The sequence below is a fragment of the Neoarius graeffei genome, chromosome 11 (assembly GCF_027579695.1).
Source record: "Neoarius graeffei isolate fNeoGra1 chromosome 11, fNeoGra1.pri, whole genome shotgun sequence".
NCBI lineage: Eukaryota > Metazoa > Chordata > Actinopteri > Siluriformes > Ariidae > Neoarius > Neoarius graeffei.
The window spans coordinates 16770655-16842743 of record NC_083579.1 but is presented as its reverse complement, the minus strand read 5'-3'; the positions used below and the strand labels follow the sequence as shown (position 1 = coordinate 16842743).

The following is a 72089-nucleotide window of genomic DNA, read 5'->3' as shown; positions in this document are numbered from 1 at the left end:
ACATCTCAATATTTTTCATCAAAACAACTACAGTTATATTCTAAAATAGTTATTTATTTCCATGAATCAGTTTTTTTCTAAATATATTTATTGGTCTTTTTGCATTACAGAACACTTTAACAATTGAACTACTGTCACAGGTAGAACCTAACATTCACATACACACACACTCCGTGAATCAGTTTGATAAAAAAAAAATAAGTAGGTAAAGCTATGAAAACTCACTTCAAAATCTTCTGTGAAGCATAACATCAAAACTAGATGACAGAAAATTTTGCTGAATAAGTCATCAGAAACAGTGAGAATGAGAGAACATCCCTATAAAAGTTGTCTGATTGATATTTATGAGTAACCCAGTCAGAAACCGATCAGAAGAGAGCCTGACCACTTTCCCTGACTCAAAAATCACCAGCAGTTTCCTGACGTCATGCAAGCAGAGTGTACTCTGTACCAACTTCAACCTATCGTTAATCCCAAAGTACTGAACATATCTTAACAAGACAAATTTCTTTGGAAAGCAGAAATGATAAGCTTTTTAATGATAGTATTCATGATAGAAAATATTCAAGAGTTAAGCAATGACAGATTTGTACACTTAGATAAGTGTCTGCATGCACAATTTTCACCCCATGGCCAGTGAGCATCTGATATGCTGCATACTGGGCAGCATGGTGGTCATCACTGTTGCCTCACAACACACAGGTTCTGGGTTCGAACCTTGTCACCAATTGAGGCCTTTCTGTGTGGAGTTTGCATGCTCTCCTCGTGCCTGCATGGGTTTCCTCTGGGTGCTCTGGTTTCCTCTGACAGTCAAGACTATAATCAACTAGCTACTCTAAATTGCCCATAGGTGAAAATTAAATTTCTGTTCAAATTACACAAATAGAAATCTGAGCCTACAGTGGAGGCAGGTTCACTTAAACTGGACAGTTGAAGATTGGGATGAAAAAGTATTGTCTGTTCCTTTCCCAGTTTTTGTGAGCCTGTGTCCAGTGTAGCCTCAGAGTCCTGTTCTTGTTTGAGAGCAGTGGACCCCAAAGAGGTTATATGAGTCTCCGTCAGGTTTCCATTGCAGTTTTGTGCAAAATAGAAGTGATATATATTTTTTAAAATCTCATCTCATCTCATTATCTCTAGCCGCTTTATCCTGTTCTACAGGGTCACAGGCAAGCTGGAGCCTATCCCAGCTGACTACAGGCGAAAGGCGGGGGACACCCTGGACAAGTCGCCAGGTCATCACAGGGCTGACACATAGACACAGACAACCATTCACACTCACATTCACACCTATGGTCAATTTAGAGTCACCAGTTAACCTCACCTGCATGTCTTTGGACTGTGGGGGAAACCGGAGCACCTGGAGGAAACCCACGCGGACACGGGGAGATTTTTTTAAATAAATAGACAAAATACAATTGTGAATATTCTGTGTTTCTATTGAGTGTTACATGATTAAAGCTTGGTTTTCTCCTCTCGCTATATCTCTTACAGAGTACTCTCATTTTCATAAAGGTAGAGTTTCCATTTGCTCTTCATTTCATGTCATGTGACTTAAATGTGAAAAAGCATTCCAATTCGATTTTGTAAAAAAATGTTTTATCGATTCGTCTGAAAAACCACCTCATGCAAGCGTGAAAGCTTCTTTTCCAATTTTTGAGGGTTTTTTTTAAATTCACTTGTTTCCATTACCAGTTTTTTAGTTCATAATTTCAAATTGCACATTAAGCAGGTTAAAGGAAACGTGACTACTATAAGCCTCCTGTCAGCTTGAATCAGGGTTGTTGGTTTTTTTTTTTGCACTATTCTATATAAACAGTGTGGATGGTGCATGAAAATCCTAGGAGAGTGACAGTTTCTGAAATGCTGAAACCAGCAAGTCTGGCACCAACAAAAGTCGCTGAGGTCGCATTTATTTTTTCCCCATTTTGATGTTTCATGTGATCATTAACTGAAGTTCTTGACCTGCAGCTGTATGATTTTATGTCATGTGCTGCTGGTTGGGTAATTGCAAGAATGAGCAGGGTACAAATGTTTAGGTGAGCACTGGTTGTATATCTGTGTCTGTAATCACAAAAAGAGAGAGAGAGGCAGGCAGGCACAGGCCTAGAATGTTACCAAACCTCATTTAAAAAAAAAAAAAAAAAAGGCGGCTGGGGGGGTTTCCAGTGAAGGAACAACAGTTGGCTTTTCAATATTGAGGAACGGCATGCAAGTAAGAATGTCATTGTACTTTGGTGCACATGACAATAAAGTAATTTGATGCTAAGAGCTGTGTACTGAGTAGCAGAAATGCAGAAAAAAAAACCACAACATGGTCAAAACCTCATTGTAACACTCTTGTGAAGTAACACTCTTGTGAAGAAACAGGAAACAGGCTTGTGACAACTTGAGGAGAGTTTATTATTATAATATGGACATTTCAGCGATCTTTAATACTTCACACACGTGCACCCCCCACCACACACACACACAGCACTGTGTTGGTTTTCTCTCTCTCTCTCTCTCTCTCTCTCTCTCTCTGCTCAACAGCTTCTCTGCAAGCACACAGAAAAAACACACATTAGTGGATCAGTTGCACACAGATAAGACTCATCTCCCCGCCACTCACAACCGACGCTTGATCATGTCCCTGCTGCCACATACTCAGGCCACGGAAAAGTCTGGCCTGTAGCTGACTCACACAAAACCTCCTTTGTCTGGCAGAAAGCCCATTTGCATGGTTCCGTCCACTGGACCGGATCTAGTGGCTCATTTTTAGTTAGGTCAATCAGCGGGCTGGTGATGGCCTTAAAAATTAGGTACAAATATTTTATAATTGTCAGTCAGCCCCAGGCACTGCCTCACCCCCTTTTTGGTCTTGGGTTATGGGCAGGCCACAATCGCTGCAGTCTTATCAATTTGGGGATGCACCCGGCCATGACCCAGATACCGTACTTCTTCCACCCTCCCAATTGCACACTTCTTTTTCTGAGTTTGCTGCGAGTCCCACACATCTCAAGGATCTTAGGACAGACCTCAGATGCCGTAAATATGCACAGTGTGGGCAGAGGATTTTGTCCCTGAGACGTTGAAATATAGCTGGGGCTCCAAACAACCAAAATGAAAGGGTCACAACCTGGAGTAAACCAAACAGAGTGCAAAAAGCCATTTTTCTCAGGACATTGGAGTCCAGGGAATCTGCCAATATACCTTAGTCATATCCAGTGTTGAATTAAAGGCAAGCCGCACCTGACTAGTCAAGTAGTTCATCAATGAGAAGCATCAGGCATGCATCAAATTTAGACACCAGGTTGACATTTATAAAGTCCACTCAGAAACAGACTGACCTGTCTGTCTTGGGCATTAAGACCACCAGGCTGCACCAATCACTATGGGATTCCTCGATTACCCCCATGTCAAACATAGCTTTGAGTTCATCTCAAACCACATTTCTTTGTGTTCAGGTAACCGATACAGCCAGATGTGTACCACCACCCTTGGAGGAGTCTCAATGTGGTGTTCCATCAGTTTAGTGTGACCAGCAGGGTTTTACATTAACTTTTTTGCTCATCGGCCACTGTGGCTAGTGGTTTTTCCGAGTCACTAGCCATTCAGCCTTTTCACTAGCCACAATTTTGTTGCCAGGAAATTGCAGTTTTTTCTTCACCATGATACGTTAAAATTCAGATCTAGATTTAATTATGAATGGCAGCATATAATGTATCTCTACAGTAGCACTTAAGTATTCAGTGCTGTAAGGTAGCTCCCTATATGAAAACATGCAACCAATTCAGAGAAAAATATAAACAGAGTATTCTGTTTATTGAACTCAAATTCAAGCCCCTTACAATATGAAATATCGTATAATATGAAAAATAACATTCAGTACAACTGAACTCATCTCATCTCATCTCATTATCTCTAGCCGCTTTATCCTTCTACAGGGTCGCAGGCAAGCTGGAGCCTATCCCAGCTGACTACGGGCGAAAGGCGGGGTACACCCTGGACAAGTCACCAGGTCATCACAGGGCTGACACATAGACAAACAACCATTCACACTCACACCTACAGTCAATTTAGAGTCGCCAGTTAACCTAATCTGCATGTCTTTGGACTGTGGGGGAAACCGGAGCACCCGGAGGAAACCTACGCGTACACGGGGAGAACATGCAAACTCCGCACAGAAAGGCCCTCGCCGGCCACGGGGCTCGAACCCGGACCTTCTTGCTGTGAGGCGACAGCGCTAACCACTACACCACCGTGCCGCCTGCATATTATGTATTATCTATTAATAGTGTGTGTGAACGTGTAGAGAGAGACATTAAATGTCCTCATTACACTCAGGGAAATCAGCTCAAGTGGTAGAGCGCTTGCTTAGCATGTAAGAGGTAGTGGGATCGATGTCCACATTCTCCAAAGCAGTAACTGCCCCCTTGCTTGCATTTTCTTAATTTCCTGAGGGAACCTGCCCAAAGGGATCAATAAAGTTTTATCTAATCTAATCTAATCATCAGATGAGTCTGAATGGTCCATTAAAAATGGTTTTTGTGACCTAAGGCTTCCAGCATGCCATAAGTTAATAGCTGGGGCGAGATCAACTTCTTTACAATCGCGTGAACGTTTCTAAACAGCAGCTCCATCCTTTCCAGCTCAGCCAACTTCATGACAGCCAGGGACTTGAAAGCAATGCTGTCCTGTAGTGAACCAGCCGTCTTCGCCAGTTTTGATGTTATAGTACCGATGTATGCATTTGACTTTTCATGGTCCTTTTATAGTTTCGAGTTTAAAATTACTGGTGCCTGTCTTTGCCAGACTTTCTACAGTCTCCGCAGTACATGGTATTTTCGGTTTTGCTATGAACTAGCCAATCTCACCCGAACTTCCATTTGTCATTGAACTGCCTTATCTTCCTATTAGTGTCTTGTTCATCTCCATGGCCGCAGCCAGCTCTGAGGCCCCTGCGGTCCAGACCTCGGTCATTTTTAAGAGCTGAAAATACATTTGTATGCTAAATATTCAACTGGATAAAAAAAATAAAGAACATTAAATCGTCTCCGTAAAAAGTGCATTGTTAATTATGTTAAAGGTCCCATGGCATGAAATTTTCACTTTCTGAGGTTTTTTAACATTAAAATGAGTTCCTCTGACCTTCTTAAGTCACCCCAGTGGCTAGAAATGTCATAATGTATAAACCAAACTATGCCCACCCTTTGTCAACATTTGAGAATGGCGTGTCAAAATGGCGCATTGATAGGCTCTTCCCTTTACTACGTCAGCAAGGGAGATGATCCCCACACCCCCCCTCTGGATTCCCACCCGCTGTATGGATTGCCCGCCCAGCTCAAAAGTTGCCACCATAGATACGTCACTTCAATTTTGTAGTGAGGAGACCATAGAGGACACAACAACATGGCACCACCTAAGCGAGCGAAACATGGAAATTGCGCTGTACATGGATGTGACAACACAGAAAGTAGTCTGTTTTTACTGCCGACGGGAGAGCCCCTGAAGACGCAGTGGCTTAATTTTATTTACTCCAATAATACGCCGTCGAGTCTACCTAAGACGGTGTATGTTTGTCGGAAGCATTTTCCTGATGAATGTTTCCACAACTTGGGACAGTACAGGGCAGGTTTTGCACATCAACTGTCACTGAAGCCTGGGTCCGTACCAAGCATCCCTGCCGCATCAGCCACAAACACCGAACAAGTAAGTGTATAACTGTTAAGTCGTTTTGTCGTGTTTTAAAATCAGTGCGTTAGCCTTGCAATGGCTACATTAGCTGTGCAGCTAACTGCTTCCTGCAGTTAGCCAGGTACTCTGCGCTGAAGGTACTCCTGTTGAAGTCGGTGATTTACAATTTGTTCAACTGCTTGCACTTCTGCTTCGGGGTCGGACTCCGGGTCAAAAGTGAAAGCTTGGACTGTTGCTTGACCTGCCATTGCTACTGTTCACACACAGGTAGCATGCCCGCAGCTTGGTCAAGCCCCTCCCCCCATGGCCTGCCCCCACCCTCTACCCTTCCCCGCCTCTATGCTTCTCATTAGCAAAACGACGCACTGGGAAAAGGGCTGAAATGGGGCTTTCTCCCAGGAGGCTATATCTACATGCCGAGGGTTCATTTCGAGAAAGGCTGCGGATATAACATCCAGAAACCTCCACGAGCCCGTTTAAAGCATCAACAACCCACCATGCCATGGGTCCTTTAAACATTGATTCTGTCTTCTGTGTCTGTTTGGTGCATGCGGCTCTGAGACCAAGAACACAAAAACGAATGAGTGGGCGACTCGGGGGAGGAACGCAGTGCAGCAGACACTGGGTTTCCATGGTAACCATCAGTGCACTTTCATGAAGCTGTTAAATTTACATTTTCGAAGCAGCGCAGTTGTAGCCTACCTTGTTTGAGATTTTAAAAATAAATCATTCGATAAGCCAAAGCAATAGAGTGGAAAGTTTAAACTTATGTTTGCCTTGGATAACTTTGCCTAAAACATGGTGGTGTATACTGATTTTTTTCCCAGAATGTTTTTTTTTGTGTGTGTGTAGGTGTAACGGTTGCCAGATTGTTAGTGTATCTTAGTTGCATAGGCTACATGGTTAGGGTATCTTTTGTCCTCATTGCTTGGGCCAGATCAAACCATTAAACAAGCTTAAATTATTCTTACTCTTGCCACATACATGATTTTTTTTCAAAACTGATGATATTCAGTTCAAACACCATTCAAAGTAATTTCAGGAATAGATCTCTTGTGTGGCGTGTAATTCACCCCTCTCATTTAAATATGTTGAAAATTTTTCAGCGCGCTTTGCGCATCACGGACCTCGGTGATTTTAAAATGCTGCTCCGACCCTGCTCATCTCTGCCCCTTTTTTCCTGAGCATCAGGGTTTGAAACTCCAGCTATATGCCACCACATAGTGCACTTGTCAGTCATCAGCAACTTTGTTGCTTCGTTCATTAACCGCAAGTTACCATATCAGTGATTTTATCTGAGACATTAACAACGAATGTTCTAAATAATTCTAACATGTTGTCAGAATGTTTATGCAGGTGCTCATGGGAGTTGTAGGCACATAATATTACATTGCAATGCATTTATTATATCAGATGCCTTCAGAGAAAACTACAATTAAAATATATTGTCATACCACGGAATAAACCACCTGTCAAAGTGGCTAGTGGGACTAAAGTCATTACCCGCCAAAGCTGAATTTTACCCGCATTTGGCAGGTGGGTGGGTGCTAATATAAAGCCCTGGTGATCAGGTAGAGGTGAAAACACATCGGAAAATTCCTGCTGCAACCTGGAAACCTGTGCTCCCTGGGAGTGCAGGAGGTTGTCTCCACAATGGACCAGGATGAAATGAGTCGCACTTACCTCTGGTCCCACCTTCTCCCTCTCAAGAACCACCATTGCCAGAGCCATAGGAACATCCTCACTCCATGGTTTCAGTTGATTGTGGTGTTAGTGTGTGTGATATAAATGTTGAAGTGCATTGCCTCTGTCTGTTCACCTGACCTTATCATCGACTTCTCTGACTTGCTGTGTGACCTCAAAAGGTCTTTGCCACTTTGGGAGTAATTTAGAGTGCCACATGGGTAGTAAAATGAGTACTTTATCTACCTGTGCAAATTCTAGTAGCCGAGGCTCTCTATTATACAGCCAGGATTGCCATTCTTGCACCTGTAGCAAATTCTCCTGGGTTAGGTGACTCAGTGTGTGGAGTTTTGCTCTCAGGTCAAGGATATACCGAATTTCATTTCTACTTGCAGAAGGTCTCTCCTCCTAATTTTTTTAATGACGTCCAAGACACCACAAGGCTTTCAACCATACAATTCAAATGGGGAGAACCCCATGGAGGCTTGCAGAATCTCTCGAACTGCAAATAGGAAAGATTCCAATCATTTAATTTCTCCTGCCATCATGGACAAACTTATGAATCATGTTTTTAAAGGATATGGGACATGGATTTTTACCTGGGCATAATTATGTATAAAGGACATAAGAAATGTCATCTAAATCACTGCAGGGCGTCAAAAATGTGAAAATCATCACATTATTCAAGTTTTTCTATACATCAGCGTAAAACAAGGATTCGTTAATGAGCTAGGTGGTCACGTGACCCGTGACGTCACAAAAACTTTCCAAGGAGCCAGCGCTTGGGAATCTAATGTAAACAGGTTACCAAAATGGACACCATCGACAGTGACATTCCCGATGTTTCACAGAGATGTGAAGTTAGACCCTATCAATTCGAACCGATAGCTGGAAATTCACATGAACATGGATCTTGTCTTAACTCTGACGGGTTAGATGATTCTGAGAGTGAGAGTTCATTCAGCCCTCATGAAACTGAAAGCGGTCGGCTGGATAACACTTCCTGGTAAGTTAAAAACAATTCTGCTCAAAGGCTAATGATCTGTTGAAAGAAGTATTATTTTTGTATCATACATTGAAAGTTCATCATAGATCTAGCTAAAGTCCGTTGCAAGCTAGTTTTTTTTTTTTGCTGATATTTTTCAAGATTGATTGAGATACAATGCTTCCAGAGTCCGAGATGAAAACATTCAAAATGGCGAAACGAGTCAGAATTATAATAATCAATAATTGATACACCCAAAATTATAATACTAATCCTTACCTCAGCTTTCAGTCTCTTAGCGCAGAGGTCTTCAACAGGGGGGTCGCGAAATCGCACCGGATCACTCATATCAACAAAAATATTCCTGCCCTGTCCCCTGGCCTCCGTGCAGGGATGCAAACAGCGCGCCTTTCGGCGGATGCCGCCTTTTTCACGGCTGAATCGCGCAGATCCGATTTAAAAAATATATATATAGCAATGTTGGTTCATGGAGCATGAGGCATGAAGTGTAAGGATGAGAGAGAGGCGGTTTGGGTCGGGAAGCTGCGCGCATTTGTGCAGCCTGGCGCAGGTGTGCGCGGCTTCCCGATTTGAACTGCTTTTTTTTTCTCATCCTTATGCTTCCTGTTTCATGTTTCATGAATTAATATCGCTTAGTACCTGAGTATTAATGTTGAAAGAATCCTCAGTGAAATGGTCCGAATACAGTTTGTGGGAAACAGTAGGTGCAAAGTTTTTTTCAACAGGTGTTCTGTAAAGTTGTCCTACCAAGCCTACTGCACATGCGCAGATGAGCCCACACTTTCCTCAGTTTCGGATCCTTGGGGAATGCAAAAAAACTTACTCCAGGGCATTTCCCATTGGAATTATTGCAACCATAAGCAGACAATACACCATGATGTCCAATGTATGATGTCCAATGTACTTTAAAGACTATAAAAACAATTTTCTTGTCATCCACTTCTCCATTCATCTACCCGCTTGTGCTGTGCCCGAAAGTTTTTGTGACGTATGATCACGTGACAGCGGCTCTTCCGGTTGCAAAAAATGCATATCGGAAGTCGAGCAGAAATGCCATATAATCATCACGAATATAACGATTTTGCTGAATTTAATAGATGATTTTGTATTTGTTGATGCAATTAATTCATATTTTTAATGGAAAGAAACTGATATAGCGTGCTTTTATGTTTCATGTCCCATATCCTTTAAGCATCTGATTAAATTGTTTGACTATACTGTTCATTTATGGATGGTACACGCTAGTACAAATTGATTTAATCCCCAACAATTCATACATTTTTTTGAAGTGTGCGTGACATAAACATTGTGTTTTGATCAGTCAGGATCTCTTTCAGGATTCCAACTCAGGAAATAACTTGAGAGTGCTTCCGCAACACTGCATGCAAAAATATTGCATAGAAGCACTGCTTCAGGGCATTGCGTTGCATAATCCAGTAAGACCAATACAAAGTGATACCCTTGTGCAGTCTGATCTAATGGCCCAACGAGATCCATACCAGTTCTTTCAAAGGTGATCTTGATCAAGGGTAAAGGGTGCAATGGTGCTTTTGGGATGGCTGGCAGATTCACCAGCCATTCATTTGTAACATGTTATGCACCACCGGCAAGCGCCCAGCCAACAGAAATGGGCCATGAGACAATTCAGTGTTTTATCCTGTCCTAAATGCCCCGCCCTGGGATTATGATGAGTCACATGGAACAAAAGTTCTCCTCAGAACCAACAATTGGGTTGTTTCCTCTTAAGTTTCAGTGTCCTCTGTCTTGATAATAATGAAAAACCATGGCTACAAAAGTGCAACATTAGGCTGGAGGTTTTGATCATCAATTACGCTCACCTGATCAAAAGCGTGTCTCAGGCTCTCATGGTGCAACTTGCTCTAAAGGGAAATCCCAGTGGAGAGTGGAGGGGGAGAGCCCTCCTCACCCTCCGTGTCCCTCTGATGTGGAGCTGATGCAGATGATCCTGGGACCACGTCCTCAACTAATGTTGCACTAAAATTCCTCCAAGTTTCACTGTGGCAGGAACCATCTATAAATCAATGCTTTACCAACACCTGAAACCCCAGCCAGTGTGTTGCCAGAAGTAGTGAATTGGTGAAGTGAGGACTATCCACTCTACACTATGCTTTTCTCCCCTGAATAGAATAGTGATGTGCACCAGCAGATATTCATGAACATCCCCATGTACACACCTCACCTTCACCAGTTGTGCATTTCCCAATGCTCTGCATTGAATCAGACTTTGATGAACTGTGGTCTGATTACACCCTGAGTCCACCAAGGCCTGATGTGTACTCCCTTGAATACTCAATGACGCACGATATGTTCCTGCTCAATCGAGGAGGTCTGAGGTGTGTCACAAATCTGGATCAGGATTCCTGTTGCCAGAAGGGAATGCTGATCCTGGAATGGCCAGGCTTTCCCACTGCACCTGCACACCTGCTTGAGCTTTGCCTTGATCCTGATGAGCACAGATGATTCCACCTGTGCAGAGAAAGAGGGACTTCGTGGAGACCTTGGAAAGGAAGGGGAAGGGGGTGAACAACAGCCAGGAGGAAAACAGATTTGAGGAGCCGGTTTTGGGGGAATTGGCCCCTGCTTCTGTGTCCCCAGAATGGGGACAGGGAAGGGAGAAGAGAGGGGAAGGAGAAAGAGAAAGGTGGGGTATAACAATAACTTTATGGAATTAATTTATCACACCATGTTATGGTTTAACTGCTAAACCCAATGCTAACATTGCTAGATGATTACTGTAATGTGAAGGTCTGTCTTTTTATTCACTGTTTATTCTTATCCAGAGTGTGAGGTCTGCAGTTATCATTTCACAAAGAGAAGACTTATGCATTTTAAAATGCTATCCAGGTATGTCTTAAATTATTTATTTAAAACCATTAAGCTGTTTTATATCAGATATTCTGTTTTGCTATAAACCTTTTTTCATATTACAATTATACAGTTTATCTGTAATTGTGGAACATTTGTAGCTTGTGTAAAACTTTTTGATCACATACTTTGTAATGATAGCCCTGCGATGATCTGGCAACTTGTCCAGGGTGTACCCTGCCTCTCGCCCATAGTCAGCTGGGATAAGCTCCAGCTTGCCTTGCGACCTTGTAGAAGAGGATAAGCGGCTACAGATAATGGATGGATGGATACTTTGTAATGATGTACCTCTGTTAGAAGAGCATGAGATCTAAGACCCTCTTTCCACTTGGGTTTAAAATGCATCTTACGTGATCGGATCATAATTGGACATCACTAAATACAGGTGTAAACAACCACCAAGACACATTCACTCAAACCTGTTGCCAAGGTGGTTTGGGACACATTTGACCACATCTTTTTTAGTTGCTCTTTTGCAAGTTGCAACTGACTTTGTCTTGCCAATCATCTAATATAAATGTAGTTGCTGGAATAGCCCATACATTTTGAAACATTTTTTTGTTTTCTTAGCTAGCCCATGCAAAACAAATCTGGTGCTTGTCTGGTGACAGAGACTGAGATAATAACTGCATGTGGAACCTTTGATTGTCTAGGGGAAGTGACATATGCAGTAATGAAATCTGAACACAAATGATCAGCTGGACACTTTGGAGATGTATGATAGATACAGGCATAAATGTCAGTGTGTCTTGGCTGTCCACTTGTGATCTGATCACCCCCCAGATAGCACACCTACATTGGTCCACCATTGGCTGCACTGACGATCCATCAGAGGTATGACCAGCGGGCCTTCATCAGGCCGACGTCAGCAAGCCGATAAAGGAAAAAAAAAAGGATGCAGATATTCACTATAACTGTTCTCATATTTTTTTATTCTAAAGATTATACAATTATAACAAGAGCAGGATAGTATTGTAACTTTTTGTTTTCAGAATCTGTCGGCCCGCTAGCGACAGCGAGCGGCAAACACATCTGGTGGTCCGTTATCAGACCACCAGCGGCTCGTGGGTGGCAGGACACACGAGAGTAACAAGATCTCGGTTTTTTTTCCTTTTTATCGGCTTGCAGACATCGGCCCAATGAAGGCCTGCTGGTCATACCTCTGATGGACCGTCTGCGCAGCCAACGGTGGGCCAACGGTGGGCCGACATAGATGTGCTATCTGGGCCAGAACGCATTTTAAAACCAAGTGTAAACAAGGCCTAAGATAGACGAGCTCTGCAGTCATCATTTCACAAAGAAAATATATGCATTTTCAAATGTCTTCCAGAATAAACGGCTGAGAAATTGAGTGTAGCCATGGCTGAATCTGTGGGTGAACAGCCATGGCTACACTTGTGTCATCAACTCCAAGGATTCCTAGCGAAAATGTTTGTTAAACACTTCTTCGGGGTTGCTGTGAGTCCTGCATGTCTCAGCGACCTCAGGACCACTCTGAGATGTTGTAGATTCTGTTCCCAATCTAAGTAGGCCACCACATATGCATTGTGGGGATGGAGAATTCAGTCCATGAGATGCTGAAACATTGCTGGGGCCCCAAACAACCCAAAAGGATGGGTAACAAATTGGTGTAAACCAAATGGAGTGGAAAAGGCATTTTTTTCGCAGGATGATGGAGTCAAGGGAATCTGCCAATATCCCTTAGTTAAATCCAGTGTCAAGTAAAAGTGAGCTGCGCCTAACTGATCGAGTAGTTCATCAATGCTAGGCATCAGATATGCATCAAATTTAGGCACAGCATCGACTTTTCTATAGTCCACATAGAACTGGACCGACCCATCGGTCTTGGGGACCAACACCACTGGGCTGCTCCAGTCACTGTGTGACTCCTCAATCACCCCCATCCAAAGCATAGCCTGGAGTTCGTCCCGAACCACATTTTTCTTGTGTTCAGGGAGTCAATATGGCCAGCTGCACACCACCACCCCTGGAGGAGTCTCAATGTGGTATTTTATGAGGTCAGTGTGACCAGGGAGGGGCGAGAACAAATCACAGAACTCCTCCTGCAACCTAATAACCTGTGCCCTCTGGGACAGTGAGAGGTGGTCTCCACAGGGGACTGGGGTGAATTGGGCTGCACTTTTTAGACTTACCTCCGGTCCCAGCTCTGCCCTCTTTGGAACTACCATTGCCAGAGCCATGGTTTCAGGAGATTTAAGTGGTATATTTGATGTGTCACCTCATCTGGACATTTGACCTCATAGTCAACCTCTGCAATTTGCTGTGTGACCTCAAAGGGGCCCTTGCCACTTGGTGAGCAATTTTGAGCTTGAAATGGGCAGTAAAATGAAGACTTTACCTCCCGGTGTAAATTTCCTTTGCCATGCCTTTCTGTTGTACAGGCGAGATTGATGTTCTTGAGCCTTTTAGCAAATTATCCTGGGTTATGTGGCTCAGTGCATGGAAATTTGTTCTGAGGTCAAAAACATATTGAATTTCATTTTTGCTTTGAGAAGGCCCCTCCTTCCAGTTTTCTCTTATGATGTCTAAGACACCACTGGGCTTGTGCCCATACAACAATTCAAACAGGGAAAACCTGGTGGAGGCTTATGGGACCTCATGCACTGCAAACAACAGAGGGTCTAGCCACCTGTCCCAGTTTTTAGCATCCCTGGGAACAAACTGACAAATCATATTTTTAAGTGTTTGGTTAAATCGTTCGACCAGCCCATCCGTTTGTGGACTAGTAAAAATCGATTTAATCCCCAATAATTTGTACAATTCACGCAGTGTGTGTGACATAAAAGTAGTGCCTTGATCAGTCAGGATTTCTTTTGGAATCCCAACTCAGGAGATAATGTGGAAGAGTGCCTCCGCAATACTGCATGCTGAGATATTGTGAACAGGCACTGCTTCTGGATATGGAGTTGCATAATCTACTATGACTAATACAAAGCGATACCCGCGTGCAGATCGATCTAATGGCCTGATGAGATCCATATCAATTCTTTAGAAGGGGATCTCAATCAATGGTAATGGGTGCAATGGCATGTTTGGTGTGGCCACTGGATTTACCAGCTGGCATTCGCAACATGCTGCACACCACTTGCAGACACTAGCATGGATCCCTGGCTAGTAGAAATGGGTGGGCCATGAGATGATTTAGTGTTTTATCCTGCCCCAAATACTCAGCCGTAGGATTATGGTGAGCCACATGGAATGAAAGTTCTCTACGGCTCTTTGGGACAAACAACTGTGTCATCATTTCTTTTGTTTGAGTGTCCTGCATCACTCAATATAGCCTATCATTAAAAATACAAAAGTACAGGAAGGAAAATGCAATGTCAGGTGGGAGGATTTGGCCATGAATTATTTTCACTTGGTCAAAACCATGTCTCAGAGACTCGTCACGTGCCTGCTCCAATGAGAAATCCCCTAAGGGGAGTTGGCTGCAGGTGAATCGACCCCCACTTCCATGATAGAGGGAAGGGATGGGAGGGAGAGGAGGAACAAGGGGGGGGATCAGAATGGGAGAGAGAGAAGAGGAAGCATGATGTCTGCCTGCCACTGGAACCACTGCCAGATGGTCCTCCAGCTCAATGGCTCGATCCAGCGATGCTAGGTGGTCGCACTGGACCCATTTTGCTGTCCCGCTCAGCAGCCGAGCAATGAACTGCTCCAGTACCACTGCACCAATGACTCCCTCGATGTTGTGGTCCTCTCCCCTCAACCACCATTGGCAGGCATCCCACAGCTGCTGGCTGTAGGCGAAAGGCCGGCTGCCCTCCTCCAGTGTCAGCGCATGGAAGCACTGCCAGTGTTGCTCTGGAGAGCGGCCAAGTCACTGAAGGATTGCACACTTCAGGTCTGCATAAACCAGCCGGTTCTCTGCTGGCTGTTGCTGAGCTGTGAGCTGTGCTTCGCCAGTCAGGAGCAGTAACAAGCAGGCTGCTCACTGCTTGTTCAGCCACTCCCACACCTCCACAGTTCACTCAAAGAGCTCCAGAAAAGCCTCTGGGTCATTGTGTGGCCCCATTTTTATGAGGGTGATGTGGGGGAATCCCACAGACTCTGGGGCTGGTGCACCTACTGGAGTGAGGAGGTGCAGGAGTGCCTGGCGGTCCTCTTGTTGGGCCTGCAGCAAGGCCTCGAAGCACCACTCCTTCCCCATTCGTGTCACAACCAGCACCTGGTGCTGGTTCTGTTGGGCAATGGTGAGGGCAGGGACCAGCTCTTTAAATGGGGAGGACTCCATGGTGATGTTCCCTTTCAGTGTCCCAGGTTTTGGCACCAGTATAACATTTCCCTGATTATGGTGGACACTGACTGAACTGGCAGGTGGGTTCAGGATCACTTTTGGGGGTTTTATTTTTTCAACCACAACTCAAATACATATGCTTTTCAGCAGTTAACTAAAACTTGCTGGTAAGAAGCATGGCGTGGTTTCAGCCCGGGGCAGACGAATGACTCTCTGCTCCTCTCCCCCTTTTATCTGCTTCTTGTCACTGCACACAAACACACAGACGCAGCACATTAAACAACAGGTTCTTCCACTTTACCACTCAACTTCCCTGGCTTCGCTTTCCATTCACAAAAGGGCCCTTCACCACAGCCCCGCTGCCACATACCCCCACCACCTGACTCAGGCCAGGGAGCCATCCGGCCTGCAAACAACCACCCACATCAGGAGAAGTAGTCCGCTACCACCATCTGTGACCCCGACCTGTGGACCACCTTGAACTTAAAAGGCTGTAAAGCCAGATACCAACGGGTGATCCATGCACTGGCATCCTTCATGCCAACATCCTTCACATATATATATATATATATATATATATATATATATATATATATATATATATATATATATATATATGTGTGTGTGTGTGTGTGTGTGTGTGTGTGTATATATATATATATATATATATATATATATATATATATATATATATATATATATATATATGTCCTCTAAAGTCCATCCCTATGTCTATGTCGTGGGGGGCGGTAACGGGTAATGCTGGCTAACAGGGCTCTGGTAATGTGCATAGGGCTAGCAACCCCACCACAGAACATTAGTGCAATGGAAACTGACAGGAAAGACAACCATATATGTGTGTGACATACTTCCTGTTTTCCGAGTTGTTTGCGATGAGTCTTTTTTTCACAAGTGTTGGCAAAAAAAATACTAATCTTTTTTATTTTCTCTACAAATAATTTTCCAGTATCCTTTTCATTTTTTATTTATAATGGGTTATTTATAATGATTATCTAGGTACAACACATAAATCTGGTTATAAAGGGGTGGGAAATTAAAAAAAAAGTATTGTACTTCTTCCCACTCCTTTTTCGAACAATGTGCGGTGTATTGTAATGTATTAGCTCTTTATGTTATTTTATTTATTCTTTTTTTTTTGTCACTTTTTTCATTTTCTTTCTTTTGTATGTACAAATAGTTACATACATTTTTATACATGTTCGAAATAAATAAAATAAATTCATTCATAAATTTAATACATTTGAAGTTCTTCATACTAATATGAAGTATGTAGCCTCGAAAAATAAGTCTACCCAGTTAATTCCTTTACTTATTATTTACAGGCCCCCAGGGCCATATTCTGAGTTTCTTTCTGAATTTGCAGATTTTATCTCAGACCTGGTTATTTCCTTAGACAAAGGTTTAGTTGTCAGAGATTTTAATATTCACTTCGATAACCCAGAAGACCCTTTGAAAACAGCATTTGTGTCCATTTTAGATTTAGTAGGGGTTAATCAGAGTGTCATATGACTGACCCATAATGGTGGTCACACTCTCGATTTATTGCTAACATTTGGGTTAAATGTAGAAAATATAGTCACACTTCCACAGTCTGAACTTATCTCAGATCATTATCTCATCTCATTCAAAATATGTCTGAGTAATAATATATGCACCTCACCATGCTACTGTATTAAACGTACATTCACATCAACTACTGCACAGAGTTTTATAAATGATCTCCCAGAGTTATCAACTTTGAGTGGGTCACTGTCAGCCCTGCAGAACTTGATCAGGCAACTGAATGCTTAGAGTCAGCGTTCCGCTATACTTTAGATAATGTAGCTCCTCTTAAAAGGAAAATGATCAGAGAGAAAAAATTAGCACCCTGGTTTAACAATGACATTCGCACTTTGAAACAGATCACTCAAAAATTGGAACATAAATAGCATGAAACAAAATTGGTAGTGTTCAAATTAGCTTGGATGGAGAGCTTCCTGAAGCATAGAAACGCTCTTAGTGCTGCTAGATCAACATATCTCTCCTCCCTAATAGAAGATAACAAAATAATCCTAGATTTCTATTTAATAGGGTTACATAACCAGCTTATAGCAGGTTATGTTTTCTCACACATATTGATTGGTGATTGGGTTGCGCATGCGGATTCTGTGCAACGCACTTCCTGGTTCCCGAGTTGTTTGCGATGAGTCTTTTTTCAACGAGTGTTGGCGTTAATTACTAATTAGGGCCCGAGCACCATTCAGTGAGAGACCCTATTGTTTTTTGAAGGATTATTAGGGCCTGAGCACCGTTCGGTGTGAGACCCTATTGTTTTTCGAAGGATTATTATTATTATTATTGTTATTATTATTCTGCCGTGTTTGGCCTTATTTGAGGCATTTCCCATGCATGAAAACTCATGAAATTTGATACACACATCAGTCATTGTCCTCGCTACTCAGCCACAGACTTTTGGCCCCGGGTATGGCCCAGGGACATCATAGCGCCCCTTTTTCCATTTCCCATTGAAATGAATGGGTAGAACTTTGGAATGATGATGTCATAAGGCCATTTGGAGTGAAATTACACATGGTCATTTTTAACGTACTCCTCCTAGACGGTTCATCAAATTCATGTCAAACTTGGCAAACATGATGCCAAGATATTGCTGAAGTTGAATTGCTAAGGGATTTTTGATATGTTGTAATATGTTGAAATAATATAACATATAATATGCCAAGATATTGCTGAATGTTGAACTTGTACAACCCCGATTCCAAAAAAGTTGGGACAAAGTACAAATTGTAAATAAAAACGGAATGCAATGATGTGGAAGTTTCAAAATTCCATATTTTATTCAGAATAGAACATAGATGACATATCAAATGTTTAAACTGAGAAAATGCATCATTTAAAGAGAAAAATTAGGTGATTTTAAATTTCATGACGACAACACATCTCAAAAAAGTTGGGACAAGGCCATGTTTACCACTGTGAGACATCCCCTTTTCTCTTTACAACAGTCTGTAAACGTCTGGGGACTGAGGAGACAAGTTGCTCAAGTTTAGGGATAGGAATGTTAACCCATTCTTGTCTAATGTAGGATTCTAGTTGCTCAACTGTCTTAGGTCTTTTTTGTCGTATCTTCCGTTTTATGATGCGCCAAATGTTTTCTATGGGTGAAAGATCTGGACTGCAGGCTGACCAGTTCAGTACCCGGACCCTTCTTCTACGCAGCCATGATGCTGTAATTGATGCAGTATGTGGTTTGGCATTGTCATGTTGGAAAATGCAAGGTCTTCCCTGAAAGAGACGTCGTCTGGATGGGAACATATGTTGCTCTAGAACCTGGATATACCTTTCAGCATTGATGGTGTCTTTCCAGATGTGTAAGCTGCCCATGCCACACGCACTAATGCAACCCCATACCATCAGAGATGCAGGCTTCTGAACTGAGCGCTGATAACAACTTGGGTCGTCGTTCTCCTCTTTAGTCCGAATGACACGGCGTCCCTGATTTCCATAAAGAACTTCAAATTTTGATTCGTCTGACCACAGAACAGTTTTCCACTTTGCCACAGTCCATTTTAAATGAGCCTTGGCCCAAAGAAGACGTCTGCGCTTCTGGATCATGTTTAGATACGGCTTCTTCTTTGAACTAGAGTTTTAGCTGGCAACGGCGGATGGCACGGTGAATTGCGTTCACAGATAATGTTCTCTGGAAATATTCCTGAGCCCATTTTGTGATTTCCAGTACAGAAGCATGCCTGTATGTGATGCAGTGCCGTCTAAGGGCCCGAAGATCACGGGCACCCAGTATGGTTTTCCGGCCTTGACCCTTACGCACAGAGATTCTTCCAGATTCTCTGAATCTTTTGATGATATTATGCACTGTAGATGATGATATGTTCAAACTCTTTGCAATTTTACACTGTCAAACTCCTTTCTGATATTGCTCCACTATTTGTCAGTGCAGAATTAGGGGGATTGGTGATCCTCTTCCCATCTTTACTTCTGAGAGCCGCTGCCACTCCAAGATGCTCTTTTTATACCTAGTCATGTTAATGACCTATTGCCAATTGACCTAATGAGTTGCAATTTGTTCCTTTTGCAAGCTGTTCCTTTTTTGTACCTTTAACTTTTCTAGCCTCTTATTGCCCCTGTCCTAACTTTTTTGAGATGTGTTGCTGTCATGAAATTTCAAATGAGCCAATATTTGGCATGAAATTTCAAAATGTCTCACTTTTGACATTTGATATGTTGTCTATGTTCTATTGTGAATACAATATCAGTTTTTGAGATTTGTAAATTATTGCATTCCGTTTTTATTTACAATTTGTACTTTGTCCCAACTTTTTTGGAATCGGGGTTGTAATATGATTCTGATGCATTGGTTCATTTGCATGTGTGAATGCAGACCACACGCAGTCTGTATGCTACAATGTAACAATTTTACTGCCTGGTGCGGACCAAATAATCGAACACACACACACAATAATAGTGACCTTCTCTCATTGTGCATTTTGTTGCAGACAAAATGCACAATGATTTTTGATAATAGCATATAATATGCCAAGATATTGCTGAATGTTGAACTTGATATCTTGTAATATGATTCTGATTCTGATGCATTGGTTTGTTTGCATGTGTGAACGCGGACCACATGCAGTCTGTATGCTACAATGTAACAATTTTACTGCCTAGTGCGGACCAAATAATCGAACACACACACACACACACACACACACACACACACACACACACACACACACACACACACAATAATAGTGACCTTCTATCATTGTGCATTTTGTTGCAGACAAAATGCACAATGATTTTTGATATATTGTAATATGTTGAAATATTATACTCTTTAGCCATTATGGGCGTGTCTGATGAACATTTGATGAATATATGACATATGACTGTTTTGTTGGGTGGCGGGATGTCCTGGGTTGCAGAACCACACGTGCGAGGGCCCGTCAAGGCAGCTAGCGGCTTTAATTATTATTATTATTATTATTATTCTGCCGCGTTTGGCCTTATTTGAGGCATTTCCCATTCACGAAAACTCATGAAATTCGATACACACATCAGTCATTGTCATCGCTACTCACCCACAGACTTTTGGCCCCGGGCATGGCCCAGGGACGTCATAGCGCCCCTTTTTCCATTTCCCATTGAAATGAATGGGTAGAACTTTGGAATGATGATGTCATAAGGCCATTTGGAGTGAAATTACACATGGTCATTTCTAACGTACTCCTCCTAGAGAGTTCATCAAATTCATGTCAAACTTGGCAAACATGATGCCAAGATATTGCTGAAGTTGAATTGCTAAGGGATTTTTGATATGTTGTAATATTATAACATATAATATGCCAAGATATTGCTGAATGTTGAACTTGATGGCTTGTAATATGATTCTGATACTCTTTAGCCGTTATGGGCCTGTCTGGTATGGCGCCACCAACTGGCCAAGGAAAGAATAGGGTTTTGAATATGTGTGTTTTGACACATGATGAATTTTAACATGCTCCTCCTAGACGGTTCATGAGATTTATGTGAAATTTGTTATACGTGATGCCAAGATGTCGCTGATATTAAATTGCAAAGGGATTTTTGATATCTTGTAATATGTTGAAATGGCCTTATGATTTTAATATCTTGCCACATAAACAGGAAACGTGTCAGAAAGCCACAGTGCATTGACTGTATGGTTGGACACTTCTTACTTCAATAGATATTAAGATTATTATGATAACCTGATGCCCAATGGGCCTGCCTGTTATAGCGCCACCACCTGGCCAAGCAGGAAATGTGCCAGACATTGGCAATGCCTTAACTGATTTATCTGACACTTTACAAAATATTGTGTATTATGATTGTGATGATATTCACATGTGTAATTCAGATGCCTAGCACAGCGCCACCATCTGGCCAAGCAGGAAATGGGGAAAAATGTTCAGTTCATTGATGGATTGATCTGAAACTTTACAAAATATTGGATATCATGAGTCTGATGATATAACATATACAATTCTGTGCACACTCATACACTCACAGTCATATGCATATTTATGCATACAAACATACACTCTCTCACAAGTATGCACTCACATGCATACGCAACATCTATGAGCACAGTCTCTTTCACACACACACACACACACACACACACTTTCTCTCTTTCTCTCTCCCCCTCTGACAAACAGACACATACACACACACACACACACACACACACACACACACACACATGCACACACAATAATAGCGGAGCTCCAGCAGAGCACCATACCTAAGAAAAAATGGTAAACCCATCGAGTCGATTTTTTGTGGTTTGTCCGTGTACGTGTACCACCAGTCATACACACTGCCTAGTGGCCAGTGTTAGTAATTACCAGTCATACACACCGCCTAGTGGCCAGTGTTAGTAATTACCAGTCATACACACCGCCTAGTGGCCAGTGCTAGCCAGTAAAGAAATAAAACAAAAGAGACTGGCAAGGATATAAGAAAATAATACAACCCAGAAACAGATGGGAGCTCCGCTTTTAGGCAGTGCCTAAATCTATATAGTGATCTGCCATCATTGTGCATTTTGTTGCAGACATATGAAAACTCTGCATGTACACACACACACACACACACACACACACACTGCAGACACAGGAAAGCTAAGATGACTGTAAGAATATAGCGGGTGGGTGGAGCACAGAAGTACGGCAGGCCAGAACTGAGTTCCAAAGAAAACTCTTTATTTGCACTTTTCAGTCGCAAATAGACACTCTCCCAGCCACACACGCATACACACACACACACACAAGTCATCTGGTTGGGGAGAGAGCTCCCTTCCTCTGCTCTCTCTCTCCTTTTATCAGGCGTGGTCACTGGGGAAGACACACAAACACAGGTTAATTGACATCAGGTGTAGTGATTCTGCCACTTACCTTCCCTGACTCTGCCCTCTGGTCACAGACCGATGCTTGACCATGCCCCTGCTGCCACATACCCCCACCGCCCGACTCAGGCCTGGCAGCCGTCCGGCCTGCAGCCGACTCCCCCCCCCCCCGACAGGAGAGGAAGTCCGCCACGACCATCTGCGCCCCCGGCCTGTGGATCACCTTGAAGTTAAAGGGCTGGAGTGCCAGATACCAACGGGTGATCCGCGCGTTGGCAGCCTTCATGCGGTGGAGCCACTGGAGGGGCACGTGGTCCGAACAGAGGGTGAAAGGGCATCCCAGCAGGTAGTAGTGGAGGGCGAGGACCACCCACTTGATGGCTAGGCACTCCTTCTCTATTGTGCTGTAGTGCCCCTCACACACTGACAGCTTCCTGCTGATGTACAGCATGGGGCGATCCTCCCCCTCCATCTCCTGGGACAGAACAGCCCCCAGCCCCCTGTCCGACGCGTCTGTCTGCAACATAATGGGGAGAGAAAAGTCAGGGGAGTGTAACAGTGGCCCCCCACACAGTTCAGCCTTCACCTCAGAGAAAGCCCGCTGGCATTGCTCCGTCCACTGGACCGGATCTGGTGCCCCCTTTTTAGTGAGATCAGTCAGCGGGCTGGTGACGTCCGAATAATTAGGTATAAACCTATAATATTAGCCAGCCAGCCCCAGGAACTGTCTCACCCCCTTTTTGGTCTTGGGCCTCGGGCAGGCCGCAATCGCTGCTGTCTTATTAATTTGGGGACGCACCTGCCCATTGCCCAAGTGGAAGCCCAGATACCGTACTTTCACCCACCCAATCGCACACTTCTTTGGGTTGGCCGTGAGACCCGCTCGCCTCAGCAACCCAAGGACGGCCCTCAGGTGTTGCAGATGCTGCAGCCAGTCATTACTACAGATTATGATGTCGTCTAAATATGCGGCCGTGTAGGATGGAGGACCCTGTCCATAAGCCACTGGAATGTAGCGGGCACCCCAAACAGCCCAAAAGGAAGTGTGGCAAATTGGTGTAAGCCAAACGGTGTGGAAAAGGCCGTTTTTTTCTCGGGATAGTGGAGTCAAGGGGATCTGCCAATAACCCTTTGTCAAATCCAGTGTCGAATAAAAGCGAGCCATGCCTAGTCGATCCAGCAACTCATCAATTCGATGCATTGGGTACACATCAAATTTAGACACCGCATTGACTTTTCTATAGTCCACACAGAACCGGACCGACCCGTCGGCCTTGGGAACCAAGACCACCGGGCTGCTCCAGTCACTGTGGGACTCCTTGACGATGCCCATTTCGAGCATGGCCTCGAGTTCTTCCCGAACCACCTTTTTCTTGTGTTCGGGTAGCCTGTAAGAGCGGCTGCACACTACCACCCCCGGGGGCGTCTCAATGTGGTGTTCTATGAGGCGGGTGCGGCCAGACAGGGGCAAGAACACGTCCAAAAATTCGGTCTGCAACTGGGCAACCTTAGTAAGTTGGGTCAGGGAGAGGTGGTCTCCACAGGGGACAGGAGAGGTAAGCGATGTCAATGTTCCTTTTTGAACCTCCGGCCCCAGCTCCGCCTTCTCCGGAACCAACGACACCAACGCCATGGGGACCTCCTCATTCCAGAGTTTGAGCAGATTGAGGTGGTAAATCTGTAGCGCCCCACCCCTGTCCATTTGCCTCACCTCATAGTCAACATCCCCAACTCGCCGTGTGACCTCAAAGGGTCCTTGCCACTTGGCGATCAATTTGGAGCTCGACGTGAGCAACAGTACGAGTACTTTATCTCCCGGTGCGAACTCCCTAAGGCGCGTACCCCTGTCGTACAGGCGGGTTTGCCGTTCTTGGGCCTGCCACAAATTCTCCTGGGTTAGGTGTGTGAGTGTGTGGAGTTTTGCATACAGGTCAATAACATATTGGATTTCATTTTTGCTCGGTGAAGGTCCCTCCTCCCAATTTTCCCACAGTACATCTAGTATGCTGCACGGCTTACGCCCATATAATAATTTGAATGGGGAGAACCCCGTGGAGGCTTGTGGGACCTCTCACACTGCAAATAACAGGGGTTCGAGCCACTTATCCCAATTGCGTGCATCCTTGCGTACAAACTTTTTAATTATGTTCTTGAGGGTGGGATTGAACCGTTCAACTAAACCGTCTGTTTGTGGGTGATAAATGCTAGTGCGGATCGGCTTAATTCTCAGTAACCCATACAGTTCACGCAGTGTGCGTGACATAAATGAAGTGCCTTGATCAGTCAGAATCTCTTTGGGGATTCCGACTCAGGAGATGACGTGGAAGAGCGCTTCCGCAATACTGCATGCTGAGATATTGTGAAGAGGCACTGCTTCTGGGTATCGCGTTGCATAGTCCACCAGAACTAAAATAAAGCGATACCCTCGTATTGACCGATCTAATGGCCCGAAGAGATACATCCCAATTCTTTCGAATGGGGTCTCGATTAATGGTAGAGGGCGCAAAGGCACTTTTGGAATGGCCGCTGGATTTACTAACTGGCATTCGTGGCATGCTGTACACCACCTACGGACATTGCCGCAAATCCCTGGCCAATAGAACCGGGCCATTATTTGGGCTAGTGTCTTATCCTGCCCCAAGTGTCCAGCCATGGGATTAAACTGAGCTGCCTGGAATACCAATTCCTGGCGGCTCTTTGGGATCAAAAGTTGTGAGATCATCTCCTTAGTCTGAGTGACCTGCGTCACTTGGTATAATCTATCCCTCATAATGGAAAAATAGGGGAAGGACAGGGTGGCATTTGGCTGGAGCGTTTGACCATCGATTACTCGCACTTGGTCAAATGCATGCCGCAGAGTCTCATCTCGTGATTGCTCTAACGGGAAATTCATAAGGGATTCCCCGAGAGAGGGAGGAGGAGCCTGCTGATCCTCACTCTGACGCGGTGATGACGTAGACGGCTCTGTGACAGCTGCTCCCGCCAATGCCACACCGGGACCTCCCCCTGCTGAACTATGGCAGGACCCACTCTTCACTAAATGAGTCATTAACTCCCGAAATCCCGGCCAATCAGTCCCCAAAATTATCGAGTGGGTAAGGCAAGGATTAACCGCCGCCTTTACACTAAATTTCTCCCCTCGAAATAGAATGTGGACTGACACTAAAGGGTAGTTGTGAACATCCCCATGCACACACAACACCTTCACCAATTGTGCGCCCCCCAATGCCTCGTCTTGCACCAGGCTTTGGTGGATTGAGGTCTGATTACAGCCAGAGTCCACCACAGCCTGATATGTATCCCCTTGGACACTCACCGGTATGCGATACGCTCCGGCCCGATCGAGGGCGGTTCCTGGCGCGTCGGGGATCCGAACCACCGCGCCCACCTCCATTGCCGAGCACTGATGCTGGAGGTGCCCTGGCTCCCCGCAGCGCCAGCAAACCGGCCCGGGCTTTCTCTCTGCACCGGTGCTCTGGGGCTCACTCACCTCAGGGGGGAGAGAGACAGACACAGAAGCAGGAAATGGGAGGGCACCGCGGGTGTGGCGGGCCGGCTGAGGTGGAGCCAGCCCCCGCCTTCGCGGTGGGGGAACGGGGCGAGGATGAGACACAGAAAGGGAGGGGGAGAGAGAGAGAGAGAGAGAGAGAGAGGAGAAGAGGAGATCTGCGATCCTGCTGTGGGAACAGCCGCCAAATGATCCCCCTCCAACTCGATGGCCTGATCCAGCGATGCCAGGCAATGGCACTGGACCCACTCCACTGTTCCTTCGGGAAGTCATACGATGAATTGCTCCAGTGCCACCAGATCAACGATTCCCTCGGCGTCGCAGTTGTCAGCCCTCAGCCACTGCCGGCAGGCGTCCTGGAGTTGCTGGCCAAACGCGAACGGCCAGCTGACCTCCTCTAGGCGTAGAGCGCAGAAGCGCTGGCGTTGTTGTTCTGGGGTGCGCCCCACACGCTGGAGGACGGCCCGGCGCAGGTCTGCGTAGACCAGCCGGCTGTCGGCGGGGAGCTGTAGTGCGGCCTGCTGCGCCTCACCCGTTAGCAGGGGGAGGAGGCACGCCGCGCGCTGCTCTACCGGCCAGCCCCAGGCCTCTGCTGCTTGCTCGAAGAGCGCTAGGAAGGCCTCGGGGTCATCGTGCAGGCCCATCTTCGTTCAGGTGAGGTGGGGAGGGCCCACGGCGGTGGAGGTGGTGGACCCCGCCAATGCGAGGAGGTGCCGGAACACCTGACGATCTTCCTGTTGCGCCAGCATCAGGGCCATGAACCTTTGCGATTGCTCCTTTTGGAGGGCAACCAGCGCCTGGTGCTGGCTCTGTTGGGCCATGGCGAGGGCATGGATCAGGTCCGTGAAGGGGGAGGACTCCATGCAGCTGTTCTCTTCTGTGCTCCGGTCCTGGGTTTTGGCACCACTGTAAGAATATAGTGGGTGGGTGGAGCACAGAAGTACGGCAGGCCAGAACTGAGTTCCAAAGAAAACTCTTTATTTGCACTTTTCAGTCACAAATAGACACTCTCCCAGCCACACACGCATACACACACACAAGTCATCTGGTTGGGGAGAGAGCTCCCTTCCTCTGCTCTCTCTCTCTCCTTTTATCGGGCGTGGTCACTGGGGAAGACACACAAACACAGGTTAATTGACATCAGGTGCAGTGATTCTGCCACTTACCTTCCCTGACTCCACCCTCCGGTCACAGACCAACGCTTGACCACGCTCCCGCTGCCACAATGACTTAAGATTACAGCATGAGATAGAGATAAGGAGGAGACACATGTATAGTTTTGTACATATATAAATGTACATTTTCACACCACACACACACACACACACACACACACACACACAGTCTTTGTCTGTCTATCTCTCATCCTTCAAGCAGTCATGGCATTTGCAACATGCACATCACCTTTGAACATTTGATGAATATATGACATGTGACTGTTTTGTTGGGTGGCGGGATGTCCTGGATTGCGGAACCACACGCGCGAGAGCCCAACAAGGCCGCTAGCGGCCTTAATCTTATTATTTTTTCTACAAATAATTTTCCAGTATCCTCTTCATTTTTTATTGTACTTTCGCTTTCCTTTTTCCATTTTTCTCTCTCTCTTTTTTTGGAAGAATGCCGAGACCGGAAGCTTTCTTTTTTTCTCCTCCTGCCTAAAGACCATAAGTGGAAGCCATCCACATCGGATCTGCTTTAATATCAACAGATCTTCAATTAAGGTACGTGAATCCTTTCATCATGGCACACCTTCAGCTTGTTCAGTGTGCTGAGTGCAGGATGTTTAGTCATTCTTCCTCCATCACTAGCGATAGCTTTATTGGTGATAAATGCAGATTAGTTAGCTCTCTGATGGAGATGATTATAGTGTTAGAAGTGCGTATCCAGGCTTTAGAGAAGGCCAGTGAGAATGAGAACAGTGTAGTTTCTGTAGGGGAAAGTCTGGATGCCCTAGGTGGAGTTAGTAATACCCCAACTCTGGCATTAAGCCCTTACTGCAGGGCGAATGGGTGATGACTTGGCAGCATAAGCGTAGAGCCAAAGCTACTGCTGAGGTTCACCCACGGGAACACCACTCCTTTCCGCATCACATGTCGAACAGGTTTGCTCTCCTTCATGATGCACCCACTGAGAAACCTGAAAGAGCTCTGGTTATAGGGGACTCTATCATATGGCACGTGAAATTAGCTCAGCCTTGAGGGGCACCAGCAGCTTTAGTCAGGTGTATACTGGGAGCCAGGGTGCCGGACATAGCAGGTAATCTTAGGGTCCTAGGCAAGCATAGGTTCTCAAAGATAGTTATTCATGCAGGAGCTAATGATACAGTATACACCTTCATCAGTCTGAGGTTACCAAGAGTAACTTTGTAGAGGTGTTTAAATTAGCGAAGGCGATGTCCGATGCTGTAATATGCTCTGGCCCCATCCCAATGCGGTGTGGCGATGTAGCTTACAGCAGGTTATGGTTGCTGAACTGCTGTTTGTCCAGGTGGTGCTCTGAAAACAGTGTGGGCTTTATAGGTAATTGGGCTAATTTTGAGGGCACTGCTGGCCTGTTAGGGGGAAGGTGCTGCTCTCATTTCCTGCAGCATAGCTCATAGTCTCAGAACAGGCCTAGTTAATTTCTGACCACACCACAGGTGTTGTCAGCCCTGCGATGACCTGGCGACTTGTCCAGGGTGTACCCCGCCTTTTGCCCGTAGTCAGCTGGGATAGGCTCCAGCTTGCCTGCGACCCTGTAGAACAGGATAAAGCGGCTAGAGATAATGAGATGAGATGAGACCACAGGTGTTAATCAATATAAAATTAGATCATACTGACTGTACAGCCGCTGCCAGCACCTTTGATCTAAAGGTGGGGCTATTAAATATTAGATCTCTTACATCTAAAGCGCTAATGGTTAATGAACTCATTACTGATCAGGAGTTTAATGTACTTTGTTTAACTGAAACATGGATTAAGCCAAAATGAATATATAGCATTAAATGAAGCTAGTCCTCCTGGATACAGTTATACACACCAGCCTCATCTGACTGGTAGAGGAGGAGGCGTCGCGGTTATTTATAATGATTATCTAGGTGTAACACAAAAACCTGGTTATAAATTTAATACATTTGAAGTTCTTCATACTAATATAATGTATGTAGCCTCAAAAATAAGTCTACCCAGTTAATTCCATTACTTATTATTTACAGGCCCCCGGGGCCATATTTTGAGTTTCTTTCTGAATTTGCAGATTTTATCTCAGATCTAATTATTTCCTTAGACAAAGCTTTAGTTGTTGGAGATTTTAATATTCACTTCGATAACCCTTTGAAAACAGCATTTGTGCCCATTTTAGATTCAGCAGGGATTAATCAGAATGTCATATGACCGACCCATAATGGTGGTCATACCCTCGATCTAATACTAACATTCGGGTTAAACGTAGAAAATATAGTCATACTTCCACAGTTTGGAGTTAGATCATTATTTCATCTCATTCAAAATATATCTGAGTAATAATATATGCACCTCACCACGCTGTATTAAATGTACATTCATGTCAACTACTGCACAGAGCTTTATAAATGATCTCCCAGAGTTATCAACTTTGATTGGGTCACTGTCAGCCCCGCAGAACTTGATCAGGCAACTGAATGCTTAGAGTCAATGTTCCTCCATACTTTATATAATGTAGCTCCTCTTAAAAGGAAAATGGTCAGAGACAAAAAAGCACTCTGTTATAATGATGACACTCACACTTTAAAACAGACCATAGTGTTGTAGTCCTTGAGATCGGTCTTGGTCTCGAGACCGGTCTTGAGACCACTTTTTGAAGGTCTCGGTCTCATCTCAGAATCGACTGCATTTTTACTTGGTCTTGTCTCGGTCTCGGACAAAGCGGACTTGGGATTTTATTTCAAGACTGGTCAAGACCACAACTGTGGGGATATCAATAAATTGCCTGTGCATTTTTGGATTTACTTGTTAATATCATTGCTGTGATTTTGCGTAAATCGTATTGCTTCGAGTACAACCAATAACTTCACTTATTTATCATTTGAAATTGTTGTCACCATTAACGGCTGTCACCCCTCCCGCCCCCTTTCACACGCCCCCCACAAATGTGCATGTGAGTGACAGGAGAAGAGGCCGTATGAAGATGTCAGCCAACTCGTCTGTAATAAAATTTGGTTACCTGAACCACAAAGAGTTTTTGTGCACAACTACAACCAAAAGAAAACACAGCGCAACATGTAAATTTTGTAAAGCAACGCTAATGGAGACGGCTGGGACCACGGCCAACTTTTACCGGCACTTGGAGAGGAAGCATAAAGAAAGGTAAGCTAAGTGTAAGTGAGATTTAGTGAATACTACAGTAGCTAAACACGTTTGCTAACCATGTGTATACAGTATGTTTCAGGACACCGGTTTCATTGGCTGGCCGGTCATTTACCCCCTAGCTAGGCGCGCAAGCATATTAGCACATTACCTCACTGCATCAGATAACTTAATGTTACAATGGATGTAACATTAAGTTAGCTAATGTAGTGTTAACTTTGTGTGAGAGTGAGGGGTCAGGACATGTGTCTTATTCCTACGTTACGTTTTTTCATGTGATAAAAATGACGAGACAGGTGACGTAAAGCTATGTAGCTAATGTGTATATAGTTATGTTACATCAACGTCAACTCTGACGTAAACGATACATGCCGCGCTCCCTCTCCTGGGTGAGAGAACTAGAGTCAGCAGTCTCCAGAGTGGAGACAGAGTAACATTAATGCTCCACTTCTATGAAGTTACACATTAAATATGCTTTGCCTGGCTATAAGCATACATCACATACTTGAGTGCTAATTTGGGGGTTAAATACACAAACAAATATATAACTTTATGTAGTCAAACACTAGAGCTTGTGTGTGTAAGTGATTAAGTCTGGCTCGCTCAATCACTCAGATTTTCTCACACTGTGTGTTAGATGGGTGTTTAGAAAAATACACATCTGTCCCTTTTATCCCTTTTCCATGGAAGTTTATTCACATTAAAAGTGATTGTTATTTCAGTGTTATGGTAAGAAAATTGACTGGGTTGGCCATATTGTACCATGTCAATCATATCATTGTGTAACTATTTGAAAGCTATTTGAAAAAGATTTTGGTTGCCTTAATGCCTTGCTGTATATGATCCACACAATTTGTTCTAATACAGTACACAGACTTTACATCAGTGGCGGCTGGTAGTCTTTCAAACAGGGGAGGCTGGTCGGTTACGATATTTCCAGATTTTAAAAGAAAAAACACATCAATTTTGCCCATACTCTTGCCTCTGATCTGGCTGATTGTTGGCAGGGTCACAAACTGTGAAATAACAGGTTCTTTTGGCCCATTAGCCTACTGTCCAATATACATGATGGTGGTGTTGGGGGGGTATATTTTAACATTTTATATTTTAAAATTGTGGCATGTTGCTTAAAAATTGATCATTATTCAAAGCAGCTCTTTGTCAGGAACCTCAGCAGTAACAGCAGAGTGTTCTGGAATAGGCACAAGCACTGACCTTGGGAAACCAAACATAGAGCTGGGTGCCACACATTTCATTCAATGACACTTTCCCTATATTTTACTTATTTTGACTGAGATGTTTTATTGACAATTTTGATAACCCTTCACTTTTAATCCAGGTCTGTAGTGTGAAATGTTCTCGGCTGTGTTTTTGTTTAAAAATGTTTTCCAAATTGTAGCTGTGTTTAATTCATATCCAGAAAAATATATTTTCCAATATAATATACTCAGCATTCCACATACACATTAGGCGAACTGGGGAAAGTTATAACGGGATGATTTCGCACTGTAGTTGGGTTGAGCACATATATTTCTATGATTCTGGATCTGAAATAGTAATGTTATAAGGTCAGCTATAACATAAGCCTAGCGCAATTCATCCTACACGATGTTCGTCATTTTTAGAGGAGGCTGAGCCTCCCTCGTTGTCTTAGAGCAATCGCCCATGCTTTACATACAGTTATGAAGTTTTGATACTTTTACTTTCTGTACATCTTACACCATTATTTTTAAGGTTGCTATTTGATGTAATTGTTCATATCACCAGATATCTTATGGATTCTTTTGTCCTGAATTTTAGGTTCCTGGAGTACAAGGCAGGACAACAGACAGATGTCATGCAGCCATCTATTGCATCTTTTGCCCAGAAAGTGCAGGTCTACATTCTGCATTCACCAAGGCAACAAGCCATCAGTGAAGCCATCATCCCAGATTTGGTAAATGGGTGTTGCCTGCCTCTGTCACTTGTAGAAAATGAACATTTTAAACACTTTCTTGAGATAATGGACAGTAAGTACACACCAATCTCTAGAACAATTTCTGAGAAATGGATACCAGAGTTGGTAAGGAAGATCAAGGAAACTGTTTTGAAAAAGCTGGAGACTCGGTCGTCTGTGTCATTAACAACAGATCTCTGGTCAGATCGCAGGCTTTGCTCTTTTCTTGGAGTGACTGCCCATGTGTGCTCTCAGGCCCTGTCCACATGGCAACGGATTCAGGTGAATCCGATAAAATTGTTTATCGTTTCGGCCTGGCGTCCACACAGCACCGGCGTTTTGGGTGCCCCAAAACGAAATCTTTTGAGAACGGGTTCCAGAGTGGAAAGATCTGGCAACGGCGCCGTTGCGAAGTCGTCTGGATGAGTAGAACGGATTTGTTTACGATAACGTCACAACCACATGTGCTTCACGCTGGGTAGAAGTGTAACGAACTCGATGCGAGTTGTCAACAAATCCTATAACTTGGTTCATGAAACGCGCTTACAAAATATTTTCACTGTGAATATTTATTGTGTAATGGTGCAAAGTGAGAGAGAGAGAGAGAGAGAGAGAGAGAGAGAGAATAGCTCTTAGGGCAGAGTCAATCCCGCCAGCAAAAATAGGGAAAAAAAGGAGCGATCTCACCTCTTCAGATGTTGGTTTAAGTCCTACAATACATTCCTCAAAAAGGGCGTAGAAGAACAAATTAATCCATCAACGTGTAGCATTCAATTTATTCCAGACCATTAAAGACGCCGCCTTCCACGTAGAATCATACGTCATCCTCGCCACCATATTGGATGGGTCAAAGCGGAGAATAAAGATGCCTTATTCATGTGCTGCGTTTAACTGTACCAACAGGTTTGCCGTCCAAACGAGATCACATGGGATTACCTTTCACAGGTGAGACTGGAAAAATACTTTTCATTGTATTTGGTCATTATAATGTAATTTTACGAACAGATTTTTCTGACTTTGTGGCTAATATGAAGTCTCACGCATAATAGTTTATGCGCATGCGTCCTTACTACTTCTATTGTTCTGGTGTCTCCGAAGGGACCGTCTTACAGCGCCCCTAGAGGTGTGGCATGTGTATTGCATCGTTTTCAGCAAGTGTTGCGTTGCCATATGTACCTGATATTTTACTGATCCGTTGCCCATGTGGACGCGATATTTTTTTTTTAATAACATCTCATTGCCGTTGTCGTGTGGATGTAGCCTCAATCAAAGGATTCCTATGCAATTGAATCTTACCTGCTGGACTGTAGGCGTTTTACAGGTAGACATAGTGCAGAACGAATTGCTTCTGCTTTTGAGGAAATAACAGAGGAATATGCTATCTGCCAGAAGATAAGCTATATCATCACAGACAATGCTGCCAATATGAAATGCGCTTTCAAAGTTCACATGCCACAACACCAGTCTGATGAGAGTGAGAGTGAGGAGGAGAATCTAGATGATGAGCACTTGTGGGAGGATATGGATTCAGTGGAAGACACAGAATTACCCTGGTCATCAGGTGAACGGCTTTCCTGTTTTGCCCACTCTCTGCAGTTAGTTGTCAATGATGACATGAAGGAGGTGAGGTCAATCTCCCACACCAAAGCCAAAACATCACGGTTCACAACTCTGTTACATAGTAGCTCACAATTCAAAGACAAGTTTGAGGCTATGTTTGATGCAAATAAGACTATTCCAGCAGCAAACACCACTCATTGGAACGGCACTTTCAAACAAGTACAGGCCCTCACAGCTCTGGACCACAAAGCCCTGAACGAAATGTGCAGCAAGGACTATGAGGATGTAGTCTTTAGTGCTCGTGAGTGGAACCAGCTGAAGGAACTTAGTGCAGTTCTTGCACCATTCTCCGAGGCAACAGACCTGACAGAAGGAGAGAAATCAGTTACAATTAGCATGGTGGTTCCAACTGCCCTGGACTTGAATACACACCTCCTCAAGATGGAAGGGACCCGAATGCAGTGCCGGCCATTAATCAGAGCCCTTCGGCAGTCTCTGCTGAAAAGATTCTCTGGAATCTTTACAAAAGCAAACATGGCCAAAGAGAGGGGAACAGATTAACCTTTTAACCGCAATGTGTACTTCTTGGCTACCATGCTGGATCCACAGTTTGGCCTAAGCTGGGTGGATCTGGACGTCACAAATGGAGGAAATGCAACATCAGTGAAGAAGATCAGAGATGAGCTGAAGAGGACACTGACAGGTTAGTATTATCCAGGGAAAGAAATAGTAAAAAAAAAAAAGTCCTTACATAGTCAAAGTTGAATTATGGTTTTAATCCTGTCATTGTGTATTTGTTTGTGTTTTTCAGACACTTTGTTGTCAGAGGTGGAGAACATGATCGACAGTGAAGGAGATGCAACTGACTCTGGGGCCATGAATGTGGATTCATCCAGTGATTAGCCACCAGTCAAATGCCCACGCCTTCTGTCCCACTACAAGGCTCACAAGAAGCGCAACTCACCCCAGGATTCAAGTGTTATAACACAGATAAGCAAATACTTCGATGCCATCAATGACTCTGACACTGACAATGCACTCATCTTCTGGGCCAAAAACCATGACTGATTCCCACAACTCCACAAGTTGGCACTGAAGGTGCTGTCAGTCCCTGCTTCCTCAGGCCAAAAAAAAAAAAAGTGTGTTTCCGGTTACGTAGATTTCAAAACTAGGGTCGGTAGGCAGGCATTTTTTTTTCAAGATGGCTGCCATAACCTATATTTAGACAGGAATAATTTCATAAAATATAATGAATTTCTTTGCAGGTCACCTGAGTTACCACCTTCTGATGAATCTGATGCAGCATAAGACACCTTTTAACATGAATTTTTCTGTAAATATAACAGCTCAATACACCATGAGAGAGAGAGAGCAGCCCCGCCCCTCTCTGCTCCCTGAGTGGAGCTCGTCACCTTGGTAACAGTGCAGGGAAAAGACAATATAACAAGCAAAGAGTGCTTTTTCTCTGAGTTCCCTCTCCTCGAACAACGCTGATTTACACGGAAACGAAAGGAGCTATTCACAAAATTCTTTCACATTGAGTGCTACAAGGCTCCCATGAACACATAAATATAATTTTTTTTTGTCCCTAGTGTAAAAAATGTGGACACTAGAGCGAGCTAAAAACAAGTGACTTTTCTGATTTTGCAGTAAAAGCGCTGCCACGTTTATAATGTGAGTCTATGGGAGAGCGCGGCTGTCCTCTCCTTACTTTCAGGCTTCTCATTCAAAAACTGTAAATCCTATCACTCAGGTAGACACTTGTCTTGATTCACACAATGTGTGACTACAACTTTTGAGAAAGTTGTGTGTGTAGAGTGAAAATTGTGGCTGAGAAAACAGTTTAAATGAGAAAGTTAGAGCTTTTTTTTCAAGCTGCCTACACTCTAAACTCCTGAGCTCCGCTGGTGTGTAACGCAATAGACACCCATTATAAAGTCTGAATTTCTCCAGATTTGCTCATGGTGTTTGATCTGTGACTGATCAAAAAAGTATAGAACCTAGCAAAAAAGTTGAATGCCAGATCCACACAGGAGAATTTTGTCTCCGTTTTAAAGTTTGAATCATGTCTCTAGGTGAAAGACAAAATAAGTGTTATCTCTGCTTCTGTTCCCTCCGACGGCCCCGCCACACTACTGCCTCCGCCGAGTGCGCGCACACACCGCATGTCGGGGCCGCGGATGAGTTCCTCTCCCTTGATCAACGAAGTCGGCGGGGAATTTGTGGTTGTTATCGGTACAAATAGCGCAAATCACAACTTAAATGAGTGCGGTTCAGTTTGACATTATTGTCAGTCCGTTAGATAAACATTTAATTTTATTAAAATCGAAAATTAATATTTAGAGCCTGTGGGCTACAAAAATAAGTCATTAAAGTAGCCGGCTGGACTTAATTGTGTAGTCGGCTGTATGGCCAGCAGCCGGCGCTTGTGGAAAGCCCTGATTTTCCCAGTGAGTGACAAAAACTTCCGGTTCACGCGGTTGGGTTATATGTAAAAGTCGCGACTGGGAAAAAAACGAAAAAAAAAGTTTAGAGTCGGGCGGTACGGATTAGGGTCGGTCGGGTAACAGGAAACACACATATATATATATATATATATATATATATATATATATATATTTTTTTTTTTTTTTGCATCAGCACCAGTGGAGAGGGTTTTTAGTAGAGGGGGCATCATAATGAGACCCTATCATGCATGTTTAGGTCACAGAATGTTGCAGTCTCTGATATTTCTAAAATGCAACCAAACTCTACTTTAAAGTCCATGTTTTTGTGGTCTTTCACAATGTCCATGTCATGTGTTTATCATTTGTGGTGTGCATGGACTTAAATGTTTCAGCACTGCAGTTTGTTCTGGTTTGGCATATGATGTCATCATTTTTGAAACTGCTTGCACAAAAAAATTGTACTGTATTAGATGGATGGTAAATCATTCAGTACAGTGTTAAATAAAGATGGTTAAGTTGATTTCAGCTCCTTGGTGTTTGTATTTGTTTGCTTATAGAAAACAAAGGAAAATTCCCACACATGAAATTCATCTCTGCAGTGCCTTTTGATTATTTTATCAAGACAGTTCATTATACAGACATATAATATAGGTCAACAAAAGAGGTGAATGAACAGGAATCTTCATTTGTTTTCTGTGGGTGTTTTTATGGGAATGTGGATTACTTACAGGTCTATTTGAGGGGTGCCTATGGTTTGCATGTTCCACATTTTATCATAAGTGTGTCATGCAGTGTGGGACACTGGTCTGGTCTTGGTCTTGACTCGGTCTCGCCCTGCCTCGGTCTTGGTCTTATCTCGGTCTTGACCCCTCAAAGTCTTGGTCTTGATACACTGTGGTCTTGGTCTTGTCTTGGTCTCGGTTTAGGTGGTCTTGACTACAACAATGACAGACCACTCGAAAATTGGAACGCAAATATCGTCAAACAAAATTGGTAGTGTTCAAATTAGCATGGAAGGAGAGCTTCCTGAAGAACAGAAAAGCTCTTAGTGCTGCTAGATCAACATATCTCTCCTCCCTAATAGAAGATAACAAAAATACTCCTAGATTCCTATTTAATACTGTAGCAAAATTAACCAGGAATAAGTCCACTATAGACACATGCACACCTGTAGTATGTAGTAGCAACGACTTCATGAATTTTTTTAATGACAAAATTGAGAATATCTGACAAAAAATTCAAACTACTAATTTAAGGTCAGACAATGTAAGTGACCCTGTAGTTAACTATATAACTGTATCAGATCAGCAATTAGAATGTTTTACTCCCCTCAGAGAAACTGAATTACTTTCATTAATCTCGGCATCAAAAGCCTCAACTTGTGTACTAGATCCCTTACCTACATGTCTATTCAAACAGATAATAGTTGAAGTAATTGAACCGCTTCTAAAAATAATAAATTCTTCCCTTATGATTGCCTATGTAACCAAATCCTTTAAACTTGCAGTTATCAAACCCCTGATTAAAAAACCTGATCTTGATCCCTGTCAGCTGTCCAATTATCGGCCAATATCAAACCTCCCCTTTATCTCCAAGATCTTTGAAAAAGCTGTGGCACAACAGTTATGCTTATATTTACATAGGAATAACATCCATGAAATGTATCAGTCAGGATTTAGACCTCATCATAGCACAGAGACAGCACTGGTTAAAGTAATAAATGACCTACTGTTGGCGTATGATCAGGGCTGTGTCTTGCTGCTTGTGTTGCTTGACCTTAGTGCAGCATTTGATACCATTGATCATTCCATTCTTTTGGATAGACTAGAAAATGTTGTGGGAGTTAAGGGAACAGCCCTCTCCTGGCTCAGATCTTATTTAACTGATCGTTATCAGTATGTTGATGTAAATGGTGATTTTTCTAGACATACTGAGGTAAAGTTTGGTGTTCCACAAGGTTCAGTCTTGGGTCCACTACTTCTTTCTTTATATATGTTACCTCTCATCTCATTATCTCTAGCCACTTTATCCTGTTCTACAGGGTCGCAGGCAAGCTGGAGCCTATCCCAGCTGACTACGGGCGAGGTACACCCTGGACAAGTCGCCAGGTCATCACAGGGCTGACACATAGACACAGACAACCATTCACACCTACGGTCAATTTAGAGTCACCAGCATGGGCATCGCCACCATTGAATGTGAAGGGGACGTGTCCATAATTCTTCATTTGGACCCCCCCACACACTCATTTAACATAAAATATTAGTTCACCCAGCGCCGTTTCTATTGCTTCGTGAAAGAATCCATTCCACTTGATCGATAAGAGAATACACATCCCACTGAAAATCCACTCCGGGTTTTCCGGGCATTCCCTACAACAGCTCACCACGCGCGAGTGAATCTCAGCGCGAGCGGAGACATTTTTGGTGCAGCTGCTCGAAAGTGGAGGAGGTGACGTCAGCCCCATTGCCACCTCACAATGTCTTGCTTTTGCTAAAACCTTATTCTTTTGTGATATGCCCTCAAAATTAACCCTAGGCCACATTAAATTAATGTTCAACTAAACAATGAATAATTGAATAATTCTTGATTGATGATGAATTGTTTGCAGTATTTGCTCCCTCCCCAGACACAATGGACATAAGGAAATTCTTTACAAAGAAGTGGAAAGTAAGTCAAAATTTCCCCACAGGACAAAATTTCCCCACAATGGAAATGTTAGTTCAGTTAGCTGGTTAGTCAATGTTAGGAGATGTTTATTGTTAGCTATCATTTAATTCAACCCCAGTATGCCTACCTTATTGTAATGCCAAGAATGAGGTCAAATCTGCTCTGATTATATTTATTGATTCCCTGTTGTGATTTGAAGAACTTGTTTTGTCTGGTCTTTGCCAGTTTTCTGGAAAGTAACATGGGAAATCAGTGTATGGGGAAGGAATAGTAGAAAGGAAAGCAATGGAGAGAGATGGATGTTATTCCAGGTGGATGGTGAAGGAAAGGGGGATAAAAGTTATGAAGTGGTAGAAATTGTGGTGGCACCAATGTAAGGAGTTATATCTATAAATCTATTTGTTATACTAATCTGTAAATGTTACTGTAGTACCACCATTGCATGTAGGTTGACAAAACTGCACTTGTTCATTGTGTGAAGTTCTCTTTTATGTGTCATTGCTTGACAGTGTGATTTTGTGTGAAAAAAGTAAAATGCACCCACTAAAGTCACTGCTGGTGGTTAACAAAATTGCACCTGTTCATTGTGTGAAGTTGTTTTTTATGTGTCACCGTTGCTTGACACAGTGTGATTTTGTGTTATGAAGTTTGCATGATGCTATGTCATGCCTGTTCATTGTGTGAAATTATGAATATTCTTATTTTTAAACATACAGTTGAGTGTCACTATTGCTTGGTACAGTGGCATGTTGTGTTACATCTAAAACTAAATAAAAAAGGAAACACAAAATAAAAAGTAAAATGCACCCATAAAGTCATTCTCTAGCCACTTTATCCTATTCTACAGGGTCGCAGGCAAGTCACTGTTGATGATAAATTGTGTCACATTCATCTCATTATCTTAGGCAGAGTAGTGGGTTTAAAAACAGGCTGATGAATATATGGACTAGTTAAATGAGGACTTATTGTTGAGTCTCGAAAATAGTCATTGAATTAAGTGACTTTTGAAGGTAAAATTACGTGTTTAACAACCTGTTAAAAATACACCAGAATGCAGGAAATGGCATCTAATTAATTAAACATTTTCTGGGGGAGGACCCCTGCCAGTGTGTCCCCCCCACATTAAAAATGCTTCTGACGCCCCTGGTCACCAGTTAACCTAACCTGCACATCTTTGGACTGTGGGGGAAACCGGAGCACCCGGACATGGGGAGAACATGCAAACTCCACACAAAAAGGCCCTCGCCAGCCACGGGGCTTGAACCCGGACCTTCTTGCTGTGAGGCGACAGTGCTAACCACTACACCACCGGGCGGCACGGTGGTGTAGTGGTTAGCACTGTCGCCTCACAGCAAGAAGGTCCTGGGCTTGAGCCCAGCGGCCAGCGAGGGCCTTTCTGTATGGAGTTTGCATGCTGTCCGCATGGGTGTGCTCCAGTTTCCCCCAAAGGCATGCGGGTTAGGCTAATATGTTACCTCTGGGTGATATTATTCGTAAACATTGTATTAGTTTCCACTGTTATGCTGATGACACACAGTTGTATGTTTCTGCAAAACCTGATGAGAGACACCAGCTTAATAGAATTGAGGAATGTGTGAAGGACATTAGACACTGGATGCTTATTAACTTCCTTCTGCTTAACTCTGACAAGACTGAAGTACTTGTACTAGGACCACATGCAGCTAGAAGTAAGTTTTCTGATTACACAGTAACTCTGGATGGCCTTTCTGTTTCTTCACATGCAGCAGTAAAAGACCTTGGAGTGATTATTGACCCCAGTCTTTCATTCAATACTCACATTGATAAAATCACCCAGATAGCTTTCTTTCATCTCAGAAATATTGCTAAGATAAGAAATTTAATGTCACTACATGACGCGGAAAAACTAGTTCATGCTTTCGTTACCTCCAGGTTGGATTATTGTAATGCCTTACTGTCTGGATGTCTGTCTGGATAAGTGCATAAACAAGCTCCAGTTAGTTCAAAATGCAGCAGCAAGAGTCCTTACTAGAACTAGAAAATATGACCACATCACCCCTGTCTTACCCACACTGCATTGGCTCCCAATCAAATTTTGTATTGATTATAAAGTACTACTATTGACCTTTAAAGCACTGAATGGCCTCGCACCACAGTACCTGAGTGAACTTCTGGTCCTCTATGACCCACCACACCTACTTAGATCAAAAGGTGCAGGCTATCTGCTGGTACCTCGTATAGTGTAGGCTACATCAGGGGGCAGAGCCTTTTCTTACAAAGCCACACAGTTATGGAACAGCCTTTCAAGTAATGTTTGGGAATCAGACACAGTCTCAGCATTTAAGTCTAGGCTGAAAACATATCTGTTTAATCAAGCCTTTTGTTAATGGTGTTTATGAGGTAAAGGTGTAGATCTGGAGGGTCCTCAGACATAGAGTGTTTTGGTAAACTGGGATGTATGGATGCTGTCAGTCCCCCACTCGCTTGCTCACTCGAGTTTGTTGACGGTGTAGTGGCTGGCTGCTTTATGTCCCGGGGCTCCCTCATGTCTGTGTTACCTTCTGGCTCTCCCCTTTTAGTTATGCTGTCATAGTTAGTTGCCAGAGTCCCTGCTTGTACTCAGTGCAATATGTATACTGTTCCTACTTATTCAGGTGACATTGGGCATACCTAACAACCTGTGTTTTCTCTCCCTCCTTCTCTCTCTCTCTCCCCCCCAAATATGTCCCTCTGAGTTACATGTTGGTCCTGGGATCGAGATACTGACCTCTTCTGCTCCTCGGACCTGCTTGATCCTTCCTGGTGCCCTGTGTCTGGTTGGAGTCTCATCACATCGCTCCTGTGGACAGTTGAAAGTCACACCTGGAGGACGCTCTGGACTCTTACGTACAGTAATGCTTTTATGGCTGAGGACTACAGTTGACTTGCTAACTTTAGGACTGTAGTTGTCATGAACAGTTTTGCACTCAAGTTTCCATCAATGAAGAGTTTATAACATCAACAAAACTGACTTCATGTTAAAACTGTTAATGTTATAGTCATGTTGTCTGTTGTTGCTCAAATGAGGATGGGTTCCCTTTTGAGTGTGGTTCCTCTCGAGGTTTCTTCCTCATGTCATCTGAGGGAGTTTTTCCTTGCCACTGTTGCCACAGGCTTGCTCATTGGGGATAGATTAGGGATAAAATTATCTCATGTTTTAAGTCGTTCAAATTCTGTAAAGCTGCTTTGCGACAATGTTTATTGTTAAAAGCGCTATACAAATAAACTTGACTTGACTTGACTTTACTTAATACTGGAGCAAAATTAACCAGGAATAAGTCTACTATAGACACATGCACACCTGCAGTATGTAGTAGCAACGACTTCATGAATTTTTATAATGACAAAATTGAAAATCTCATCTCATTATCTGTAGCCGCTTTATCCTGTTCTACAGGGTCGCAGGCAAGCTGGAGCCTATCCCAGCTGACTACGGGCGAAAGGCGGGGTACACCCTGGACAAGTCGCCAGGTCATCACAGGGCTGACACATAGACACAGACAACCATTCCCACTCGCATTCACACCTACGGTCAATTTAGAGTCACCAGTTAACCTAACCTGCATGTCTTTGGACTGTGGGGGAAACCAGAGCACCCGGAGGAAACCCACGCGGACACGGGGAGAACATGCAAACTCCGCACAGAAAGGCCCTCACCGGCCACAGGGCTCGAACCCGGACCTTCTTGCTATGAGGCGACAGTGCTAACCACTACACCACCGTGCTGCCCAAAAATTGAAAATATCTGACAAAAAAATTCAAATTACTAATATAAGGTCAGACAGTTTAAGTGACCCTGTAGTCAGCAATATAACTATCAGATCAGCAATTAGAATGTTTTACTCCCATTAGAGAAATTGAAATACTTTCATTAATCTCCACATCAAAATCCTCAACTTGTGTACTAGATCCCTTACCTACACAACTATTCACGTTCAGTAAACGGCTGATTCTTCCACGCTGCACAACTGAGAGACACAGGAAATCATTCCTACCTGTTGCAGTCAAGCTGTACAATGCCACTGTATAACTGTGGTACACTGTCTTACCATGTATACTGTATCCTTAACTCAGATGCAATATATATATATATATATATATATATATATATATATATATATATATATATATATATATATATATAATCATTGTGTATAAAATCACTTCATTTTGCTTTTACTTCAGTTATTAAACTTATTTAAATTTATTTTATTTATTCTTTTTTCAGACAATTTTATCTTCTATTTTTAGACATGTTTACTTCTTCTAGACTGGTACCAAAATTCAAAGAAGTGCTTATTTAAGGAGTTAAAGGCATTTTTGAGACAAAGTCGGCAAACAGTCTTATTTTGTCAATTTGGGTGTTCCAAATTCAAATCTGCAATATGCCGAGCTCTATCTGACCTCTGTTGACCTCTAGAGGTCATTGAACTTTGGGCCTGTAAACGTCTCAGCTGAACCCAGTTTCTCAGCTTTCTAAGGAATGAAATGTACTAAAATGATTAATGAAGTTAGCAAATGGCCTTGTTTGTTAAATGTTTGGGTGCTGAATTCATTTTTCATTTGTAAAACGACATATGACCTCTGATAACCTCAGGGTCATTAAACTTGGCCTATAGGCCTATGCATTTAACGCCATTTTTAAACTGACTTTACTCCCCCAAAAAGAATATGAACAGACAAAAAACAAATAGAAAGGAACAAATACAACATTAAATGCCAGGCCATGTACATGTGACTTACTTTTCACAATGAGAATGCCTAGGCGATCACCTTACATAACATTGCATTACATTTAGCGGTTATTGTTTATACAAAGCTACTGAAAAAAGGACAGATTCAGCAGCATACAAAATGTGGGGGCATACAGGGTATACAGGTTAATCAGGGTTAGTATATATGAGTTTTTTTCTTTGTTGTTTGTTTTTTGTAAAGGCTTTACCCCGTTTAAAACAAAACAAAAAACAAACAACAAAGAAAAAAACTCATATATACTAACCCTGATTAACCTGTATACCCTGTATGCCCCCACATTTTGTATGCTGCTGAATCTGTCCTTTTTTCAGTAGCTTTGTATAAACAATAACCGCTAAATGTAATGCAATGTTATGTAAGGTGATCGCCTAGGCATTCTCATTGTGAAAAGTAAGTCACATGTACATGGATTGGCATTTAATGTTGTATTTGTTCCTTTCTATTTGTTTTTTGTCTGTTCATATTCTTTTTGGGGGAGTAAAGTCAGTTTAAAAATGCCGTTAAATGCATAGGCCTATAGGCCAAGTTTAATGACCTTGAGGTTATCAGAGGTCATATGTCGTTTTACAAATGAAAAATGAATTCAGCACCCAAACATTAACAAACAAAGCCATTTGCTAACTTCATTAATCATTTTAGTACATTTCATTCCTTAGAAAGCTGAGAAACTGGGTTCAGCTGAGACGTTTACAGGCCCAAAGTTCAATGACCTGTCAACAGAGGTCAGATAGAGCTCGGCATATTGCAGATTTGAATTCGGCACACCCAAATTGACAAAATAAGACTGTTTGCTGACTTTGTCTCAAAAATGCCTTTGGGTGTCACAATTCTGGATTTTGGTACCAGTCTATTCTCTGATTCAGGAGCTTGGTAACAAATTTGAATTTCCCTCCGGGGATTAATAAAGTAATTCTGATTCTGATTCAAACAGATAATACCTGAAGTAATTGAACCGCTTCTAAAAATAATAAATTCTTCTCTTAAGATCAGCCAAATCCTTTAAACTAGCAGTTATCAAACCCCTGATTAAAAAACCTGACATTGATCCCTGTCAGCTGTCCAATTATCGGCCAATATCAAACCTCCCCTTTATCTCCAAGATCCTTGAAAAAGCTGTGGCACAGCAGTTATGCTCATATTTACATATGAATAACATCCATGAAATGTATCAGTCAGGATTTAGACCTCATCATAGCACAGAGACAGCACTGGTTAAAGTAGTAAACGACCTACTGTTGCTGTCTGATCAGGGCTGTGTCTTGTTGCTTGATCTTAGTGCAGCATTTGATATCATTGATCATTCCATTCTTCTGGATAGACTAGAAAATGTTGTGGGAGTTAAGGGAACAGCCCTCTCCTGGCTCAGCTCTTATTTAACTGATCACTATCAGTATGTTGATGTAAATGATGATTTTCTAGACATACTGAGGTTAAGTTTAGTGTTCCATAAGGTTCTGTCTTGGGTCCATTGCTTTTTTCTTTATATATGTTACCTCTGGGTGATATTATTCATATGCATGGTATTAGTTTCCACTGTTATGCTGATGACACACAGTTGTATGTTTCTGCAAAACCAGATGAGAGACACCAGCTTAATAGACTTGAGGAATGTGTAAAGGACATTAGACACTGGATGCTTATTAACTTCCTTCTGCTTAACTCTGACAAGACTGAAGAAACTTGTATTAGGACCACATGCAGCTTGAAGTAAGTCTTCTGATTACATAGTAACTCTGGATGGCCTTTCTGTTTTTTCACATGCAGCAGTAAAAGACCTCAGGGTGATTTATTGACCCCAGTCTTTCATTCGAAACTCACATTGATAACATTACCCAGATAGCTTTCTTTCATCTCAGAAATATTGCTAAGATAAGAACTTTAATGTCACTACATGACGTAGAAAAACTAATTCATACTTTTGTTACCTCCAGGTTGTATTATTGTAATGCCTTACTGTCTGGATGTTCCAATAAGTGCATAAACAAGCTCCAGTTAGTTCAAAGGGATGGATTAGGGATAAAACTGGCTCATGTTAAAAGTCATTCAAATTCTGTAAAGCTGTTTTGCGACAATGTCTATTGTTAAAAGTGCTATAGAAATAAACTTGACTTATACCGATATATAGGGCAGCACAGTGGTGTAGTGGTTAGTACTGTCGCCTCACAGCAAGAAGTTTCCGGGTTCGAGCCCAGTGGCTGACGGGGGCCTTTCTGTATGGAGTTTGCATGTTCTCCCTGTGTCTGCGTGGGTTTCCTCTGGGTGCTCCGGTTTCCCCCACAGTCCAAAGACATGCAGGTTAGGCTAATTGGTGACTCTAAATTGACCATAATTGTGAATGGTTGTTTGTCAAAATGGGCCCTGTGATGACCTGGCAATTTGCCCATGGTGTACCCTGCCTCTCACCCATAGTCAGCTGGGATAGGTTCCAGCTTGCCCACAACCCTGTACAGTAGGGCTGAACAATTTTAAGAAAAAATTGAATTGCAATTTTTCTGGCAGATATTGTGATTTCGATTTCAACCACAATTTTTTTTTCTTTAAATCAAGTTTCAGTGCAAATTAATTAATACAATGAATTCCATAAAGCTAATGCAAGAATGAAAACTGAGGTCAACAGATTTCAAATGTAGGCCTGTTTATTAACATTGAGTGCCTGAGGAACAAGTTATAATAACTTAAAATAATAAAAAGACAGCCATCTTTCTTAAGTAAACTTTTGCTTCTTTTACTTTTCCCATCTACAACATATCAGACATAAAAAAAGGTTGATCAATGGCTCAGCAGCATCAAAATATTGCACTTTTGTAAAAGAATGTACATAAGCATTATAAATTATAACTAGAGCCAACAATTCCCCTGTGGGAAATAAGAGTGATGCAGTGGTTGTAGCAGTCGCTATTGCAGGGCCCCTCCCTCCTGTGTGTGTGCGAGAGAGAGAGAGCAGCCCCTCCCCCACCCGCGCGCTCAGAGACAGAGAAAGCGCAGTTTCTCCTCACAGTGCTCCCTCCAAACAACGGGGATTTACACGAAAACGGGAGGAGATATTCACAAAATTCTTTCACACTGAGTGCCACAAGGCTTTCCTGAACATATTTTTTTTGTCTGTAGTGTAAAAAATGAGGACAATTTATTGACGAAACAAAACATGAGTCAGTTTAGGAGCACTGAGAAAAAACGCAGCTTTGACTATCCCAAAATCGTGTTGTCTGAGATCGCGATTTTCGGTCGAAAACGATAGATTGTTCAGCTCTACTGTACAGGATAAGTGGCTACAGATAATGGATATATATATATCAGTGGCGGCTGGTAGTCTTTTAAACAGGGGAAGCTGGTCGGTTATGATATTTCCAGATTTTAAAAGAAAAAACACATCAGTTTTGCCCACACTCTTGCATCTGATCTGGCTGATTGTTGGCAGGGTCACAAACTGTGAAATAACAGGTTCTTTTGGCCATTAGCCTACTGTCCAATATACATGATGGTGGTGTTGGGGGGGTATATTTTAACATTTTATACTTTAAAATTGTGGCATGTTGTTTAAAAAGTGATCATTATTGAAAGCAGCTCTTTGTCGGGAACCTCAGCATTCAATGACACTTTCCCTATATTTTACTTATTTTGACTGAGAAATGTTTTATTGACAATTTTGATAACCCTTCACTTTTAATCCAGGTCTGTGAAATGTTCTCGGCTGTGTTTTTGTTTAAAAATGTTTTCAAAATTGTAGCGGTGTTTAATTCATATCCAGAAAAATATATATTCCAATATAATATACTCAGCATAAACATTTTAAACAGATTCTATATTTTTTGGTCCATCCATGACATTACTAGCCTATTTACTGTTGTTGATGTGGGTCACTTGCTGTTAGCCAATTCACTTTCTCGTACCAGGAGAGCTGAAAGGAACGAGTATTATCCCCGACCTTTTTCACCAAGTCAATTTGAGGCGTTGGTCTACCCTGCTCTTTAATTTTAATTTTTTCCTCGAAAGGAAGACTGGCAAATGGCTTCGCCAAAATTAAATGAGCAATGCTTGGCATCCGTGCGCAGCTTTCTTGCTAGCTGACTAGCCCCCTCAAGTTCAAGTTCAGTCACTCAAATAAACGAAATTTCTAGAACTAAGATAGCAAACTTGACAACACTATATTTACACTTTATTTACAATGAAAATATATACAAAATAAAAAAGCTGGTAGAAACCGTATGTAATGAATGAAATCGAAATGTAAGCTGATCTCTTACAATACACCACCCAGTGTTGCCAGATACTGCTGACGTTTTCCAGCCCAAAATATGTTCAAAACCCACCAAAATGCACCTAAATCTTCCGAATCTGGCAACACTGCACAGCACTCGCGAATCCGCATGGGACTGAACTGAAATTCACCGCTGCCTGTCTATAGTTGAAACGAGCTGTCAATCAAAGAAAATATCCAGCTGCTTTCACCAATCACCAGTCTCTTCGCGGAAAGCTTTGCCTTGTCCCTCCCATGTGAGGCTGGGAGTCCGTGGGCGGGCATTTTCGCAGTATTTGTCCAATAACCGTCTTGCATTTTGAGATTGAAAAGCGCATAGCTCCCAAAGGCCGTTGAACTCCACTGACGCTGTTAGGGTTTTGCTGGGATTCGAACCTGGTTCGTTGGTGTGATGATCCAGCAAACCCCCACTAGGCCACCAGGGGGATGACTCAAATGCAGAGGCGTGAGGCGGAAGTAGAAAAAGAATCAAAAGGTTTATTTATACTATATACACTATATACAGGGCAAAACAAAAAAACAACAAAGAGTATAATCTAACACTGGGAAGACAAAGGGAAAAATAAAATATCAAAAGTTTAAGGTCCAAAAAGGAAAAGGCAAAAATGCAAAAGCTCAGAAGATCACAAAAATAAAAATATCCAAAGGTACAAATCAAAAGCCAAAAAAACAGAAAAGCAAAGTGCAAAACAAAGAACACGGTACAGAGGAAACTGGAGATAAACATAACAGCACAAAGACTCCGTGACAAGAGGACTGAACTCAGGGGTATAAATACACAAACTAATTAAGGACACAGGTGAAGATAATTAGGACTAAACAGGCAATTAACAAAAACACAAAACACAGGAACAGTGGCGGCCTCTAGAGGCCAAAATAAACATGACACGAAAAGGAAATAACAGCGGCCTCTAGAGGCCAAAACAGTCCTAGTCCTAACAGACGCTGGGAGTCCGTGAGACTCCGTGGGCGGGCATTTTTGCAATATTTGTCCAATAATCGTCTTGCATTTTGATATTGAAAGCGCATAGCTCCCAATGCCATTGAAGTGCACTGAGTCCACTAGATATTGCAAGCCACCGCGGACCCGGCGGGAGTCAAGCAGGCGATTCACAGTGAACACAGTCTGCCCCTGGAAGATGCGGGGGGGTGGGGGGTTCCTAGGGGCAGGGGCATACGTAGACGTCAGTACGGGCCGCAACAGGGAAACATGGAAAGTGGGGTTGATCCTCAGAGTCCGGGGCAACTGGAGCCGGTAGGAGACAGGGTTCACCCTGCGCACCACCTTGAAGGGGCCAATGTAGCGAGGAGCAAGCTTGCAGTTCTCCACCCGCAGCGGAAGGTCCTTAGTGGACAGCCAAACCCGCTGCCCAGGGCGGAAAGTGTGTGCAGGTCTTCTATGGCGGTTGGCCTGAGTCTGGTTGGTTCTGGAGGTCTGTATGAGGGTCTTCCTGACCTTGCTCCAGGTCTTGTGACACCGTCTCACATATTGGTTGACCGAGGGCACCCCCGCGTCCTCCTCCTGGTCCGGGAACAGAGGTGGCTGGAACCCGAATTGGCACTGGAATGGCGACAGCTTGGTGGCCGATGACTGCAGGGTGTTGTGGGCGTACTCTGCCCATGGCAGCCAGGTGCTCCACGATGTCGGGTTATCCATAGCCAGGCCTCGCAGGGTGGTTTCCAGGTCCTGGTTGAGCCTCTCCGTCTGACCATTGGACTGTGGGTGAAACCCAGAGGAGAGGCTGGCAGTGGCTCCGATGACCTTGCAGAACCCGTGCCACACTCGGGAGGAGAACTGGGGCCCTCGGTCTGAGACGATGTCCTGTGGAAGACCAAAGACTCGGAAGACATGATTAAACAAAAGTTTCGCTGTTTCAAGAGCAGAGGGAAGTTTGCACAGTGGTATGAAGCGGCAGGCCTTGGAGAATCTGTCAACTATGACCAAAATGACCGTGTTACCTTGTGACTCAGGGAGACCCGTGATGAAGTCGACTGCCACGTGGGACCAGGGATGCCAGGGAATGGTCAGAGGATGCAGGAGACCCTGGGGACGCTGTCGTGGGTTCTTGGTTCTGGTGCAAACCTCACAGGACAGGACAAATGACCTTACTTCCTGCTCCATGTTAGGCCACCAGAAGCGTCTTTTCAGGAAGTCCAGGGTCCTCCGAGCTCCCGGGTGGGCGGTGAGAGGGGAAGAGTGACCCCACTGGAGAACCTTGGCCCGGGCTTGATGTGGGACATACAAGAGGCCCGGTGGCCCCGTCCCAGGACCGGGGTCCTGGCGTTGGGCTCGTCGGACAGCCTCCTCAATACCCCAGCGGACAGGGGCCACAATCCGGGACACAGGGATAATAGGCCCAACTTCATTCTCCCTGTTAGTGGCAGAGAACAGCCTGGACAGTGCGTCAGGTTTGGTGTTCTTGGAGCCGGGGCAGTACGAGAGGGTGAAGTCAAACCGACTGAAAAACAGGGCCCACCTAGCCTGTCGAGGGTTAAGTCTCTTGGCTTGCTGGAGGTACTCCAGGTTCTTGTGGTCAGTCCAAACCAGGAATGGATGTTGCGCTCCCTCCAGCCAGTGCCTCCACTCCTCAAGGGCCAGTTTGACCGCTAGCAGTTCTCGATCCCCCACATCGTACCGGGACTCCGCAGGACTCAGGCGGTGGGAGAAGTAAGCGCAGGGGTGCAGCTTCCCTTCCGAACGTTGAGAGAGCACCGCGCCGACACCACTGTCCGAGGCGTCCACCTCCACGATGAATGGTTGGGAGGTGTCCGGGAGGACCAGAATGGGTGCCGTGCAGAAGCGGTCCTTGAGGTCTCTGAACGCCTTTTCCACCTGAGGAGACCAGACATAAGATCCACCTGTCCCTTTGGTGAGGTCTGACATGGGTGCTGCCACAGAACTGAAGTTCCTGATGAACTTGCGGTAGAAGTTAGCGAATCCTAAGAACCGCTGAACCTCCTTAATGGACTTGGGAGTAGGCCAATCCCGGACGGCCAGGGTCTTGGCAGGGTCCATTTGGAGTTGGCCTGTCCATACAATAAATCCCAGAAAGGAGACCTCGGGAACATGAAATTCGCATTTCTGGGCCTTGGCGAACAGATTGTTCTGTAGCAGCCTCTGGAGAACCTGGCGGACATGGTGGCGGTGCTCCTGCATGGTCTTGGAGAAGATAAGGATGTCGTCGAGGTAGACAAAAACGTACAGGTTAATCATGTCCCTTAAGACGTCGTTGATTAGGGCCTGAAAAACAGCTGGTGCGTTGGTGAGTCCGAAGGGCATCACCTGGTATTCGTAGTGCCCAGACGGGGTGTTAAAGGCAGTCTTCCACTCGTCTCCCTGTCGGACACGGATGAGGTGGTATGCGTTCCGTAGGTCCAATTTGGTGAAGACGGTGGCGCCTTGGAGCAGGTCGAAAGCAGTGGACATCAGCGGAAGGGGATATCGGTTGCGCACAGTGATCTTGTTCAGGCCCCTGTAGTCAATACATGGTTGGAGCCCCCCATCCTTCTTGCCGACAAAGAAGAAGCCGGCACCAGCAGGTGAGGTGGAGGGTCGAATGAACCCAGAGACCAGGGCGTCTTTGAGGTATTCCTCCATGGCCTTGCGTTCTGGCTGAGAGAGGGAAAACAGTCTGCCACGAGGAGGGGTAGTCCCAGGGAGCAAGTCGATGGCACAGTCGTAGGCCCGGTGCGGAGGAAGAACGGCGGCCCTGCTCTTGCTGAATACCTCCTTGAGATCCCAGTACTCTGTGGGAACTTGAGATAACTCGGTGAGATCAGGGGACTCGGCAGGAGACACAGGAGGGCTAGAGAGCAGACAAGAGGCATGGCATGCAGGGCCCCATTCCACAACCTGGCTTGTTACCCAGTCTATGCGAGGGTTGTGGCGAGTAAGCCAAGGAAGGCCTAGAATAACTGGGAACTCAGGTGAGGGAATCAGGTGCAGGGATATTTCTTCCTTGTGACCTTGAGACTGGAGGAAGACTGGAGAAGTAACTTGGGTGACTCTTCCATCACCTAACGCTTGGCCATCGAGGGCAGACACAGACAGTGGGACTTCAAGAGGTGCGGTCGGAATATTGATGCTTTGGGCGAAGTGAATATCCATAAAGTTCCCAGCCGCCCCTGAGTCTAACAAAGCCTGACAAGAGTGGACAGACTCACCCCAGGAGATGGAGACCGGGATGTAGATTCCTTGGCCAGGGAGTCCGGGAGAGAGGGTAGGCCCCATCACAACCCTCCCTCGGCTGGACGGGGCGGTCCTTTTCCCAAGAGTTCGGGACATGATGCTCGGAAGTGACCAGGCTTGCCACAGTAGATGCAGCACTTGTCCCTCCTTCTGCGCTCCCTCTCAGATGCGGAGAGGCGAGTACGACCCACTTGCATGGGTTCTGGACAGTTACTGAAGGAGGTAGACGGTCTCCAGGTAGAGGTAGGGAGGCTGGGGGGGCTCAAGGCTTAGTGGCGTTCTCTCATCCTGTTGTCCAGACGAATAGCATGTGAGATGAGGGTTTCAAGGTCACTTGGGCATCCAATAGAGGCCAGACCATCCTTGATGGGGTCAGACAGACCATGGTGGAAGGCTGACACCAGGGCAGTCTCGTTCCATCCACTTACTGCTGCGAGCGTTCGGAACGAGATGGCATAATCTGCGACGCTTCCTCCTTGCCGGATGGACATGAGCTTTCGGGCTGCGTCGGTACTGATGTCCGCCTGATCGAAGACCCGAAGCATCTCTTCAGAGAACAGCTGGAAATCAAGGCACTCAGGTCCCTGTCTTTGCCAGATAGCAGTAGCCCAGGCTCGCGCCTTACCAGCTAATAAGGTGATCACAAAGGCAATCTTGCGGCGATCCGTAGTGTAGGTGGTAGGCTGAAGCTCAAAGGTGAGTTGACACTGGGTAAGGAACTCTCGGCACTCACTGTGCTTGCCGTCGTACCTCTGTGGTGCAGGAAGGCTGGGTTCGCAAGGTGAAGAAGGCAGCATGGCAGGAGGCACAGGAGCAGGAGCGGGAGCTGGATCAGGAGATGCAGGCAGAGATGTCAGCTGTGCCAGGGTTTTCCCGATTTGCTGAAGCAGTTCCTCATGGCGAGCAAGGGCCTCACGTTGGCTGGTGAGCGTACGTCCATGAGCGTCCATGGTTGCTCCGAAGCGTGTCAAAGCTGCCGTAATTCCCTGAAGGTTGGCCGGGTAGACAGTTGAAGCAGCCTCTGCTGAGTCGGTCATGACGGAGTCTTTCTGTTAGGGTTTTGCTGGGATTCGAACCTGGTTCGTTGGTGTGATGATCCAGCAAACCCCCACTAGGCCACCAGGGGGATGACTCAAATGCAGAGGCGTGAGGCGGAAGTAGAAAAAGAATCAAAAGGTTTATTTATACTATATACACTATACAGGGCAAAACAAAAAAAACAACAAAGAGTATAATCTAACACTGGGAAGACAAAGGGAAAAATAAAATATCAAAAGTTTAAGGTCCAAAAAGGAAAAGGCAAAAATGCAAAAGCTCAGAAGATCACAAAAATAAAAATATCCAAAGGTACAAATCAAAAGCCAAAAAAACAGAAAAGCAAAGTGCAAAACAAAGAACACGGTACAGAGGAAACTGGAGATAAACATAACAGCACAAAGACTCCGTGACAAGAGGACTGAACTCAGGGGTATAAATACACAAACTAATTAAGGACACAGGTGAAGATAATTAGGACTAAACAGGCAATTAACAAAAACACAAAACACAGGAACAGTGGCGGCCTCTAGAGGCCAAAATAAACATGACACGAAAAGGAAATAACAGCGGCCTCTAGAGGCCAAAACAGTCCTAGTCCTAACAGACGCTGGGAGTCCGTGAGACTCCGTGGGCGGGCATTTTTGCAATATTTGTCCAATAATCGTCTTGCATTTTGATATTGAAAGCGCATAGCTCCCAATGCCATTGAAGTGCACTGAGTCTGGGCTGCATCGCGCTGTCACGAGGGGGAAAAACTCACGCACACATTAGGCGAACTGGGGAAAGTTATAACGGAATGATTTTGCACTGTAGTTGGGTTGAGCACATATATTTCTATGATTCGATGTTCGTCATTTTTAGAGGAGGCTGAGCCTCCCTCGTTGTCTTAGAGCAATCGCCCGTGAGATATATATATATATATCCATTATCTATAGCCGCTTATCCTGTACAGGGTTGTGACGAGGGCCTTTCAGTGTGGAGTTTGCATCTTCTTCCCGTGTCTGCGTGGGTTTCCTCCCACAGTCCAAAGATATGCAGGTTAGGTTAATTGGTGGCTCTAAATTGACCGTGAATGTGAATGGTTGTTTGTGTGTCTCTATGTGTGTGCCAGCCCTGCGATGAGCTGGCTACTTGTCCAGGGTGTACCCTGCCTCTCGCCCATGGTCAGCTGGAATAGGCTCCAGCTTGCCCCGCGACCCTGCATGGGATAAGTGGTTACAGACAAAACAACAATATATATAATCAGTTCAGTTATTGGAAGAATGGTTTCTTCTGTACCCGAGTGCCATGGAATATTACTCACCTGTACTATGGACATTTCATTTAAATGTTGGAAAAGTAAGTTTTCTTTATTCTACCTTCTTTTTAAAAGTAATATGGAGTATGTTTCAAACAGTTTAAGGTTTTTTTCTCCCACTTCAAGTACTGAATAAATGTAATTATTCATCCTTTCATTGCTCGTGTCAGTGAATTTAATGGAGTATAATCTGCCTTAACCCTTCACTTCAGTTTCCCATTAATGTTCAGGAAAACAATTTCACATCCTTCAGTTCAAGCAAGTATTAATCATGACACAAAATAGTATTTCAAACATATAATATCGCAACCCAGCAAACACAAAAACGTTTATATAACGTTGTATAAACGTTTGGCTAACGTTTCAGAAACGTTACAAAATAACGTTTATAAAACAAAAATTTGTGGACAATTTTTTCGTTTATAAACGTTTGAAAAAACGTTATATAAACGTTTGAAAAACATTCTGGAAACCATCATACAACATTCTGGAAACGTTTCAGAAACGTTTTTTAAAACATTGTATAAACGTTTCTTAAAACCATTTAAAAACAATAGTAAAACGTTTCTTTAATGTTTTAGAAACGTTATTAGAAACATGTTAATACCTCATCTCATTATCTCTAGCCACTTTATCCTTCTACAGGGTCGCAGGCAAGCTGGAGCCTATCCCAGCTGACTACGGGCGAAAGGCGGGGTACACCCTGGACAAGTCGCCAGGTCATCACAGGGCTGACACATAGACACAGACAACCATTCACACCTACGGTCAATTTAGAGTCACCAGTTAACCTAACCTGCATGTCTTTGGACTGTGGGGGAAACCGGAGCACCCGGAGGAAACCCATGTGGACACGGGGAGAACATGCAAACTCCACACAGAAAGGCCCTCGCCGGCCCCAGGGCTCGAACCCAGGACCTTCTTGCTGTGAGGTGACAGCACTAACCACTACACCACCGTGCCGCCCATGTTAATACCTGTTAAACTTATAATATAACAACACATTTTTGTTATTGCACTTAAGTTTATTTCATTCCTCTTTGCAAGTTCAACAAAAGCAATTTGAGAGCAGAGGTTTTTTTACATAGACAATATTCACATTTACATATAAAGCCCTCATGAACAGCAAAAATGATAAAGATACTAGTATTAAAAATTTATCTAAATTTATTAAAGAAGCCTTGCTACTAAGAACCAAAACATTAAAGTTAACATAATCATAGCAAATGTGCAAAATCAGTTAAAAGTTGAAATAAAAAAGCAAATTAAATCAAATAAGTTGTTTGGCCAAAGCTGCGAGCCTTCGATGAAGGAGATTTTCTAAGATAACTTCTAAGTGGACCCGGCCTTCTCGATCTTGTCCCAACAGCAACACGCTCAAAATGGCACTACTTCCGGTCCCTGCGCCTGCGCAAAGACGTAGGTCGCGCAGGCGCAGGGAACCAGCGAACAAAATGCCAGGGCCAAAAGGGCGTGTATTTTAGCAAATATAAAACAACGAATGGTTGTCTCATCTCATCTCATTATCTCTAGCCGCTTTATCCTTCTACAGGGTCGCAGGCAAGCTGGAGCCTATCCCAGCTGACTACGGGCGAAAGGCGGGGTACACCCTGGACAAGTCACCAGGTCATCACAGGGCTGACACATAGACACAGACAACCATTCACACTCACATTCACACCTACGGTCAATTTAGAGTCACCAGTTAACCTAACCTGCATGTCTTTGGACTGTGGGGGAAACCGGAGCACCCGGAGGAAACCCACGCGGACACGGGGAGAACATGCAAACTCCACACAGAAAGGCCCTCGCCGGCCACGGGGCTCGAACCCAGGACCTTCTTGCTGTGAGGCGACAGCGCTAACCACTACACCACCGTGCCGCCCCCGAATGGTTGTCTATCCAAATTATTCAAACCATACTTGATAATTACGAGACTAGAGCCACACATTTAATGATTTATCTATCTATCTAGATCTACATCTAAAAAATATTTAGCTAGATCGAAGGTTTTTTTTTCAATGTTTATTAAACGTTTATACAACCACTTATTTTCCATAAAATTATTCCCATGTTTTTTGATACTTTTTAAAAACGTCATCATGTAGTGTTTATAATCACACAATTAATTGTAGAAATTTTAATATTATCTGTTTTAGCTAGAAGTCTCCGTATATGTATAACGTTTTATAAACGTTTCATAAATGTTGTGAATGAAACGTTTTAAAGAGAACGTTTATAAAACGTCAATGAAACGTTACTCATTGACTGATTATTTTGATAATTGTAATACAATCATTATGACATCTTAATATCTAAAAATACCAAGAGATGATAAAAAATGTGCCACGGGTCAGCAAATATGACTTTATTAAATTTTCACCAACGTTTCATAAACGTTTAATAAAACCTAACCTTAATGCAACCCAAATGAAACGTTTTATAAACGTTTTGTGTTTGCTGGGAACCTGAATCTTTCACAGACGTATAGCCACAAGATGGTAGCAAAACATCAGACACATTCTGGCTGCAGTATCGGTAATAATATAAAACCATAACCACATGCATTTATTAAAGACCAGAGAAATATATAAGATTTCATAATGAAGGCCATGAAGGAAGAAGTTTAGTTTGGCCTGTCGTTGAATTCTCTTAAAATACTTCCAAATCATATTTTACACATAAAAGTGGCCAAGAATATATTCAACATGAAGACGTTACAGCCACCATGTAAAAGATACTAGTTCACTGATACATGAATATTAATTTCAATTTTTACAGATGTTTATTCATATTACAAACCTAAAGTTCTCACTGTACTCTTTGTATGCTAATTTGAAGTGTAGAGAAGGTGTGGTAAATGCAGGTAAATTGAAAATAAAAAAAGAAAGAAAAAAATAAAAGGAAGAATTTCTTTAGTGGCAGTGTGTCACTGGGAAATGTACTCAAGTTCGGATGGAATGAACATCATCATCATCATCATCATCAACAACATCAAACCAAATAATGCTGAAGTTAGAGTAGTTTGTACACTGTACAGTCAGTCAAAAGTTTGGACAACATAGGCTGAATATATTGTTGGATGTCATATTAAAAAGGTTGAAACTTGTTTCTAAAAAATAATGCATGTATTACATCATTAAGATAATTTTGTTGGAATTTACACATATTTAAAATGCATTACTACCAGATCCAAATTACAGTAAAATATTAACATAGTAAATGTTTTAATTTTATAATCTATAGTTTACTTTAGTAAACTATTGATTTTTAAAAAGCATCATTTATCTTGGGAGGCACGGTGGTGTAGTGGTTAACGCTGTCGCCTCACAGCAAGAAGGTCTGGGTTCGAGCCCCGTGGCTGGCAAGGGCCTTTCTGTGTGGAGTTCGCATGTTGTCCGTGTGGGTTTCCTCCAGGTGCTCCGGTTTCCCCCACAGTCCAAAGACATCCAGGTTAGGTTAACTGGCGACTCTAAATTGACCGTGAATGGTTGTCTGTGTCTATGTGTCAGCCCTGTGATGACCTGGCGACTTGTCCAGGGTGTACCCTGCCTTTCGCCTGTAGTCAGCTGGGATAGGCTCCAGCTTGCCTGCGACCCTGTAGAACAGGATAAAGAGGTTAGAGATAATGAGATGAGATGAGAAAAAAATAAAAGGAAGAATTTCTTTAGTGGCAGTGTGTCACTGGGAAATGTACTCAAGTTCGGATGGAATGAACATCATCATCATCATCAACAACATCAAACCAAATAATGCTGAAGTTAGAGTAGTTTGTGCACTGTACAGTCAGTCAAAAGTTTGGACAACATAGGCTGAATATATTGTTGGATGTCATATTAAAAAGGTTGAAACTTGTTTCTAAAAAATAATGCATGTGTTACATCATTAAGATAATTTTGTTGGAATTTACACATATTTAAAATGCATTACTACCAGATCCAAATTACAGTAAAATATTAACAAAGTAAATGTTTTAATTTTATAATCTATAGTTTACTTTAGTAAACTATTGATTTTTAAAAAGCATCATTTATCTTGGGAGGCACGGTGGTGTAGTGGTTAACGCTGTCGCCTCACAGCAAGAAGGTCTGGGTTTGAGCCCCGTGGCTGGCAAGGGCCTTTCTGTGTGGAGTTCGCATGTTGTCCGTGTGGGTTTCCTCCAGGTGCTCCGGTTTCCCCCACAGTCCAAAGACATCCAGGTTAGGTTAACTGGCGACTCTAAATTGACCGTGAATGGTTGTCTGTGTCTATGTGTCAGCCCTGTGATGACCTGGTGACTTGTCCAGGGTGTACCCTGCCTTTCGCCTGTAGTCAGCTGGGATAGGCTCCAGCTTGCCTGCGACCCTGTAGAACAGGATAAAGAGGTTAGAGATAATGAGATGAGATCATTTATCTTCAGTATAAAGTCTTAACTAAATATTCTTTCCTCACATCTAGGATGGAGTATTGCACCACATTACAGGTTTAGTCTACTAACTAGTTAAAACTCTCAACTCACCTCATCTGTTTATTTCCATTCAGTTCTCGGGATGTAGATTACTTGATAACCCAAATAGATTACAGGTGACTAATGGTAGAATATCCCACTAACTAATAAGTGACTAAAATAATAATGTTCAAGTCATTAAGACCACTTACAGTATGTTTTGTTTACCATCATTCTGTCAGCCATGTTTACTCATCTGTCTTTACTGAGTGGGGAAGAAGTTTTTGTTTGTTTGTTTGTTTGTTTGTTTTAAAGCTTTTGCTCTGTGTCTGAGTGAGAGTGCTGAGGGTACCTCCATTTATACACAGTAGATCAGTTTACTAGGTTGCTGTGAATAGTGCCAAGAGGATCCTAAATCCATTACGATTTGGTTTAAAAAAGTTTTCTTTAATTTTTAAAATATAATTAATGAAAACATTAACATTATCAAATAACACAATGATGCTAAGGAAAGCAAAATCATTTTATATTTTCAATTCCTAACAGTATTCTTGATTAAAGTTTGCACACTCAAACTTTTGGCATCTTCTCAACAACTTTACCTGGGAAGAGGTCGATCGATCGATCGATCGATCGATCGATCTATCGATCGATCTATCGATCTATCTATCTATCTATCTATGTTCCCAAATAAGCCAAGCGTTTGCTGGATGTATCTCCTAAATTCTAATAAAAACTACTTATTTGTTGAAGCACTTTAATTTCAAGTAAAAACGACTTCTTCAAAGTACAGTAACTAAAAGTACAGTAAATAAATGTGTGTTTAATATGTAAACTTGTCTTCAAATGTTTAATACAATAAAAAATATGTCCAGTCCAGTGTTTCCAGCAATTTTGACTGGTACTGTACAAATCAGCACGAATATTTCCTTTTTTTTTAATGGATGGTTGGTTTGATATAACAGCTCCCATTCAACATTTTACTGTGGTTTTTAATTACTATAACGAGGTATACACTCCTTTGCATAATGCTGTACTAAGATGCTTGTTTAAAATTGTTTAAAATAGAACATCTTCAATTGTTAAGACTAATATGAAGAGATAATTTTATTTTAATTACTGTGTGCAGCCATAATATACAGTATAATCTACAAAAATCTACTCCTAGCCTCTGAAATAAATATTAACATACTAAACATTCCTAATCATATTCAACCCAAACAAGTAACAATCATTTGTTGCTTACAAAACCCCAAGAGTGAGTGTCTGGTGGTCCAGCTGTTATATGGTTGTGTAGTGCTTCCCGTAATTGGTCAGCTTCATTTTCTCAGGCAGGATGATATGTACAGAATGCTCCTTGTCATTGGCCCCTAGGAGGAAGTTTCTCTGTTTGCGCGTTAGCTGGCTATACTTTGCATTTGCCAGCCACGCCTCACAGCGATTTAAGTAGATGATGCTTGTGGTACCCAAAACCACCAGGCAAGTGAGCAGACCCAAAATAACAAAGCAGATAACCTGGCTCCATGTGGCCAGTGGACTAGAGGAATGCACAGACTCTTTCATGGCGATCTTTAGGAACTCGTGCTCAGGGTGTCTCAACAGCTTGTTGAAAGGATGCGCAGGGAGACTATAATGCTGGGCAGGATGGCCTAAGTTTGCAGGTTTAAACTTGGCTTTTAGTTTGAACTCCTGGACATGAATGTCACACAATGGTCCTGTTATGCCAGGTGCACAGATACATTGGGTTCCACTGACAGTCTCAGTTAAGCAGGTTCCCCCATTCCTACAGGTGCTGTCAGAGCATGAAGCCAGACTAATGTTGCAAATGGGGCCAGAGAAAGCAGGAGGACAAATGCAGGTGGAGACAAATCCACGAACAATGCAAGTGCCGCCATTTAGACATGGGCTGGACTCACAGGCGTCATCAATCTCACAGAAATCTCCAGTGAATCCAGGAGCACACAAGCAAGATGAGTGACCGTCAAATCCATTACCATCCACACAGGTTCCACCATTCTGACATGGAGAACTGGAAATAAAAACAGACTTAAGCAAATCATTTTCAGCAACACTGCTCTAACAAAATATGATTCTGTACGTATTTGATCTCCTTCACTGAAGGAATCTCAGGGTGAGTCTTATTTGCAGTTAAATTGTTGATCAATATTATCAGTTCCATCTTGTCCATGAGGATTTATTTTTGGACATTGGTGAATTATGGGAGCCAATGAACCAGATTACTATAATAATAATAATAATAATAATATGACGGGGCGGCATGGTGGTGTAGTGGTTAGCGCTGTCGCCTCACAGCAAGAAGGTCCGGGTTTGAGCCCCGTGGCTGACGAGGGCCTTTCTGTGTGGAGTTTGCATGTTCTCCCCGTGTCCGCGTGGGTTTCCTCCGGGTGCTCCGGTTTCCCCCACAGTCCAAAGACATGCAGGTTAGGTTAACTGGTGACTCTAAATTGACCGTAGGTGTGAATGTGAGTGGGAATGGTTGTCTGTGTCTATGTGTCAGTCCTGTGATGACCTGGCAACTTGTCCAGGGTGTACCCCGCCTTTCGCCTGTAGTCAGCTGGGATAGGCTCCAGCTTGCCTGCGACCCTGTAGAACAGGATAAAGCGGCTAGAGATAATGAGATGAAATTAGATAATATGACACATTGATAACAGTGATAGAAATATTTATATGACCACTACAAATTGGTCTTTCACTTTTTCAGTATTGATCAAAGATCGGTGTTACCCGTTCACTGGACATTGTCCTTTCTTCATCTGGCAGTTGTTGCCTGCGTAACCAGGAGGACAGATACACAGATATCCACCTTTTTCTGTTTCAATGCAGGTTGAATTGCCATAACAAGGCTTTGATGCACACAGATGGCTGTCTAGAGCCAAAATAAAGAATTCATCTTATCATTCATTGCTTTACAGTAATTATCTGGTTTAGACAAGGCAATGTTCTATGCATAATTCCTGATCAATAACTGGGTCTCACCTTGGTCACACTGACTGCCCAGCCAGCCCTGTTCACACACACACTGCCAAGCTCTTTCACATGATCCATGAACACAGCCAGGGAAAGGAATGCACTGCTCACATGTTGCACCCTTCCAGCCAGGGTTACACCTTAAAAACAAACATTATTGCTATCACCATTTTATAATATATACACTACCTCATTTGCATAAACCTCAGCTGTACATCACGTGCAAGAGTCTTCCTTATTTTCATACTCTTTTAAGAAATGATGAATATACAAGACATACAGGTGTATTTTAGCCAAGTTTGTGAAGTCAAACACATACTTAAGGGAGATATAGTTTCCTTTTCTTGCCATGCAATGTACAATTTTAGGAAGCTAATGATAGCACGTCAAAATGCATGCTGTATTTAATGCCTGGATATACCTGCACTCTCCGTTGTCACACACCCCATTGGCAAGATTGCAATCAGATTCGCATTCTGCAGCTATACAGAAATGCATTATTATTATTATTATTATTATTATTATTATTATTATTAAAAAAGAAGAAGATGGTTAATTAACATTAATTGTGATTGATTCAATGTTATTCTGTGCACGTAATGTGCGCGCGTATCAACAGACTTCAGGAAAATCCATTCGAGTGGATGTGATATCTTAATAACAATAATAAAAATAGTGTGATGAAGAAGATACACAAAACATACAAAATAGCAAAAATCAAATTTATAAAAACGCAGAGAGGGGATTTACCTTTGTCAAGGGCTGCAAGGCCGAGTAGAAATGAGCATAAAATGGTCAGAAATCCACACACACACATCCTCGGGTTTGGGTTAAGTCCTGAAACACATCTCAATGACACAAAGTTCACTCTCTCATCACAAACACTCAGTGCACAAGCACTACGAGGCCGGAGGTGAGGTTAATAACGCACTTCCAGATGCTTCCTTCTTCTCCTTGTGTCCAAACTGCACGCGCTCCCTCCGAATCAGCAAAGTGCATCAGCACCGAAAGTAGATCAGAAATATTTCAGAGATATTTCACAGCATTAATGTGCACAGGAAATGAGACACACTTCATCCTGCAGCTCATTACTCCTTTGAGATAACAAGAGAGTTCTGTTTCCTAAGCAGCAATAAATCCATCAAGCACAAACGCGCACTGCTTTACACACACACACGGGCTCCTCCCAACTGAGACTATTGGAACTGTCCAGCACACACACCTGAATAACCAGTGCCAGATTGGTATCAGTTTGGTGCCAGGTTAGTGCCAAGCCCTTGGAAAAGTGCAGCTACTGACGCTCATCTGTATTGTCTTCAGCAAAACGGAACAACCCAATGGTTTGGGTTTATAAATGCCCACTGCGACACATGTACAGTATATGTTTTAAAGCAAAATAGTGCTTTATTATGTTTACAGAATAGTACTTTGAATAATTACGCCACCAGAGTGGTGCACTGGTTTATAATAAAATACCAAAAAAAAAAAAAGAAAAAATTCCAATGCGTCGTCAGATATAATGTTTTCACATTGGTGAGACTGGTAAAAGAAAAAAGTCCTTGTGTTGACATGCAAATTTGTTCAATTTATATTAGTGACTATTTTGGTTGATTACAAACCCTGGTCAAGTTCAACTTTATATCTTCTTCTTCTTTCAGCTGCTCTCCACAGCAGATCATCCTTCCCATTTTATGATCCACATATTTGATTTGGCGTAGGTTTTTACACCAGATGCCCTTCCTAACACAACTCTCCCCAATCTATCCGTGCTTGGGACCGGCACTAAGTATGCACTGGGCTCAAGGTTCAAACCCGGAACATTCTTGCTGTGAGGCGACAGTGATAACCACTGCACCACTGTGCTGCCCTCAAGTTCACCTTTATATGGTGATCAGAATTTTGGTTTTAGTAGTGGAGGTGATTAAATCAGTGCAAGTTAGCTGTGTGAGTTGTGATGGTTCAGTGGTCACAGATCTGAGTTAAAAATTAGGAGGTTGTCTGTTCAAATCCCCAGCACCACCTGGGCTACATCCTTGAGCAAAACCATTAACCTTTTGCCCAGTTGTATCCTGCCTCACTTGTCCTGGATTATGTGGCATTTTATACTATGTAAGATTTTACAGTACTTTATTGGCTACCCTTCTGCCAGTAAATTACAGTACGTCTAAAACTATCAGTGTGCTGTTCCAGTAGAATGACATCCAGCCAAATATAGTATACACGCACATATGTGTTAACAAAACAACATGGTCCACACACAATCTCTCTCTTGGTTGTCTGTTGGTTCGATGATGACATTGCCCTCTTATGGTTGACTACTTCTGCTGTGGGCTCGGAGGTGGCTCAGCAGCCCAATCCTCGAGTAGCAGGTGTGGGGACAGTGAGGGCAGGGGAACTGTCCAGGGTCGTACGGCTCTGCAATTGAGGCCTTCTTTCTTCTTGTTCTCGCGTCGGTGATGTCTTCCCGTCTTTTTTCTTCAAAGTTGAGCTGGGCTTGCCGTGTTAGTGTGAGCCAGTTTGATCTGTCTAGCGCTTGTTGTTCTAGCTGTTTTAGGGCGATTCCAGCGTGTGGAAGGTTGGCCTTTACACAGTCTTTGTAGCGTTTTCGTGGCCTTTCTTGGTTTCGCTTGCCTGAGCACAGTTCTCCAAACAGCAGCTGTTTGGGTAGCCAATGATCTTCCATTTGAACAACATGTCCTACCCATCGGAGTTGGTTTTTCAAGATCATGGCTTCGATGCTGGTGGACTTGGCTCGGTCAAGGACTTCGAGGTTTGTAACCCAGTCCTGTCAGCAAATGTTCAGAATGGACCTGAGGCTGCACATGTGGAAACAGTCTAGCTGCTTAAGGTGTTGTCTGTACAGGGTCCACGACTCACATCCGTAGAGGAGGCTGGTGAGGACCACGGCCCTGTATACCTTGAGCTTGGTGGAGAGCTTGATGCTGTGCTGGTTCAGAACACATGCATGGAGGCGACCAAGTGCTTGGCTGGCCTTGCAGATCCTGGCGCTGATGTCTTTATCCAGGCTGCCATCATTGCTGATGGTGCTGCTGAGATACTTGAACTCATCCATCATCTTCAGTTGGGTTCCCTTGATGGAGATGGAGGGGAGGTGGGAGGTGGAGGCAGGCACTGGTTGGAACAGGACCTCCGTCTTGCCGAGGCTGATGGTGAGACCAAAGAGACGGGAGGCTTCTGCGAACTTGTTTACGATGAGCTGGAGATCAGACTACTTGTGGGCCATGAGGGCACAGTCATCAGCAAACAGAGCTTCCAGGACAATCTTCTTCACAGTCTTGGTCTTAGCGCTCAGTCGGCAGAGGTCGAACATGGATCCATCGAGCCTGTATTGCAGGTACACCCCGAGGTCCAGGTCCCTGACGGCATGGCTGAGTACGCAGGCGAAAAACAGGTTAAAAAGGACTGAGGCCAGCACGCACCCCTGCTTGATGCCATTGCTGATGTCAAAAGGCTCCGATACATCTCCGCCTGAGAGAACCTGCCTGGTCATGTTGTCATGGAACTGGCGTATGAGGTTCACAAACTTGTCTGAGCATCTGAGCATGGACAAAATGATCCAGAGGGCCTCCCTGTTCACCGTGTTGAAGGCCTTCGTCAGGTCTATAAAGACTGCATACAGGTCCATATTCTGCTTGAGGCATTTCTCCTGTACCTGGCAGACGGTGAATATCATGTCTATGGTGCTGCGGTTTGGATGGAATCCACACTGCGTCTCGGGCAGGTTTCCTTCTGAGATGTTGGTGATCAGGCGGTTGAGGATGACTCGAGCCAGGACCTTCCCAGCAATGGAGAGGAGGGAGATGCCCCGGTAGTTACTGCAATCAGTCTTGCTGCCCTAATTCTTAAACAGGGAGATGACTATGGCATCCCTAAAGTCTTTGGGCAGGTCTTCTTCTTCCCAGATGCTGGTGAGGAGTGAGTGGAAGGCTTCTAGGGCCACAGGACTGGCAGATTTGAAGATCTCTGCTGGGATTCCGTCCATCCTGGGCACTTTCCCCGAGCTGGTCTGTCCGATGGACTTCAAGACTTCATCCATTGTAGGGGGGAGGTCAAGGTCATGGACAGTGGGTTTTTGTGGGATCAGATCAAGGGCAAAGGGGTCTACAGTGGAAGGCCTGTTGAGCAGGTTACTGAAATGCTCTCTCCATCACGAGTTGATGCTGCTCTTCTCCTTCAGCAAGGTTGAGCCGTCTGCCGACAGGAGTGGGGTGGTACATGGCTTGGCAGGTCCGTAGACCTCCTTGATGGTGCTGAAGAACATTTTGGAATTCTGCGTGTCAACGTATCTTTGGACTTCATCTGCCTTCTTCTCCCACCACTCATCCTGCATTTTACGCAGTGCTGCTTGGGCCTGCTTCTGGAGGTGTTTGAAGCAATCAGGTTTCGAGATGGAGGAGGTGTCGCTCTGCCTCTCAAGGAAGGCCTTCTGCTTGTCAGCTAAGAGTTTTCTGATGTCTTCGTCGTTCTCATCGAACCAGTCTTGGTGCACTCATTTCCTGGGGCCGCCCTTACAGAAAAAACACATGAACTTCACATGTGATTTTTCACATGTGAAATATGTGGAAAATGTGTTTTGCACATGGGAACCATGTTATTTGCACATGGGAAACTTGTGGTTTTGGCCCAATTTTATGTGAATCACGTGGGAATGTTTTACACATGTGCTCTACATGGTAACACATGTTACAAAATCTGATACCATGTATTCCACATGTTACCACATGTGGTAACGTGATCACATGTGAAATACATGGGAAATTCATGTGTTTTTTTGTAAGGGCGATGGTGGTCTTTGCTGACTCTGTCACCAGTGATCTGAACTGCTCCCACTTTTGTGTTGGGCAGCCAGTCAAAGGTCCATGGGCAGTCAGTCGATCATCCAGGTCATCTGCAAACTCGCTGCGTTGCCACGGTTGTTTGAGCTTGGCGACGTTGAATGCTGACCTGATGACTTTCGGTGTCTTGCAGTGTGTTAAGGCGATGTGTAGGGACAAGATGGACCTGACTAGACGATGGTCTGTCCAGCACTCAGCTCCACGCATGGTCTTGGTGATCCTGACATCACGGCTGTCTCTCTGGTGGCAGATGGCAAAGTCTATCAGATGCCATTGCTTGGATCTTGGGTGCATCCATGTTGTCTTGTGTTTGTCTGCTTGCCAGAACAGTGTGTTTGTGATGGTCAGGTGGTACTCTGCACAAAGACTAAGGAGCATCAGACCGTTGGAGTTTAGTTTTCTTGTGCCATGTGGTCCTAGCACGCCTTTCCAATTTCTGCAGTCTGCTCTGACTCTAGCGTTGAAGTCGCCTAACAGGATGAGTTTGTCGTTGGAAAGGATGTCCTTCACAAGGGCACTGAGGTCTTCATAGAAGGCTTCCTTCACTTCATTGTTGCTGGTAAGAGTGGGGGCATATGCGCTGATGATGGAAACGTGCCAGGTACGGTTGAGGGGGAAACGAAGTTTCATCAGATGTTCATTCACTGATGTTGGTAGGTCAGGTAATTGCTTGAGGCGCAATGTTTTGATGACCAGTCCTACTCCATTAATTCTTTCTTCATCTTTGGCCTTGCCTTTCCAGAAGAAGGTGTAGTCGCCTTTTAGTTCAGCAACAGATCCTTCTTCAGCTAGTCTGGTTTCGTTGAGGGCCGAGGTGTCAATGTGGTAGCGGGCCAGTTCCCTTGCAATGAGGGCTGTTCTTCTCTTGGGCCTTGAGGAGGCCTCTCTATCCATGAGAGTGCATACGTTCCATGCACCAAGAATCAGTTTCTTCTTTCTTTGGTTTCGACCGCTTGAGAGGTAGAACTGCCAGCCACGGCTTGCTGGCCAGTTGGATGGGACAAGCATTTGGTTGGGACACCTTTTCTAGTCAAGTCAAGTCAAGTCAAGTCAAGTTTATTTGTATAGCGCTTTTTACAATAAACATTGTCGCAAAGCAGCTTTACAGAATTTGAATGACTTAAAACAGGAGCTAATTTTATCCCTAATCTATCCCCAATGAGCAAGCCTGTGGCGATGGTGGCAAGGAAAAACTCCTTCAGAGGACATGAGGAAGAAACCTTGAGAAGAACCAGACTCAAAAGGGAACCCATCCTCATTTGGGCAACAACAGACAGCATGACTATAACATTAACAGTTTTAACATGAAGTCAGTTTCGTTGATGTTATAAACTCTTCACTGATGGAAACTTGAGTGCAAAACTGTTCATGACAACTGCCGTCCTAAAGTTAGCAAGTCAACTGTAGTCCTCAGCCATAAAAACATTACTGTAAGAGTCCAGAGCGTCCTCTAGGTGCGACTTTCAACTGTCCTCATGGAGCTGTCCTCCACAGGAGCAATGCAATGAGACTCCAACCAGACACAGGGCACCAGGATGGATCAAGCAGGTCCGAGGAGCAGAAGAGGTCAGCATCTTGATCCCAGGATCAACATGTAACGCAGAGGGACAGATTTGGGGGAGGGGGGGAAGGGGAGAGAGAGAGAGAGAGAGAGAGAGAGAGAAAACACAGGTTGTTAGGTATGCCCAATGTCACCTGAATAAGTAGGAACAGTATACATATTGCAGTGAGTACAAGCAGGGACTCTGGCAACTAACTATGACAGCTTAACTAAAAGGGGAGAGCCAGAAGGTAACACAGGCATGAGGGAGCCCCAGGACATAAAGCAGCCAGTCACTACACCATCAACAAACTCGAGTGAGCAAGCGAGTGGGGGACTGACAGCATCCATACATCCCAGTTTACCAAAACACTCTATGTCTGAGGACCCTCCAGATCTACACCTTTACCTCATAAACACCATTAACAAAAGGCTTGACTAAACAGATATGTTTTCAGGCTAGACTTAAACACTGAGACTGTGTCTGATTCCCGAACACTACTTGGAAGGCTGTTCCATAACTGTGGGGCTTTGTAAGAAAAGGCTCTGCCCCCTGATGTAGCTTTCACTATATGAATTACCAGCAGATAGCCTATACCTTTTGATCTAAGTAGGCGTGGCGGGTCATAGAGGAGCAGAAGTTCACTCAAGTACTGTGGTGCGAGACCATTCAGTGCTTTAAAGGTCAATAGTAGTACTTTATAATCAATACGAAATTTGATTGGGAGTCAATGCAGTGTGGATAAGACAGGGGTGATGTAGTCATATTTTCTAGTTCTAGTAAGGACTCTTGCTGCTGCATTTTGAACTAACTGGAGCTTGTTTATGCACTTATTGGAACATCCAGACAGTAAGGCATTACAATAATCCAACCGGGAGGTAACGAAAGCATGTACTAGTTTTTCTGTGTCACGTAGTGACATTAAATTTATCATCTTAGCAATATGATGAAAGAGAGCTATCCAGGTGATGTTATCAATGTGAGTTTCAAATGAAAGACTGGGGTCAATAATCACTCCGAGGTCTTTTACTGCTGCACGTGAAGAAACAGAAAGGCCATCCAGAGTTACTGTGTAATCAGAAAAGTTACTTCTAGCTGCATGTGGTCCTAGTACAAGTACTTCAGTCTTGTCAGAGTTAAGCAGAAGGAAATTAATAAGCATCCAGTGTCTAATGTCCTTTACACATTCCTCAATTCTATTAAGCTGGTGTCTCTCATCAGGTTTTGCAGAAACATACAACTGTGTGTCATCAGCATAACAGTGGAAACTAATACAATGTTTACGAATAATATTCTAGTCCCTTCTCTCATATGAGGGTGAGCAGAGCTGTTCTGAAGAGGCTGCTCAGTCGCCTGGGGGAACGCCGAACTCCACTGTTGTCCCAGGGTCAGAAGGAGAGCGACTCATGCCGCCAGGCCACCTACATGCAGGGTCCGAACTACAACTGCCAGTGATCACCTCCACCTGTTGCTTCACCCGTTCCCCATCACCGCAGGACTTTATGGGGGGGGGGATTGTAATTACACAAGAGGAAACACCTGTGCGGGAGGAGTTTAAAGTGGGAAAGTCGATACACGGGGCGATCCCACTCTCTCGGCCTCAGAAGCCAGGATCCGGTGGTACGGAGAAACTGTCATGACCAGGGACTTCATCAGCTGCAGTGGATGACCATGACATCTCTAGGGCCTTGCCATGCTCTTGGCGCTCCACGACACTTGCTGTTGACGCCTTCATGATCGATGGGACAAAGATGACCTCATCCACTCACTCCGCTGTCTCTAGTCTTCGCATGCTTGGGTAGGCATACCCTGTTAAACTCACCGGAGGGTTTGAGACCTGACCGGCTCCCCTCACCTGGTTCAGCCTGCCTGCCAAAGCGGTTACTGGTTTGTGGCCGCTGTGCATGCTACAGCTCCACACACACAATATACTGTATTAAAATCATCATCCACATATAATGGGCTATGTATTCAACAGCATCAGGCAGTGGAACTTTTCTACTGAGAAACCACAGAACTAACTCATCTTTTCACAATTGATTATTCATAGGTTCATGATTTTAAAAAGGGGGGACCGGAGAGTGTGTTCCAACTGTAGGGGGATCACACTTCTCAGCCTCTCTGGGAAAGCCTATGCTGGGGTGCTGAAGAGGAGAGTCCGGTTGATAGTCGAACCTTGGATTCAGGAGGAACAATGTGGTTTTTGTCCTGGTCGTGGAACAATGGACCAGCTCTTTACCCTTGCAAAGGTACTGGAGGGTGCATGGGAGTTTGCCCAATTGGTCTACATGTGTTTTGTGGACCTGGAGAAGGCTTACGACCGTGTCCCTCATGGTGCCCTGTGGGGGTGCTTTGGGAGTATGGGGTTCAGGGCCCACTACTGCAGGCCATTCAGTCCCTGTATGACCAGAGCAGGAGTTTGGTTTGCATTGCTGACAGTAAGTCAGACTCGTTCCCGGTGCATGTTGGACTCCACCAGGGCTGTCCTTTGTCACCGGTTCTGTTCATAACTTTTATGGACAGAATTTCTAGGTGCAGCCAAAGGGCAGAGGGTGTCTGGTTTGGTGGCATCAGGATCATGTCTCTGCTTTTTGCAGATGATGTGGTCCTGTTGGCTTCATCAATCTGTGACTTACAGCATGCGCTGGGGTGGTTTGCAGCTGAATGCGAAGCGGCTGGGATGAGGATCAGCACCTCCAAGTCCGTGGCCATGGCGCTCAGCCGGAAATGGGTGGAGTGCCTACTTCAGGTCAGGGGGGAGTTGCTACCTAAAGTGGAGGAGTTTAAGTATCTTGGGGTTTTGTTCACGAGTGAGGGTAAGGGGGAGCGGGAGTTGGACAGAAGGATTGGGGCAGCATCAGCAGTGATGCGGATGTTAAACTGGTCTGTTGTGGTAAAGAGAGAGCTGAGCCAAAAGGCAAAGCTCCCAATTTATTGTTCCATCTACATTCCCACTCTCACCTATGGTCACGAGCTATGGGTAATGACCAAAAGAATGAGATCGCAGATACAAGTGGTAGAAATGAGTTTTCTCCACAGGGTGGCTGGGCTCTCCCTGAGAGACAGGGTGAGAAGCTTGGTTATTCGGGAGAGACTTGGAGTAGAACCGCTGCTCCTCCACATCGAAAGGAGTCAGTTGACGTGGTTCGGGCACCTTGTTAGGATGCCCCCTGGATGTCTCCCAAGGGAAGTTTTCTGGGCATGCCCCACCGGGAGGAGACCCCGGGACCGACCCAGGACACGCTGGAGAGATTACATCTCTAGGCTGGCCTGGGAACGCCTCAGTATTCCCCCGGAAGAGCTGGTGGAGGTGGCCGGGGAGAGGGAAGTCTGGGCTGCTCTGCTTAGGCTGCTACCCCCGCGACCCGGATCCAGATAAGCGGTAGAAGATGGATGGATGTAGGTTCATGATTATTCATTCAAGATTATTTTATAACTAAAACTCTCTCCTATGGGAAATTTATGAGACTGAACTCATACTTTACCCCAAGGTCAAATTAAATAGTCATAGGCTCCTCAACAAACTTGAAAATACTTTTTATGATAACAAGGGAAATTATTTGAAGTCAAGTCACTTGGAGTGTTTTGCAGTTTCTTTCATTTTCCTTGTAATGATCTGATCTGAGTGCATTTGCAAAGTGTTGGTGGTCGACTTTGAAACCATAACATGAAACCATAGCCAGGCTTCAAGTAAAGATTGGTCTATGTGTTTGTGTATTTATAAAAAAGTGACTCCATTAAAGTTATACAGCACAAAACTCAGTAAAAGACAGAACATGGAAAGCTTTTGAAGTACAATACACAGTAAATATCTGGGCATCATGATTATTACATGTGAGTAAAAATTGTGCAAAATAAATTATTTTTATT

The 72089-nt window shown here is 43.9% G+C and overlaps 1 protein-coding gene across 2 annotated transcripts; it reads right to left on the bottom strand.

Annotated features, from left to right (window-relative positions):
* Window positions 1–56758: 56758 nt before the first annotated feature.
* Window positions 56759–62963, bottom strand: LOC132893769 (protein delta homolog 1). Of its 2 annotated transcripts, XM_060932903.1 has the most exons (6): window positions 62573–62963; window positions 62244–62304; window positions 61832–61962; window positions 61580–61721; window positions 60081–60863; window positions 56759–58752 (listed from the first exon to the last, which is right to left on the bottom strand). In XM_060932903.1, exons 1-5 carry the CDS (start codon window positions 62637–62639, stop codon window positions 60116–60118), a joined length of 1149 nt encoding a protein of 382 aa, XP_060788886.1. In that variant the 5' UTR covers window positions 62640–62963; the 3' UTR covers window positions 56759–58752; window positions 60081–60115. The 2 variants fall into 2 exon arrangements, with proteins under 2 accessions (XP_060788886.1, XP_060788885.1); XM_060932902.1 differs by lacking the exon at window positions 56759–58752 and having other exon boundaries at window positions 59406–60863.
* Window positions 62964–72089: the final 9126 nt, after the last annotated feature.

Excerpts from the sequence above, each read along its gene's own strand:
- LOC132893769 (XM_060932903.1), bottom strand. The coding sequence starts at position 62,639 with ATGTGTGTGTGTGGATTTCTGACCATTTTATGCTCATTTCTACTCGGC. Across the intron at positions 61,722-61,831 it reads GGGCAGTCAGTGTGACCAAG|ACAGCCATCTGTGTGCATCA; the intron begins GTGAGACCCAGT and ends TTTTGGCTCTAG. Across the intron at positions 60,864-61,579 it reads GGACAATGTCCAGTGAACGG|TTCTCCATGTCAGAATGGTG; the intron begins GTAACACCGATC and ends TTTTATTTCCAG.